At 35.4% G+C, this 72,089-nt stretch overlaps 1 protein-coding gene and 3 long non-coding RNA genes across 18 annotated transcripts in view; 2 read left to right on the top strand and 2 right to left on the bottom strand.

The window, feature by feature from the left end:
• Positions 1 to 23,905: 23,905 nt before the first annotated feature.
• Positions 23,906 to 26,542, bottom strand: LOC140021015 (uncharacterized). Its single transcript, XR_011824985.1, has 3 exons — positions 26,288 to 26,542; positions 24,727 to 24,789; positions 23,906 to 24,098 (listed from the first exon to the last, which is right to left on the bottom strand). It is a non-coding gene; the product is annotated as an uncharacterized lncRNA (long non-coding RNA).
• Positions 26,543 to 28,017: 1,475 nt separating this feature from the next.
• On the top strand, positions 28,018 to 31,398 carry LOC113688727 (uncharacterized). Its single transcript, XR_003448093.2, has 3 exons — positions 28,018 to 28,320; positions 30,275 to 30,333; positions 30,954 to 31,398. It is a non-coding gene; the product is annotated as an uncharacterized lncRNA (long non-coding RNA).
• Positions 31,399 to 48,173: 16,775 nt separating this feature from the next.
• On the top strand, positions 48,174 to 52,309 carry LOC140007723 (uncharacterized). Its single transcript, XR_011815094.1, has 2 exons — positions 48,174 to 48,906; positions 51,888 to 52,309. It is a non-coding gene; the product is annotated as an uncharacterized lncRNA (long non-coding RNA).
• Positions 52,310 to 65,555: 13,246 nt separating this feature from the next.
• The window catches only part of LOC113700121 (putative disease resistance protein RGA3), an 11,515-nt gene continuing 4,981 nt past the window's right edge, over positions 65,556 to 72,089 (bottom strand). For 4 of the 15 annotated variants that reach the window (XR_003450562.2, XR_003450534.2, XR_003450532.2 and 1 more), the window contains one exon: positions 71,628 to 71,906. The gene's annotated coding sequence lies outside the window, so the exon portion shown is untranslated. Of the gene's footprint in view, positions 65,986 to 66,155; positions 69,431 to 69,687; positions 69,737 to 69,901; positions 70,141 to 70,227; positions 70,454 to 71,627; positions 71,907 to 72,089 lie in introns of those variants that run through there. The other 11 variants (XR_003450558.2, XR_003450544.2, XR_003450548.2 and 8 more) reach the window with 11 other exon arrangements.

A 72,089-nucleotide genomic window follows, 5' to 3' on the forward strand; every position in this document is an offset into this window, starting at 1 on the left:
ACCCAATAGATTTGCCAAACCAAGAGTCTGTTGGAACCTCAAAACTTTTGATATCCGGTCAACCAATAGATAATTCTGATAATACCACTAGTTTTGGTATTAGAAAAGACATAGGAAATTCCTTAGACATAGGATATTCTTCAATAAATGTCTTGACTAAAGACCAACCTAGTGTTAAACCTATCACTGTTAAGGACCTTCAAACAGAAATTGCTTCTCTCAAAAAAGAAGTTAAAACAATTGAAAAAACAGCCACTGAAGAAGAAAATATTAATCCGCCTCAGTCAAACATAATAACTTACAAAAAACATTTTGTTTTTATAAGATTAGTTATTGATAACAATTATGCTGCAGAAATAGAAGCTTTATTTGACACATGGGTTGATCTTAGCTGTATTCAAGAAGGTCTCATCCTAACAAAATTCTTTGAAAAAACAAAAGGAAGCCTTAGAGGAGCCAATGGTTCCCAATTAAACATTCAGTTCAAACTTTCAAACATCCAAGTCCAATTTTCTTCTGTATCCATTAAAGAAACATTCCTCTTGACAAAAGACCTAACCAACAATGTTATTCTTGGAACAACCTTTGTCACCAAACTTATCCCTTATTTGACTACTAATGAGGGAATCATACCCCAGAATTATGGGCCAAATGCTCTTTTACCTTTCTCTAGAAAACCAATTCAAAAAACATTAAACTATCTATCCATCAAACATGGCCAAATTAATTTCCTAAAAGAGGAAATTATTTACAAAAGGATAGATGAGCAGCTCAAAAGACCAGAAATTCAACAAAAAATCTAGAATCTGCAAACAAAAATTCAAGGGAAATTATGTGCAGATATTCCAACTGCATTTTGGACAAGAAAACAACATACTGTCCACCTTCCTTATGAACCTGACTTTGAAGAAAAAGATATTCCAACAAAAGCCAGACCTGTACAGATGAATCAAGAACTGCTCCAACACTGTCAAAAGGAAATTAATGACCTTCTTTCAAAAGGCATTATTAGTCCAACTCAATCTCCATGGAGCTGTCCAGCATCCTATGTCAACAAACAATCAAAAATTGAAAGAGGAGTTCCCAGGCTTGTAATCAATTACAAAGCCTTGAATAAAGCCCTTTGATGGATCAGATATCCTATACCAAACAAGAAGGACCTACTTCAAAGACTTTATTCTGCCAAAATATTCTCAAAGTTTGATATGAAGTCAGGATTTTGGCAAATTCAGATTTACATTTCAAACAGATACAAAACAGCATTCACAGTACCATTTGGACATTACGAATGGAATGTAATGCCATTTGGACTTAAAAATGCTCCCTCTGAATTCCAAAGGATTATGAATGATATATTCAGTCCTTATTCCTCTTTCATCATCGTCTATATTGATGATGTTCTGGTACTCTCAGAAAATATTGAACAACATTTTAAACATCTAAATACCTTCCTACATATTACCCAGAAAAATGGTCTGGTTGTCTCTCAAAAGAAAATCAGCCTTTTCCAAACCAAAATTAGGTTTCTTGGACATCATATTCACCAAGGAACCATCACTCCTATAAATAGGTCAATCCAGTTTGCTGATAAATTTCCTGATCAAATTCTTGACAAATAACAACTTCAGAGATTTTTAGGATGTTTAAACTATGTCTCAGACTTCATTCCAAACCTCAGTAATCTGGCCAAACCATTATATGACAGACTAACAACCACTCCGCCCGTATGGACAGATATTCATACAGAGACAGTCAGAAAAATCAAACTTGAGGGCAAAGCCATTCCTTGTCTTGGTGGTATTCTTAAACAAACAAAAGATAATAAAGAGCAGATTATTGCCTTTGCTTCTAAACACTGGAATAATTCTCAACAAAATTATTCTACTATCAAGAAAGAGATTTTAGCAATAGTTTTATGCATTACAAAATTTCAAGCTGAATTACTAAACCAGAAGTTTTTACTTCGGGTTGATTGTAAATCAGCTAAAGACGTTTTACAAAAAAATGTTTAAAATCTTGCCTCTAAACAAATATTTGCAAGATGGCTAGCAATTTTATCAATCTTTGACTTTGACATTGAATACATTAAAGGGTCTTCAAATTCTATTCCTGATTATCTAACTCGTGAATTCTTGCAGGGAAGATAAGATGCCCAAGAAAAAGAAACAACAGGAGAAATCCTCTAACAAACCAAATCCTTCTTCTCAAACAACTAAACAGGACTCTTCAAGTTTTCTGGCTCATCCCAAACAGAAAGAGGTTGTCTTCCTCTTTAACACCAAACAGATTTCAAACTCTTTCTTCACCCAAACCAATATCCATAGCCACTCCAAAAACATGGGCAGATATTGCCGAAGAAGAAGAACAAAAACCCTTTGATCTTCTAGAAGAAGAAAACCAAAAATATTTTGACCATCTCAAACAATGGGTTGAAACTCATGGTTATCAACCCACTTCTTCAGGGTATCCAATTTGTGATACACCTAGCCAACTCAAAATGGTTTTGGACTAGAAACCTAGGCCCAAACTCCTAGAACAAAATACCCAACCAATTGTTATCCAAGCATCCAAAACCTTGGCTAACTATGAACCAAAATCAAACAAAATTTCATGCCCATATGTCAAAAATGGTACTCATATTTCTATGGTTCAAACAGAACCAAATTATTGGCATGAAAATCTGATCTACAAAACAGGAACATGCTCCCGGATACAATGTTATTCAATATCATATCTATTGGTTATATCCTAGATATATTCACATTTGATGATAATGATGGAATAACCCAAGAGGATTCATTTGAACTATTCCCAAGCTCCAGAAGATATCAACATATATTCCTGACAGGATCAGATAAAGAGAAAGTTCACAAAAAAGATTCCTCAAAGGCTTTATTGGATCCCAATACAAGAAGATCAAGCCTTGGGAAGAAATAACTTGTGAACAGAACCAACAAGCAGGCTGGTTGCCCAGACAACCTGTAGAAGAACATTCCCAAGAGAGAAATCTTGGACCCTTTTACAAACAGATTGGGCTATCTAGCTACCATACAAGGCCCAACAAACAAGTCAAACCTATAAGTCTTAGAACCCTTGCTTCTTTCACAAAACAGCTAGCCTCATCCATTTCCAAAACCCATCCACCTAGATACACAACCCAACATTTCCAGAGCAACCAAAAAATCAAAATTTTAAGATTGTCAAATCCTCTAATCGATTCAGATATTGACAAATCTGGACGAAAAGAAGATTATGACAATTATATTTCAACATCTTCTTCTTCATTTACCAGTGATGAAGATAAAAAAGAAGAAGGTTCTATAGTCAATCCATTGACTAATGACCAACATCTTCTTCTTAACATCATTGGAAATATTTTTGAAACAAGGCAACCTTATAAGTTCAAAGAATTCTTGAACTTAACCTATTCTTTAAACAAAAGCCTTCTCTTTGATATTCTAGAAATCCTTGATAAATCACCTATTCAAAATCCTCAAACCAATCTTGAAAGCCTGAATAACAATCCTCAGCTATTTCAGGAATATTCAATCCAAATACGATTGCTAATTGTTGGCAATTATGTAATCAAAGCCTTAGTCAATACAGGATTAGACCAAAACTACATTATCCGGCTCTTAGGATTCCTTAGAGTAACCAATAATGCCAAAATCAAACTTTTGAATATCCTAAACGAATTCTCAGATACCTTCTTTTTTAAGTATATGACTAATCATATTATTTTGGGAGCATCATTTCTCAATCATTTGGCTCATCTTCAAATTATCTATAAAGGGACAATATCCCAACTTTTTGAACTAACTATTTCTTTTTACAAAAACATGGCAGGTGAAGGGAGTTCATCATCATACAATTCAGAAGAGAAAAACTATCTCTTCAATGGGTACTCTACTTGGGAACAAACTTCCCATGAAGAAATATCCAGTAATCAAACTAATCAGACATCATCAAATGGGGATTGGAAATGGATCCCTAAACAATCATCAAATCAGAATTGGGAATGGATCCCTGAACAATCATCCTCAAACTAGATACCCCTACTTCAGATTGGGTACCCAATGAAATAATCTCAAATCAATTCCAAGCAATTGATGAGACTTCAGCAATAGACTGGATCCAGGGAACTGAAGAAGATGAAAATCCATTTCTAATTCCTGAAGACCCTACTACTTAATCCTTCCAGCTCAAACTCAGAGATAATAGATTCTCACAACTCTGGACAGAATATCACTACCTCGAAAACGAGCACAAAGAGTCCAAAATCAGAAACATTGATAGTATATTCTTTGACCAAGACACCGGTGAAAGGATTCCTATCTATCATATACACAAATACAATCACGTTGGAGTAAGAGAATCAAATTGCTCCATACAAACTCTAAAGGAGCAATGCTTCATGCAAAGAAGATACATACAAAGAATGGTTCTCAACAAGTATTTACTTGAGAAAAGAGGAGTAAATACACGACATTACAAACAATGGATCAAAGAAGCATCAGAAGAATTATCAGCAATGATTTGCTGAACAAATGCTTCTAGAAACATTCAAGCTGGCTCAATCGGAACAAAATTCAGAAAAAATCATTTTTACTGTAGCACGGGAAGCATTGTAGCAGTCCGGCAAGTTACTGAGCAAACACGGCAACAAAAGACAAACGTTGCACTGTAGCGGTACTGTAGCAGTACTGTAGCGGGTACTGTAGCACTACAGAAATTTTGCTATAAATACCCCTCAAACCCAACACATTCCACACATCATTCTTACACCATTTCTTCAAGACTACTTCTCTCTCTAGTTTGAAGAAACTCTCCTCCCTCTCTCTACAAACAAGTTCTTAGTTTTTAATTTTTAGTTTTTAAGATCAAACAAAGGAGCCTGCGAGCTTTATATCTGTAAGTTCTTCCTTATTCCCATATTCAATATCATTCAATCAAATGGTCGGCTGAGCTGCCTCATATCCATTTAGTTTCTTGTTTTTAATTTCTGTCTTTACATTCTGTTATACATGGCTGGTTTAAAAGCCTATACCAACTAAGTGGCAGACCGGCTCTGACCCACTTCCTAATTCTCTATGCTTTCCTCCTCTTAATTCTTTACTTGTTCCTGGTTTAAGGGGCTAACCCCTCGTCCCGTCTAGTAACCCCTTTAAGTGAGAGAGGCGGAAAGCTTATATCCGTGGATGACATGAAAGTTCAATGGAATTTCTAGTGAAGCTTTGCTGAGGCCTACACCGATTGAGACCTACACTGATTGAGAGACGTTAATTGCTGGGGCCTTCTGTTGTGGGAAAAGAAATCTCAAAAGGGTTGTTGGAATAGTGGTCTGACCCAAGAAGCACAACAAATTACTGTCCCTAACAATTAAAATGTACTCAAAAAAAAGGAAAATGACAGTGATATGTCACTTCAGCTACATTGCTCGTCCCATTTTCTAGTTCTTGAGAAATACAACAAAATCAATTGACTACGTCTGTCTTTTGCAATGGATTGGGCTGAGCTTGCTAAAATCTGGAGACCTTTAAGGTGTTCATTTCCCTAGTATTATTTATTTTGCTTCTCGTTTGGTTCTGTCATTCTATAGAGAAATATATATTGTGGATTGTCATCTCAAATATCAGGCTTGCCCATCTAATCACGTAATCGGCTAGAGACTGGTTGCTAGTGTTTGCATCTTCCACTCGTGGAAATAGTTCTAATCGAGTCAAATATATTAGGAAGTTTTCTTAGCACTTCAAACTTAATAGAATTTAACAACTCATATGTCACACCGTTTTTGTTGGAGAGCATTGGTCTCTAGAGATCTTCAAAATTCTGAGAATTAGTTTTTTGCTCTCTCATTAACAGATACATTGCCAATAACATAGGCATTTTGAAGTGGTTGATTTCTTAGCATCCAATTGTTTTGACTGATTTATATGTAGTTGCTGTATCGAATACCCATTAGTTTCATCAACCTTGGGATCAGAAATAGTCATTACATTCATCAACCTTCTGATTAAAAGTTCTCATTACATGATTTTGATTTTTTTTTCAAGAAGATTAGTCATTATGTGACGCCCCCACTTCTCCCTAAGGCGAACCAAAGGGTATCCGCGGGATGCCTGCCCAACTCCCGGCAGGACTCACTACAATCCATCATTCAAAAGCTCGAAATACTTTAAGTAACTTCAATACATAATTAAAGTATTTCAAATATTTCACACGTACAATTATGTAACTTTCAATCTTAAATACAACCCAACGGAAAAGGGTACAATAGCCATCCGTTATAATATAACTTGAAATCTTCAAAAGAAAACAATCTAGTACTACTCACGAGCACCCTTGGTCTCGAACCCTGTAAAAGAAAATCACAATGTGGGATGAGCTACACAGCCCAGTGAGGTTCTAAGACACTCTAACAGTTCAAATAAATCAAGTAGGTTGGGCATATCATATGCATGGTTCAAGGTTACACAATGACATATTATCATGAGGTGATAATCATTGTACGGGTAATTTGAGACAAGTATGAGACATTTATCATGAGACAGTTATCATGGTTCAAGACATTGGCATGTATAGTTCATGAATGATTGGAACTTATTACAGGTGCGAGTAATTAAGCATGTTACAGGTATGGAGCATTAACATGAAACAGGTATCATGATATGAGTACATTGGACAGGTAATAGGTAGGGAGCATATCACAGGCATGGCTCAAGATTTCATGTTGACATTTTAGCATGAAACAATTATCATGATACAAGTTAAATATATACGGTAGGATACGGTGTTCCAGTAGAACTCTGTCGGTCATCTGCACCTTATGACTTCCGGATCCCCTCGGTTTGACTGACTATCACCTTATCCCTTCAGTGGTAATACTCGAGTATACCGAAACGGTGGTCCAGGATTCCAACCTACCCGACCGAACCCAGTCCTGGCTCGAGTAGGTCAGTAACCAAGGGCAGGACCAAAGTTCAGCTTAGAGCTTACAACATGCACAGGTAACCAAGTAATTCAATAAAAGGTAAAATTCATCATTTGAGTAGGTCGAGTGAGGTAAAGTACACACTCACCAAACAATGATGGACAGCTTCATATAACATGTGATTCATGATAATCAAGTAATCAAGTGGATACTTAGCACGTAAGCACGTAAGCAATACAAGTTGATTTCATGGGAGCATGTAATTCACGGATATCGAATAGTCATATAGATTGAAAATCATGTGAGCAAATAGTCAAGTAATCAGGTAGTCACGTGGGTTGGTAAACGGTTCACGGTTAACGGTTAACGGTTGAGTAGTGACGGTTATTTGACAGACATTTGCCATATTAATAGGCCATCATTGGCCGTTATCCCATTTTTACCATGTGAGAGTCGAGGAGATTCAATCGAACGACGTATGCAACCATAGCATACCAAGTCATATTATTCGAGCATTTCCAAGCATGAGTTATTCATCTCAAAAAAGAATGGGTGCGATAAAGTACACACTCGACCTCATTTTTTCAAAACCAAGTAGGCTAAGCAAGCAATCTAGCAAGTTAAGCATGTATCGAGTTCATATGGTCATTTGATATGGTTAATCATTTAACCAATTCATACCGATATGCAACGCAAGTATACATTACTTAAATAGGCATGAGTATGGTAAATACTTAACACATAGTACTTAACACTTAATAATCATGAAATGAGCATGTCCTAGACTTATTCAATTACGTATTCCTATATGGAACACTCACCTAGTCAAAACAAGCGAGTAGTTCTCAAACAACCGTTTTAGGTGTCCGCTCCGAAATCCTCTTGAAGGTCCCCTTGAGTGCCTGAGCAAACAATAATCAACTACCACTCAATATTTCTACAAATCTCTAATTATCGAGAAAGATTGTACACTAGAGCAATCTAAGAAAATCTTATGAAAATGAACCTCAATTACTCGTAAATCAAGGTTCAAGAGGAGTTTCTTAAAGTAAATGAGCAATCAAGTTTTCATTTTGGAAATCAAGTATAAAATGTTCGAGTAACATCGAAGGAATAAGGAGTATTTGAAAACTCCCTTCCCTTGGAATTCAGAAAATTTTCAGGTTTGATATGATAATTTGAAAAATCGTATCTCACATTTTACATGTCAAAAATTGGAAAACTTGGTACCATTGGAAACCTCTTTGAAAGTACTAAAAGTTCTTAGAATACACTTTTCCACGAATGTAAGTGAAAGGCACTCAAATTTTGGCTCAAAATTGGTAACTTGAATTACCAAGACAGATTTAAGTTGGTTTTTGGCCAACTTTGGAAATTTGGCAAAATTCACTTGTTTTGAACTAACCTTTGAAATTAGGAAATCAATTAGTGTTGCAATCCAAGAGTATAACAAAACAAGTGGAACGAGAAACGGAGTTTCGAGCACCAAGAAATGGTGACTCAAAGTTACCAAAATTTCCTTGTTAAACAAGGGTTTTCAAACTTAAATCATGAACTTTGGAAGTTTGATTGAACATCAAAACGACCTCGGAATAGCACCAAATTTGGTATGTACATATGACCATATAAGGGTTATTCCTCTACTAAATTTCATAGAAAAATATGCACGGGAATTCGGTTAATGAAACCACAAGAAATTCTAAGGTTATGTTGTCTTTGAACTTCCGTTTTGCCGTTTTTCAAACGTTTGGCCAGGCACATTTCAAACATGGTCCATTCCAGTAAGAAATGTATAAAATATGTCCAAGGTGCATTTGATAGGTGATTTATACCAAGAATCTTCGGAAAACAAGTCCCAAATCATTGTTAGTTACAAATCTGTCCAAGTGGAAAATTCTATCACTGTAGCAGTTTCAAATTTTGGCCACAACTCACTCAATTCAACTTGAAATTGGGTGTGGTTGATGGAGTTGGAAATCCCTCTCATAAAGCTGAATTTTATCAGAAGAGACCATTTTCAAATTCTATCCACAAGCAGCTCGTTTTTGAGCATCAAGAAGTAATTTCTGTCCTGTCTCCTGGAGAGCAACGAAACAGGGCAGTGATTTTCAAACGAATGGTGTGGCTCACTCAAGTAGAACCTGAATGTACATTTGATACCAATGGAAAGCTGGGAATGTCTAGTTTCAAATGCCACTGACGGCACTCAATTTCGACATCGGAGTACAGAGTTATGAACGAAACAATCAAGCTGTCTGAGCATTATGGGAACAGTTCCCAGGTTCACTAGCTTCATGAAAATAATTCATTTGACCAACCAAACCTCAATATTTTTCAGTGAAATTTTATACACCATCTATACAACATATAAACATCATATACAAGCCATTAAACCCTCAAAATTCTGCAGAAAAGGGTACGATCAAAGCAGGGGCAAAATCGGAACTTTTTACTCCATGCACTCCTTGAAATTTCTACTAGTTATACACCATTAATCTACCATTTTGAACACTAAACAAACATTGAATCCATCATCAAGCATGAGATCAGTCACCAAGACAAAGGTGGGAGTTCATAGAGCCTACCCATTTCATTTTACACCATCAACAAATTAACCAATGGCATAAATGAACTTAACTAGGTAAGATAACCTCCAAATGACAAGTTTCTAAGGTTGGATCATCACTCACTTGGTTGGAGGTTCAAGAGCAGAATTTCGGTCACTCTTTGCTCTAGAAAACCGTGGCTTTTCAGCTCCCTTTTGCAGCTCAAAATACTCCTCAAATGTTAAGCTAAGTGTGGTGAAATTTTGGTAGGATTTGAGTGAAGATTTGGTGAGGTTTTGTGAAGTAAAAATTGAAAGAGCAATGGTGGTTTGAGAGAGAGGGATGGCCGGCTGAAATGGTGAGTGGAGGGAGAAGAGAGTGATCAGATTTTAGCTTCCAAGAGAAGCTTCAAGTGTGTGGCCCATTTGTGCAAAAGTCAACTCTACTACCGCGCGCACTCGCGCGCGTTTCGTGCTCGATTCCTCTCGCATTTGTTTCACTAGTGTACTAAACCACTAATGCGCTTATATTTATATAAATATTATTCACTCTTAATTGTCCCAAAATAAGGGTCTAAAGTTCCTAAATTTAAATCGCGCGTGTGAAAACGCGTATCTCCAATTTAAGCGTGATAACGCGAAACTTCCAAGAAATTCTTATAACGATAGTACTAATAACTATCACTTGAGTATTGAAACATTAATATACCTAATTTAGGTCCATTACACAAATCTCCAATATTCCAAACTCATTGTACTCTCAATCGGTCAAGATTTCCAAAGACGTGTTCACTATTTTCACTAAACGAGCTCCCGAAAATTAATTTTTGAAACAAGTCACTTTAAAAATATAATGAAACTATATTTCCATGTAATTAGGTCTCAAGAGCTTAGAAAATAATATTCTGAGTAAAAGGCCAAATAAATAATTAAATAAGCTAGAAATAGGAGATTAAATAAGTAAATTTTGCGAGTCCTCACACATTAGTCCTAAACTTTATATACTTATGAGGTCATACTCAGATTACTATTGAAGTTTGGAGAGGAAATTATCATCTGCAACTGCTAGGAAGTATTATCTAAATTGAAGCCTTAAATGAACAAAAAAAAAGATAGAGAAAAGAACCAATAAGTGATGATAAACAATTCATCAACTTCTGTTTGAAATTTGTCATTAATTATAGTGTTTACAAACTTATGCACTCATGTTCAGATTGTCATTGAAGTTGGGAAGGAGTCATCGACAACGGCTAGAAAATCTATTTTCTAGATTGAGGCACTAGTGACAAAAGAAACAGAATCCATAAGGATTATAACCTAAACTTAACATGCTATACTATGGACCACATCACTTTATCTGCATATTTTCTAAAGGGAAAAAGTTACCGAGGGACAAGAATTGTAAGTCTTTTAATATTGCAATACTAGGAATAGGGCTGCTGTCGAGTCGAGTCGAGCTAGAGTCGAGGCAAATATAACTAAGTTCGAGCCCGAGCTAGCTTTTAAAATTGGAATTCGAGCTCGAGTTCGACATCAATTTATGGAACTCGAGCTCGAGTTTAATTAAATGTAATCAATTCAAATCAAGTTCAGTCAAGCTTATTCGAGCTCAATCAAGCCATATCAAGCTCAAGTATTAAAAATTAATATTTTATATATAATTTTAAATAAAGGATATTATTGACATTTCACAATAATAAAAATTAAAATATATATTATAAAAAGCTCGATAGAGCTCGTCGAGCTCTCGAATATCATATTTCCAAAATCGAGCTGTACTCGATAGCTCTAATGAGCAGTTCGAACTCGAGATCGAACTTAGTCAACTGAGTTCGAGCTCGAGCTGCTGACCAAGTAACTCGCGAGCTCGAGCCGAGCTACTTGGTTCAGCTCCATCCCTAACTAGGAACATTCTTTATAGTATATTAACTGTTGTCATACCGTCAATTAGAACAATAACAATCTTATATATTTTCTATTACTAGATATGTCTAAACTTTAAATTTTACCGACATTTAAAGTGCATAAATTTTCCATCGTTGAGTTTGAATTGGATATGTCAGGATATGATGGGTGTCAAATCACCAAAAATAAAATTACTACTTAAAAACTTAAATTCGAATATAGTTGTGTGTATAGTCGTCTCCTCAGAGACTGGATGATTTATTTTCTTCCAAATAAGAATTAAGTAGGGGTTTGAGAAATTGAAATTAAAATAATTAAACTGAAAGAAATTAAATTTAAACCAATAATAAACAAGCTCTAGCCAAGGATATAACTTTAGAAATGGTTCATACAACTGCTCATCGATGCAATAATTATTTCAACTATTCGTTAATAAATAAGTTATAGTTACCAAATACATGATGATAACCAACTTTTCCTTACTGTTTTGATAGTTAAGGTACGCCTGTTAATTACTTCTCTAACTAAGAAGCAATCCTAAGTACGTTCATAGAATTTAATTTCTTGATTGCATTAAAAACTAGAAAAGTCTAATTCTAATCAATGAACACACTATCGGGGTTTATTTAAATTAGATTATATATTTTTCTAACATGAAACCAATCACAATAATTATCACTAATTTAAGACAATTAAATAATTACTGATTTAACTGTTCTAACTGGCATTAGTTTCTCAAGTTGGTTTAATTATTAGGGCCCCTTGATATTCAAACAATAAAACAACCATGAGAAATTAAATCAAAAAATATACGAATACTAACAAATAAAAGAAATAAATAAAAATAATTAGATCTCACATATGTAATAAATAAATAAATCTTTCGCTGTTCGTTGACTAGAAAAGGAAATTAATTGTTCATCGCATGGAAAATCTCCACTATAAAGGGAGGGAAAAGAGCAAAAGACATGCGGTTAAGAGAGAAAAACCACTAACAAAGTTTGTCGTGTTGTGAAACTAATAAAATAAACTCCCAAAAGTAGGGATTGAAATAGTAGAGTGAGAAGAAGAGATTATTATATTTACTGATCAAAGTACTTCTAGGTTTCAAGGTTACAAATGAAGTAGAATTCACCCCTATAAATAGGTGATCCAAGATAAAAGGTACATGAACCCTATTAAGTACTAATACATGAATTTAGTACTTCAAGTACATCCATAAAAGGTTTCATCCAATATACCAATGAATCTAGGGAGAATACATGTGTCTATCATCTAGAGAATACAAACGGACTTCCACATCTTGTAATTCTTCTTGAGAATATCAACGGACATCCACATCTTATCATTATTTCATAACACTCCCCCTTGGACGTCCATTACACAAAGAATATGCCTCGTTAAAACTTTACTAGGAAAAAACCCAATGGGACAAAAACCCTAGTGAAGGAAAAAGAGTACTCTATTATTGTGTAATAAATTCTCCCCCTGATGCAAACATTATATGAGATCTTTTAGCCAACGCATACCAATATTCTCCACCAGTTTCCCAAACGTAGCAGTCTGCAAAGCCTTGGTAAACAAATCTGCCAAATTACTTTGGTAAACAAATCTGCCAAATTATTATCCGATCGGATTTGTAGCACATCAATCTCACCATTCTTCTGCAAATCATGAGTAAAGAAGAATTTCGGTGAAATGTGTTTTGTCCTATCTCCTTTAATATATCCTCCTTTTAATTGAGCTATACAAGCTGCATTATCTTCATATAAAATAGTTAGAGGATTTTTCTTCTCGGAGGATAACCCACAACTCTTCCGGATGTAGTGGGTCATTGATCTTATCCAAATGCATTCTCGACTGGCTTCATGAATTACTATTATTTCAGCATGATTTGATGAAGTGGCAATTAAGGATTGTTTTGTAGAACGCCAAGAAATGGATGTTCCGTCACAAATAAAGAGATAGCCAGTCTGAGATTGTGCTTTATGTGGGTCAGACAAATACTCAGCATCAGCATATCCAAGCAACTCAGGTTTAGATTTATTTGAATAAAACAAACCAAGATCAATTGTTCCTTGGAGATAGCGAAAAATGTGTTTAATACCATTCCAATGTCATTTTGTAGGCGAGGAACTAAATCTTGCTAATAAATTCACAGCAAATGATATATATGGCATTGTACAATTAGCAAGATACATAAGCGCATCAATTGCACTGAGATATGGTACTTCAGGACCAAGTATCTCTTCATGTTCCTCTTGTGACCTAAAGGGATCCTTATAAGGATCTAATGATCTGATGACCATTGGGGTACTTAATGTATGTGTTTTATCCATACGGAACCGCTTTAATACCTTCTGGGTATAAGCAGTTTGGTGAACAAAAATTTCACCTTCTAAATGCTCAATTTGTAAACCAAAACAGAATTTTGTCTTTCCAAAATCTTTGACCACAAATTCTTTCTTCAAATATTCGACAGCCTTTTGGATCTCTTCAAGAGTTCCAATCAAATTGAGATCATCAACATATATAGCAATAATCACAAAATTTGACCCATTTTTCTTAATAAAAACACATGGACATATTGGGTCATTGGTATAACCTTCTTTAGTTAAGCATTCATTGAGGCGATTATACCACATACTTCCAGATTGCTTGAGCTCATACAAAGACTTTTGTATTCTAATAGAATACACATCTCTAGGATTTGGTTTACATGCTTCAGGTATGTTGATTCCTTCAGGGATTCTTATGTAAATATTATTTTCAAGATTCCCATACAAATAAGCAGTGACAACGTCCATCAGACGCATATCAAGTTTTTCATGCACTGCAATACTCACAAGATATCTAAATGTGATCGTATCCACTACAGGTGAATACGTTTCATCATAATCAAATCTAGGCCTTTATGAAAAATCTTGGATTACAAGTCTTATTTTATATCTCACTATTTCATTTTTTTCATTCCTTTTCCTCACAAAAATCCATTTATATCCAACTGACTTTACATCTTCAGGTGTTTGGACTACAGGTCTAGAAACATTCCTTTTAGCCTGTGAATTTAATTCAGATTGTATCGCATCTTTCCATTTTGGCCAATCATTTCTATGCCGACATTTAGCAACCGACCTTGGCTCATGATTCTCGTCATCTATCATAATATCAAGTGCTACATTATATGCAAAAGTACTATCAATAATTATTTCTCTTCGGTTCCAACCTTTTCTTGTAGTGACAAAATTTATCGAATTTTCTATAATTTTATTTTCTTCAGAAGTTGGCTCTTCGAGAGCTGGTTCTTCAAGAGCGACCTCTTCAGAAGGTTGAATTTTGTCACTAATTATTGATTCATTTAATTCTCTTTTCTTTCGAGAATTTTTATCTTTGGAACCAAGAGGTCTTCCACGCTTCAAGCGTGCTTTGGATTCATTAGCACTTGTGATTTGTCCTTCAGGGACATTTATTTTAATCGGAACATTTTCAGCAGGAATATGTGATTTGGTGACTTTTCTGGAGTCACTAAATGCATCCGGCAATTGATTTACAATATTTTACAAATGTATGATCCTTTGAATTTCTAGTTCACATTCTTTTGTACGAGAATCCAAGAAATCTAATGAGATTTTTCAAATGATTTCTTTTTTCGGGATTTCCTTTTTCAGTTGATCTGTTCCTCCCCCTAATGTCGGGAAATGTGATTCATCAAAATAACAATCTGCAAATCTTACAGTAAATAAATCACCTGTTAATGGCTCAATATATGTAACGATAGAAGGTGATTCATACCTGACATATATTCCCAACTGTTTTTGGGGGCCCAATTTACGACGTTGGGACGGTGCAATAGAAACATAAACCACACACCCAAATATTCGTAAATGAGAAATATTGGGTTCAAAACCAAATATTAATTGTATGGGGGAATAATTATGATAACTAGTCGGTCTGATTCTCACAAGTGTTGCTGCATGTAATATAGCATGTCCCCAAGCAAATAAGGGAAGCTTACACCTCATCAACAATAATCTACCAATTAATTGTAACCTTTTAATAAATGATTCAACTAGACCATTTTGTGTGTGAACATAGGCTACAGGATGTTCAACAGATATCCCAATGAACATGCAATACTCGTCAAAAGCATGTGAGAAATATTCATCAGCATTATCTAAATGAATTCTTTTAATAGGATAATCAAGAAACTGTGCTCGTAATTTAATTATCTGAGCAATCAATCTCGCAAATGCTATGTTGCGAGTAGATAACAAACATACATGTGACCATCTAGTTGATGCATCAATTAGCACCATAAAATATCGAAATGGTCCATATGGTGATCTACAGGTTCACATATATCACCATGAATTCGTTCCAAAAATGTTGGAAATTCAGTCCCAACTTTAGCTGGTGATGGTCTAACAATTAATTTTCCTTGAGAACAGGCAACACAGGAGAATTCATTTGATTTCAATACCTTTTGATTTTTCAATGAATGGCCATACGAATTCTCAATTATTCGTCTCATCATAATAGACCCAAAATGTCCGAGACGATCATGCCAAATCATAAAATCATTGGGATGAGCAGACTTCTGGTCTGCTAGGTGATGAATTTCAATAGCACTTATTTGTGCATAATACAAGCCAGAAGAAAGAGAAGGCAATTTTTCTAATACACATTTTCCTCCAAAAATGGTATTTGTAATTAATAAAAAATTCACCATTTGTCTCATTCATTGTCTCGATGTGATATCCATTATCGCGGATATTTTTAAAACTCAATAAGTTTCTCCGAGACTTGGGAGAGAGTAGTGCATTATTTACGACAATTTTAGTTCCTTCAGGGAGAAATAGAGTGGCTCTTCCGGAACCCTCAATTAATTTTACACTACCACTGATGGTATTAATATTTGTCTCTCCCATTGTTAAACAAGAAAAATATTTTTTATTTTTCAATATGGTATGCGTAGAAGCACTATCAACGAGACAAATATTATCATCACCATTATTTGATCCCAAATATTTGGCATTCATTTCTTCCTGAGGAAGAAAAATTCAAACATTAATAAAGATACGAAGATAAATATTAAATGAAAAGAAAATTACATGAAATATATAAAGCATTATAAAAATATCTAAACAATCATGGGATATTTGTTGACATCTTCAGGATGTTCAAAGAAATCAGCTACATCGAGGTGTGTCATATCAACATCATTAGCATCATCATAATCATTCTTTTGATCAATGAAATTTGTCTCAACACCTTTGTCTTTCTTTTTCAATGATGCTTGATAGAAGCCAACAAGATGCTCAGCCGTACGATAGGTACGGGACCAGTGACCTTCCATACCACACCGGTAGCATTTTTCTTCATAAACTTTCTTTTCTCCATTTTTCGGATCATAGTTATTTTCTCTGTTTTGGAAAATATTTTGTTGCTTGCCACGGCTATAATTTTCATGAGGCACAAATCTACTACGATCATGTCCACGGGCACGGGCACGTCCACGGTCTCTTCCACAGCCACCTCTACGGCCACGTCCACGAGCTCGGCCAAAATTTTGAAATTAAGTCCCATTCGCTTCAGGGACTCATGATTTTTCAACAATAATTCATTATTTTGTTCATCCAACAGAAGACATGCAATAAGTTCAGAATACTTTTAAAATCCTTTCTCTCTATATTGCTGCTGCAGGAGCATATTAGAGACATGAAAAATAGAGAATATTTTCTCTAACATTTCTTCATCAGTGATTTTTTCACCACACAATGATAATTGAGAAGTAATTCTGAACATAGCTGAATTATATTCGTTGACAGATTTGAAATCTTGTAGTCGTAAGTGAAGTCAATCATATCGGGCTTTTGGAAGAACGACCAATTTCAGGTGGTCGAATCTTTCTTTCAAATCTTGCCAAAGGACAAGAGGATCTTAGACAATAAGATACTCTACTTTTAACCCTTCATCTAAATGACGACGAAGGAAAATCATGGCCTTAGCACGGTCTTGGTTTGAGGCATCATTCTCATCAACAATAGTATTACCAAGCCCATTGCCTCAAGATGTATTTCAACATCTAAAACCTACGATAAATAATTTTTTCCAGAAATATCAAGAGGTATGAACTCTTGTTTTGTGAGATTAGCCATATGACTATGCAATAGATTCGTAGAAAAGAATTTTACCTTGATAAGTAGTCAAAAGTTGTTCGGGCAGAATCTTGACACGTCTCGTGCTTTACTTTTGCTTCGCGCCTTTCTTTCGTTCAAAGTAGAGACTCATGCTTTTCCTTAGCTCAAGGTAGAAGCTCGTGCTGATAACGTGTTATGAAACTAATAAAACAAACTTCCAAAGTAGGGATGGAAATAGTAGAGTGAGAAGATGATATTATTATATTTACTGATAAAAGTACTTCTAAGTTTTAAGGTTACAAATGAAGTAGACTTCACCCCTATAAATAGGTGATCCAAGATAAAAGGTACATGAACCCTATTAAGTACTAATACATGAATTTAGTACTTCAAGTACATCCATAAAAGGCTTCAACCAATATACTAACGAATTTAGGGAGAATACATGTGTCTATCATCTAGATAATACAAACGGACATCCACATCTTATAATTCTTCTTGAGAATATCAACGGACATCCACATCTTATCATTATTTCATAACATGTCGTTTCTTTCCTCTCTTTTTAGCAAAGAGTCCTGACACCCTTGTTTTCTTGCTTCCGAAGTATTAATCAATCGGGAAGCCAACCGACTCAATTCCAATTTTTTCTCCTACTTTTTAGCTACTACTAATAATAAAGCATATTTTCTAATTAGAATAAAAGAAACTACAAAAGATAATATTCTTTACTTCCTAATCAAATACTACAATTAATAAAGATAATTTCCCAATCTTCAATCAAAGTCTGTCGAGAGTTTCACTCAAACTAGAAAACCTCTATGTGCAAAAATTCCCGAGTGTTCCGGACTTAACAGCAATTCTCAAAAAATCACCTCTTTTATCATTTTTTTGCTCCATCTACTAACAGTCAGCACCAAATACAAATATGAATAGAATCTACCAATTAAAATAATATTTAATAAAAATCAAGGGAAAAATATCCACAAATACACCAACAAAATACACCCTACCAATTTCCCCCACACCTAATCCATGCTTATCCTCAAGTATGATAGCAACAAATCAATAAATTGAATTCAAACAATGGCTATCATTCAATTCATTTATTGTCAGGAAACAAGTAAAACACGTATCAAGCATTAGTGACTATGTTCCAAGAAATATCTCTCCGATTAGTTTTAAAAATCAAGAACTTTTTCAATTCTTGAATAACTAATATAACAATATAAAATATTCAACTAGCATTCATCAGCAAATAGTTGGACTATTAAGTAAAATTTCAACATTAAAACTCATGGATTAGTAGGCTAGCATAATCATTCACATTCTCGTATATTTTTTCACTATTAGTACGACTTTTTTTTCTTTTCAAAGATATTCCCCATACTTTGCTTCTTTGTTTTTCAGGGCAAATGCTTAGTTCTTAGCCATTCAAACCTTTTGACATGAACTCCAATATCTACCTAATGAAGAAGCTCGATTACTCAACTTTCATCACTTAAAAACCACAAATTTACAGTTGTCGCCACTTTTTGATGCAAAATCAACACGTGGTAAAAATCCTCGATTACTGAGCAGTGATAACTAGTAGAGTATAGCCAAATACAATTCACAATTAAGCGCAAAATACAATTAAAGACCACAAGCCTACTTTATTTCTCAAACATGAAGAACTAAAATGAATAGTTGAACCAATTTACACCAAAAATGCTAGTCAAATATTTACAACACTTATAAAAGTTAACAAAGAATTGCAAAAAATACAAAATCTTAACTATTCACCAAAAAGAAGTCCTTAGACCTTATCACATCATACTTGATCCATTAGCGTATAAAACTTTAGCAATAGAAAATTTTGAAATATCTAGCTATTGTTGATTAGGAATAACCACAAAACTATACAAGAGATGACAAAAATTGGATAAAATTTGACAAAGTCGAACATAAAATTTTAATAAAAATGCCTACACTTATACTTTTCTAATATAGTATCCTCATAGCTAAATCTTATATTGTCCCCAATGTAAGTAATAAAAAACAAAAGATGAGAAAAGAGACAACGAAACTTCCCTGATCATCAAGGTGGGCACAAACAGCTACGCATGAGGGGCAAAAGGATGCGTGAAACCAACATGATGGAAATACACCACCAAATTCTACGTCATCTGCGACATGTGGAGCTCAATATTGGCCAACCGACCATTCATGTGAGATGAGTGTAGTGTGAGCACTCTTTGCCATAATGGGTGCCTTTTTCTTAGCCATGTAGTCAAGGAAATCAACAAATATTGTTCAAGTTTCAAGCTTAGTGACTAAACACAAGTTCCAAATTGACTCGAATATGACCAAGGATAATTGAGGAGACTTATAACAAAATCTATCAATAATGAACCAAGAGACCTATCTCGTGGAATGAGTAAAACTACTACCCAATTTTAGCAAAGAGCAAGGGCAAAAGTCACCCTCAAAATTTACAATGCAATTTCCAAGTGATGCGGAAGCCACAGTAGTGGTAGTGACCAATATCTTCTCTAACCATAACCAACAATGAGCAATGCATCCATATTCAACTGGTATGCCAATGTAAATTAGCCATCACCATAAGAAAACAATTTGAATCTCAGGCAGCACCAACCCAACAAGTCATAGAATATCCAATAATCGAACCAAGAACCCAAAATAATTGTTTGATGCCGATTAAGCAGGCAAAATTAAGCACTGGAGGAAAGAATTTTTTTTTTAAGAAGACCAACAAGAACCCAGCGGGACGGTGGACAATAACCGGAAAAGAAATGATTGTAAAACTGGCCAGCAAATTAATGGTGAAATAGATCGACGATGAAGGACAATGGTTGACAGCTAATGGTTGATGGCTAGCATCGACGATAGGAGCAACGAGTGGCAGCAAAGTAAACAAAATTAGAAATCCTAGGGTCTCAGTTATACTGCTGGCGAGAGGAGAAAAAGGAAAGGGAAGAAAGAAAGAAGAAGGAAAGAAGAAAGAAAAAGAAGAAAGGAAAGCGAAATAGAGAAAAAGGAAAAAAAGAAAGGGAAGATAAATAGAGAAGGAAGAAGGAAAGAAAGGGAAGAGAAATAGAGAAGGAAGAAAGAAAGAAAAGAAAGAAAAAGAAACAGAAACAGAAAAGGAAAGGAAAGAACCTTTTTGTCATTTTTTTACTTCCCCTTTGGTGGAACAAGACGTGGGCACGTCTTGTTAGTCCGTAGTTTTCTGATGGTGGAGTTGGGTTATTTGTGAGTTTTAGCACGCCCTCAAGACGTGGGCACATCTTATCACCTAGTCGTCCTCTAGAATTTTTGCAATTGAAATATGAGCTCTCCAGTTAGCTAGGCGTGGGTACGTATTGTCAAGTCAAAGCCTTCTAATCACTAAAACAGCAAAACGAAAAGCAAACACACCAAATACAAATAAACTAAAATAATAATAATAATAATAAAATGTACTAAAATAAATTGGGTTGCTCCCTAATAAGCGTCTTTTTTTTAACGTCTTTGACTAGACATTACCATGTTTGCTTAAGGAGGATAAAATATTGTAACTCGTTTCAATGTTTCATCCTCTATGTAATTCTGTTAACCCTCGTAAATAGATTGATCCTTAAACACATGAGTTACTTTCTTCCAATGACTAGTAGATGGCCTCAATCAAGCAACTAATGACGTTAATTCTTCATTCACTCCTCCATTACGAGCACTTACCGGTTCAAGATATTTGGCCATAACAACTCCTAATTTACTCCTGCCATAAACTCAAAAATTTCTGGTATAACAAAATCAATCTCACTAACAGAAATTACAAAATAAAAATCAGGAGAATGTAGGTTAGGAAATGGAGGAAATGTCACCACATTTGAAACTTGTTCATTGGATTCATTCATTACAACAATTTGAGGTTGGGGTTTCTTTTCTTCATTTTTAGCTTCCTTTTCAACTGCATCTTTAGATCTTTATTCTTGAGACTCTTGCAGTTCTTTGCCACTTGTCAAGGTAATTACACTCTTATCTTCCTCAAGGTTGATAATAGTCTGTGAGGGTAATTTTTCACAAATTGGAGAAACTAATTGCCTCATTGTAGATGCAATAGACACATTTAGAGATGGTAATTCTCAACACGATTCGAATCTAACACGAAATTAGCAGGTATGGGTTACTATTTATGGGTCCGACTCAAATTCAAGTCAGGTTCGAATGACCCATTAAGCAAACAAGTTGAATTCGAGTCAACCCAAAGGTTGACCCAATTGACTCGTCTGACCCGTTTAATATATAATTTTATAATTTAATTAATAAATTAGAGACATAAAGTAAATAAAAAGAAAGCTAACTAAGACTATAAATTAGTAGTACGAGAATGGAATCATGTATATTATGCGAAATAAGGTATTTTTTTTATGAAAGTGTCGTAGTTTAATTTTTGTTCATATTTTTTTGTTCAAAAAGAAAAATCAAAAAATTACTATTAGATTGGGTTGCAATTTTGTATATTCTTATGGAAACTCCATCATAAAAAAAAAATCACCATACTACCAAAGTGAGAAGGTTAAAAAAATAAAAGAAAATTAAGCAAGCAAATTATTCAGGTCGAGTTCAAGTAACCTACGAAATTGATTGGTCAGATTCGGGTCAAGAAAGTTGATCCATTTAAATTTTTGGGTCAGGTTCCAGTTAGCGTGTTGGCCAAGATACCTCAATCTCAACCCGACCCACCAACCCGTCACCCGACCCGACCCGACCCCTAGACACATTCAATTTTCCATTCTTCTAATCCTCGTTTCTATCTCCTATTGAAATTGATATATGTTAATATTTAATGATTTCATCATTTTTTCAACAGACATACCTGACATGGATGATGGTTGTTGCTGTTGATATTGATGTTGAAAACCTGTTGGCCTTACTGCATAATTAAAGTTGAAGTTGTCACACCGTCCTTGATCATACACGTTTGGATAAGAATCATATCATATTTGAGACAGGGTTGGGAAACCTCCAAAAGTATTGAATCGAGCATGCAGCTCATTTTGAAATGCGAGGCACATATCGATTGAATAATTCGAGGCATAACAAATTTCACAACAACAACCATAAAAATTAAATCAGAAAACATACGAATACTAATGAATAAAAGAAATAGGCAAAAATAATTAGATCTCATAAATGTAGATGAATCAAATCTTTCGTTGTTTCTTGATTACAAAAGGAAATTAATTGTTCATCGCGTTGAAAATCTCTAACGCAAAGGTACAGAAATGAGCAAAAGACATACGGCTAAGGGAAAAAAACCATGAACAAAGTCTGCCATTTTTTTCCTCTTGTTTTTAGCAAAGAGTACTAACACCCTTGTTTTCTCACTTTCAAAATATTAATCAATCGCGAAGCCAGCCTACACAATTCCAATCTTTTCTCCTACTTTTTAGCTACTACTAATAATAAAGCATAATTCCCAATTAGAATAAAAGAAACTACAAAAGATAATATTCCCTATTTCCTAATAAAATATTACAACTAATAAAGATAACTTCCCAATCTTCAATCAAAGTCTGTCCAGAGTTAGACTCGAGTTAAGAAACCTCTGTGCGCAGAAAATTTTCAAGTCTTTTGGGTTTGACAGCAATTCTTGAAAAATCACCCATTTTATCACTTTTTTGCTCCATTTCCCTACAATCGGTACCAAATACCAAATATAAATAGAATCTAACAATTACAATAATATTTGGCTAAAATTAATGAAAAACTATCCATAAATACCTCAACAAAATACACCTTATCAATTTCCCCCACACCTAATCCATACTTATCCTCAAGTATGAGAGCAACAAATAAAAAATTCGAGTTCAAACAATGGCTATCACTTAAATCATCTATTGTCAAGGTATACTTAAAACACACATCCAGCATTAGTAATTAGGTTCCAAGAAATATCTCTCCAATTAATTTTTAAAATCAAGGACTTTTCAATTCTTGACTAACTAATCTAAGAGTATAAAATATTCAACCAGCATTCATCAGCAAATAGTTCAACTATTAAGCAAAATTTCAATATTAAAACTCATGGATCAACAGGCTAGCATAATCATTCATATTCTTGTACATTTTTTTCATTTTTTCACTATTGGTACAACTTCCTTTTCAAAGATATTCCCCATACTTTGCTTCTTTTTTTATTTTTTTTCAAGGAAAATGTTTAGTCCTTAATCATTCAAATCTTTTGACGCAGATTCTGATATCTACCAAATGAAGGATGTGACAGCCCCACCTCACCCTAAGGCGAACTAAAGGGTTCGGCGGACCACCTACCCAACTCTCACCGGGACTCACTCATTCACTACAGTTCTCAATTTAATTATGGAATAAAACCACAAGAATAAGTATAACTTCGATTCGAAACTTAAAGCGAAACTTATGTACAATTCTATCTCAAAAGGAGTACAGACTCAAATATACAAAGGTTCTCAATTCTGCATACATCCAGCCCGTGCCAAGCACTACGGCGAGAACCATTACAAAATTTCAAGAAACTAGTCTATACCGAGCTCTCGTCCTGACTCGCCTTCTCCTGTTAAGGAAAACAAAACTAAAGGAATGAGTTAAAAACTCAGTGAGGTTCCGAACACATAATCAAACAATCAATCCAATACATTAAACATAGAGTAACAATAATTCAAGAAACATTTACAATGGAAAGCGATAATAACACATACATTAAAAGGATACGGGCTCACAGGGAGCCATTTATTCGTTCGTTCGTGCGTTTTCCTGTCATTCCCCTTATTCCTCCAATCATTTGAAAATACATTTTTGCAAGTGAAACCCTCGTTCATTAATTCATTTCATTCACCCCCTCCTGGATGTTGGCCAGGCTCCACCCGACAACAAGGTAATACTCGAGTATACCAAACGTTCACCCAAGGTCACCATATCGCCCGACCGAATCCACTTCTGGCTCGAGTCGACAGGTAACAAAGGGCAAGGGCCCAGTTCAGCCAAACGGCTTACATTTATGTGCAACTAGCATTTAATCATTTAATCATTGAAAATTTCACATTTATTTAGGTCGAGTGCGATAAAGTACACACTCGCCTAGAAAACTCGTTTTGGAAATCATTGAAAGCACTTAACACATTATCAAACAGCAACAACAAGCCATGAAATCAAGGAAAATATAACAAACAAGGAACACTCACCTATTTACGCAAAATAATGTCCAAAGTGTTCTTCCGAGTATTACCCCTAATCACCAAGGAACCCTAATAGTAATCAAAAGAACACATTATGTTTCAACCATCAAAACCTAAGAGATTCAAAGAGAATCCGAATACGTACTAGTGCAATACATAAATAAGAGTTTTAAGGTGAAAAGTGTATATTTAGATTAGAGGACATTAGTAACTAAGAGTTTTCCCAAATCAAACACAAAACCATACCAAAAAGGTTTTTAGAAAATTCCATTGAAAATAAATTAATAGTGCCACTTCAAAATACGGCTGGATATGAAAAGACAGTTGTTCCAATTTTCGTAAAGCTCTTCGTTTGGTTCGAAACTAACTCGTATGCAAAGAAATAACGTATAACAAGTGTCTTGGGTAAAATCATATGAAAAGGAAGCTAAACAAACCCTAATAACAACCAAGAGAAAATATTACAGGTAAATCCTCAAAGTTTAGGTGAACCAAAGAAAATCCAAATAATTACTTGTACAAAGTATAAATATAGTTTTGGAAGTGAAAGGAGTACATCTCCCTAGCCCTCTAGTGCAAATTTGGGTAGTACGCCCTTTGTATTTACCTAGTTTTCAGTCATTTATGACTCCATTCTTTTCCTCAATCAATCCCACAGTTACACACAAAATAATTCTCCGTTCAATAGCCATTCAATAGGCTCAAGTCACACAAGTACAAAATCAAGCTAAGGACATGTGCGGAAATGAAAGACAGATTTGATGTTGTTTTACATAACGGACACAACCGAAGCTACGCTTATCGGATTGAGGTACGATTTATACCGTTTTGAAGCTAAGGCAGAGAGCTACAACTTTTATGAAGACCACCTAGTCCAGTTCGTAGTGTACCTAGGTCAAAATTTGAAATTACTGAACCAGAATCGCACAAACAAGTCAGTTAACCGTGCTATGTTGAAACGACAATAACTTAGGCTACCGAAGTCCAATCGAAGTGATTACAGGGGCATTGGAAAGCTAAGCCATAGCACTAAAACTTTCATGTTTTGGTTAAATACTAATTCAGTACTCATCAGGGTGAACAGGCACAGTCAAATTGGTGAAATGTCAAAACTGGCCCTAAAGTTCAACCTAGGGCAGTTTCAGGGGTAATTTTGTCTTTTCACGAGATACAGTACTCCGATTGAGCTAAAATTTTGTAGGAAGCTATAAAACATTATTCCCTACAACTTTTATATTTTGTGCTAAGACTGATTCGGTCTCTAACATACTCAAACAGAAACGGGCAGAACTGAACCATAAGAAATCTCAATTCTGGAATTTCAAGAATTTAATGTGCAACTTCACATTTCTAGCTTAAAACCACTACTACTACCTCCTATACAAGCCTACATACACCATATACCATCCAAACAACCATCATTCCAACAACCAAAGCTGAATTTTTTTACACTATAGAGCTGGAATTTACCAAAACTAATACTAAAACCATGAAAGTTACCTAACAAGCCATAACTTTCACTTGTAAACCAATAAGTAGCACAACCATGAAATAATACCATCCTTACCTAGAATTGGAGAAGCACAACAGCCATAGGAAGCTTGAACCACCAAAACTCTCCACTCCAAGATGATAATCCACCCTTCTAAGCAACTTCTATGGATTATTTGGTGAATCTATCGGTTAGTTTGCAAGATTGAGCAAGAAAGCAAGCTTGAATGAAGTGGTTTCTTTCTCTCTTTTTCCTCTCTAAATTTCGTGCACAATGAAGCTTAGAAGACAGAAATTGAGCTCCAAGAAAAGGATAAGAAGCTTAGACTTGAGTTGGTCAAAAATGGGTGGATGCTTGCCAAGTGTCATCACAAGATTACATCTCACTTTTTTTTCTTTCTTCTTGTTTTCTAGGTCAAATATTGTGGCTGATGTATGAGATATTTTGAGGGTTAATTAGTTGAAATAAAATGAGAAGATTAAGGTAATAAAGTATGGGTCAAGTGGTGTGTTTACCCGGTAACAAACGGTACCCGTCGGTTCTAGCCATTTTCCCTTAAATTGCGTATACTAGGGTTTTAACTTATAATTCACTAACTTATTATTATCACCTCTAATCCCATACTTAATATCATCTAAAACTCACTTTTAATCACCAAATTTGATCCACACTTCGTGTCGGATAGTCACACTACGGATAGACGTAAAAACCCTAATTCGTGCTAACTTGAAATCGAAAAGTGAAACCCTACTTTCTAGGTTCATTTGCACTTATTGTGGGGTGATTGAGTAGTAGGGCTATTATAAAGTAATAATTTCCAAATAAAAGGGATTTTAAGAAAAAATATAAGGAAATTTTTTCAATCGCCACAAAGGAGCTCGATTACTCGCCTCTAATCACTTAAAGACCACAAACTCATAACTATCGTTACTTTTTTATACGAAAATTGATACTTGTGGTGAAAATCTCTGATTACTAGGCAGTGATAATCAATAGAGTGTACGATTCACAATTAAGTGCAAAATACAATTAAAGACCACAATCCCACTTCATTTTTCAAACATGAAGAACTAAAATTAATACCTGAACCAATTTACATGAAAAATGTCAGAAAAATATTTACAACGTCTAGAAAAATTAACTAAAATTTGTAAAAATTACAAAATCTCAACTATTCACCAGAAAGAAGCCCTTAGAGCTGACCACATCATACTTGACCCATTAGCATATAAAAGCTTAACAATAAAGAATTTGAAACATTTGTTAAAGTGGTTTTGTCCTATATCGGCTTTTGTATAAGGGAACCTTTCCCTTAGTTGCTTATAAATATAGTGGCTTGTGATGGATTAAGTGCATCAAATCAAGAAAGTTTTAGTGGGCTATTTGAGTCTTTTGAGTCATTAAGTCTTTTGTTTAGTAAAATATTTTAGTCTCTCTTGTGTTTTAAATATTAGATGTTTTGGGTCTAGAAATACTTTTGTGAGAACTCGAGAAAATCATGTGTGTGCTTTGCATTTATTTTATTTTATTTACCTTGATATTGGAAATATTATATATAACGAATAAATGGTTAAATTAAATGCCTAATTGAATCCCTATAAAATTGAGAATTTAGAAAATATCCTAAGATGGTGTGAGAAAATTCTTATAGTGGTATGCAAATTGGAACAAACTAAAGTTTGAGGCAATATTTGAAGATGATAAAATTTCAACTCCTTAGCAAGTAAATAAAGTAATGTCAAAAGACCATTTTAACCTGCAACTGAATTGATCATTCTCGAATAAGCATAAGACCGAACAGAGGATTAAAATTCGGTGGATTCCAGTTGGTATCAATTTGCTAAGAGCAAAAGAAGAACAACCGAGAGCAAAGTGAGGACTTAGCTCATTTTCTTGCCTGACTTCAAGACCAACCGAGAAAGTGAGAGAGAGAGATTTCTGGTTCCATTCTTTCCTTTCCAGCCACAACTGAGTGAATAAGAGGGCAAGGTAGAAAAAAGAGGGAAGCTTGGGAGCATTTCACCATAAGGAATCGAAGGAGGAGAAGGAGGAAGGGGACTGCTTGCTTTTTTCTTCTTTTCCAGCTTTGATTGTGAGGAAAAAGGGAGGTAAAATCATCATAACCATCTTATTCTTCTAATATCTCTGATTATTCAAGTTGCATGTTAGATTTTAGCTTAGAAAAGTGAGTTTGGTTGAAGAAATCTTAATTAATGATTGACCATTTGCTGGAAAGAAAATTCTGCTATGGCCGAGGAAAAGAGCAGGTTTGCAGCTTAGTATTCGAATTTATGGAGGAAATTTTCTTCTAGGAGTTAAGCTATATGTTTACTCTCTTGTTTTATCTGAGAATCCAGAGCAAAGATGATAGTTGAGTGAGAATTTTTGCAAGAATTAACTGGTGGTTCTGTCTAGCTAGCCGAGAGATGAAGAAAGAAAATTTTCCAGATTTCTTGACAGATTTCTGGGTTCCAATTTCCTTCGTTGAAGCTGAACACCTTGCATAATCTTTTAGTTTTAGCATGCATGTTTTCACTTCAGTGTTTAGGTGATTGCATGTTAGATTGGAGTAGGAAATGAAGTAGTTAATGAGAGAGTTCTTGCTTAAAAGCTGATTGTTATACAAAATATTGTTCCAGCATGACCGAGAGAGAGAAATACACTTTAGATCAGCTTTTTCTTTGAAATTTTGGCTGTAAATTTTTATATTGATGATCAAGATTACTCTGTAGCTGGAGAATCATCTTTAATATGATGAGCTGGAGTTAAAACTGAAGAAGTTATGGTAAATGTTGCATATTAAACTGCTACTCTGCTGGAAACTTTAGTTATACAATGCCATAGCTGATGACAGATTGTTGTGCGTAGCTTTTGGGTTGAATAATTTGTTAAAACTAGATGCTATTTGCCTTGGTATATGCTGGACTGAATGTACTTCAAATATTTAGAGCTTTAAGCAAGTGAAAGAATAGAGTTTTCGTCGAAAGCTTGAAGTGACGTTACTAGTTTTGGTTGCTGTCCGAGAAAATGAAACAGATTGTGCTTCTAACCATCCCCTTTTGGCCTTGAAAACACGATAACTGGATGTCGATGTCTTCAGAAGAAATATAGGTCTATGTCTTAGCTTCGAAACGCTATAAAATTTACCTCAATCCGATAAGTATAGCTCCAGTTATGCTCAGAATACCTGAGGATGGCAAAGCTGCCTTTCTCCTTGCCTTTCCTTTTGTTCCCGAATGCACTTTGCTTTGATAATGGCCGTGAGGAACCAACTTTGAACCAGTATTTCCTCTAATTTCCAACTTCGCAAGCTTTCATAAATGGTAGCTACGGTTACCCTGAGATTTAATGGCTATATACAGCTCCACAAGTAGAGTTAAACTAAAGCAAAAGAGAGGAAAACTCAGGATAATTATGTACCTAAATTGGCTTCTAATTACTTAATATTGTCTTCACAAATATTTTAAAGACTATAAAATTTGAGGGCCTGGTTTAGTAGAATAAAATTCAACTTACAAATAACCTAGAGTTTAATTAATTAAAAAGGGGGACCAATGAAGTACTCCTAAACCATAATTTTAGAATCTTGAATGAACAATGATTTAATTCTAAAATAAATATCTTCTAAATTATTAACTTGGGAAAATAGGTATAATTCTTGATTAAAACAATAAATTCAATAAGTTTCAACATAAAATGATAAATGAATATTGAATATATTATATTTGTACTTGAAAGTCAAACTAGAATCTGTTTTAGCCTAGACGGAAGAAATGAAACGTTTGCTTGTCTTAATCTTTGCACATTAGATTGGAAATGAGTGATTCTTAGCTCAAGTATTTTATATGATATTAAAATTTGGTGTATATATACATTAACCTTGTTTTAAAGCTACCAAACTTAATAATCTTGAAGACAAACGTAAGGAAGGTTTGCGAGATTTTGGTGATTCGTTTTATAAGCTTAGGAACTTGGATTTTAGTTACTTAAACCTTAAAGTATGTAAGATTAGTGGTTGTATATAAAATGAATATTCACTTTAGAATTATTAACTTGTACCAGGAAGTAGCCGTGAACCAGGAAACCAACTCGAGACTCAAGAATAGTCATTTGAACCTTTGGTGAGTGTTTTCCGAATTTATGTGTTAAACTGCTTATGTGTACCTAAGTGCAATTATATGGCAAATGTACTTATTATGAAATATTGCTAAGTAATTCACTGTGAAGTGTTTTCAATTATCCCTCGCCTTCTAAGTCGAGAGTGTACTTTATCATACTCGACTTAGTTGAGCTTGAAGGTTGATAATTGATCAAGTGATATTATAAGTGTGCATGATTGTAAGCCATGTGTGTACTTTATCACACTGGCTGAACTGAGCCCCAAAACCCTCTGTTCAACGGACTATTCGAGCCAGCAAAGGGCTTAGTCGGGTAGGACGGTAGCTTTGGGTAAGTGTTCGGTATACTAGAGTATTACCACGGAGTAGCATATTACTGATATTGGTATGGTCATCCAAGTGAGGGAAGTGTTTATTATTTTGGAGGTTATAAGGAGGAGTTCGGTGGAGTGTGTAGTGCATTGAAATGGATCTAATGCGAGCACCGTACCCTTTTAAAAGTGATTGTACGGTGAAATGTGCACTACTTGCTTAATTGTACTGATTTAAGTGCTTATTGATTGTTGCTTGCATGGAAACCTCACGGGCGTAAGCTCACCCTTTTAGTTTTGTTTTCCTTACAGGAGTTGGAGATTGAAAAGTGATTGGATGAAATTGAAAAGTTGTTTTGGAAAAATCCATCACTATGTGTATATATTGGAGTCACGTTTTCTTTTGTATTTTAAGATGGTTGAATTTTCTGTTTTGAGTTGATGTAATATTAAGAATAGATGTTTAGAACGTGTATTTTGTTTCTTTTAGTGGACAAATCTATGTTTCAAGCTGATTAGAGTGGTACTTAAGAGTGAATGTTCAGTTGTTCAATAATAATGTTATATCTGAAGTTAATATAAGTGAGCGAGTCCTGACGAGAGACAGGCAGGCGATCCGCTAACTTCTAGGGTAGGCCCTAGGAGAAGATGGAGTCGTCACAACTTTCCTATGATATTTTTGTACTCTGTTATTCATAGTAAAATATTGCTCCACCTCTACCCGTAGATGTAGGTCAATTTGACCAAATCACGTAAATTCTTGTGTTCTTGTTTTATTTATTTTTGCTCTTTTATTTGTCTTTTTGGGATTATCAAAAATTCTATTGTCAATTTCTTGGGGCAAGACCTAATAAACTGGTATGAGAGATTCTTTGAAAGTTTTAAATTTTATGGCAATAATGACAATAACAAAAACTATTGTCGAGAAATTTGATAGAAATATCAATTTCGGAATGTGGCAGTTCAAGATGGGGGATATTTTGTTCAAGACGGACTTGATTTAGCAATACAAAAAATTGAAAACAAGCCAGAAAGTTTGACAGATGCAAAATTTACTGAGATGGATAAGAAGGCAAGGTCCAATATTATTTTATATCCACTGAAAATTTGACAAAAGTCATGTGGAATAAGTTTAAGGCCTTGTATATAAAGAAGATAATTGAGAATTGGGTTTATTTAAAACAATGTAGGTATATGCTTCGCATGACTGAAGGTACATCTATACTCTCACATCTTGATAAATTTGATTTCATTATTATGGATTTGGAGAATATAAATTTGAAAGTCAAGCGGAAGGTCTGGTTGTTAGGGACAGAACCGAGAAAAAAAATTTGACAATAATAGATCTAAATCTAGACATAGAAATTTGAAATGTAATTATTGTCATAAAATAGGCCACATTAAGACAAATTGTTTTAAATTAAAAAATAGATTGAAACAAAAGGAAAAACTTGATGAAAAAAATATTGAGACTGCCGAAAATAATATTGCAGCTGATGAGAATAAAGAAAATATTTTCTTTATGACTAATGACAGGACAAGACCTAAAAATAAATATATTTTAGATTCGGAGTGCTCTTATTACATGTGTCCCAATAGATATTTATTTTTCACTTATGAATCTTGTAATGGTGAAATTGTTTTGATGGGTAATAATACTGTTTGTAATATTGTTGGTAAGGATACAATCCAAATTAAAATACATCATGGTATTGTGAGGACGCTTACTAATGTTAGACATATTCTCGATTTGAAAAAGAATCTCATCTCTTTGGGTATCCTGGAGGCTCTTAGGTGCAAATACACGATGAAAATGGCGTTATAAAGGTTTCTAAACGTGCTCTCGTTGTAATGAAAACTTGCGGGGTTAATAGTTTATATAGTTTACAGGGATCTACTGGCACAGACTCGACTGCAATTAAGTCATCATCATCTTTATCTGATTCTGATATTACTAAATTATGGCATATGCATTTGGGATATATGAGCGGGAAAAGTTTGGACATACTAAGTAAGAGGGGACTTCTTTGTGGTTAAAATACTGGATCATTGAAATTCTACGAACACTGTATCTTTGGAAAGCAAAAAAGAGTTAACTTCAATTCTCTAGCAATTTGTCGCGCCCCATTTTTTCGCGATGGAAAAAAATTGTATTTTATAAAAGATGTGATTTTTATAAAAATAAGTGAAAAAGGACCTAAAATGAGACTTTAAAAAATGCGACAATTTGGGTCTAAAATTTAGTCTAAAACAGGTTTTTAAGAAAAATTAGGAGTTGCCACTTGGTATTGAGTTTTGGTGTACCAAATTACCAAAAAATATTTTTTAACAAAAATAAAATAAAATAAAACCCTTTTAGACAATTTCAGATCTTTGAAAACAAGAAAAAATGAATTCGAAAGTCACAGTTGAAGAAAGGGAAGACAAATGTTCAATTTATTCAAACCTAAGGCACCCTTTCAATCTAATCTAAGCTAGTTGCGTTGTTTAGTCAAAATTTTCTTAATCTAACTCTTAAATTTATCACATTTGGATGTTTGCTATATGGATGCAAATAAAAATGTCAAGAGGGGCAAAATGTCCATTCAAGGTTTAATTGATACCAATCGCATTGATTGCGAAAGGCAAAATAATTCCTTGAAGGGGTCACGAGTATGCAAATGATGAAATTAAAAGAGAAGAAAAAGAAAATTAAATTATATATTTAGATATAAATGGTCAAAGAATAGAGATACAGCATAATGGGTACGGGAGGCAAAAACTCGTGACATAATTTTCTTATACAAAGATTAATGGGGTATTTAAACTAAAAAGTTATAATCATCCATTTCCCATGTTTGAAGAATAATTCTCCTAATATAGACAAGCAAATGAACTAATTTAAATGAGATGCAATTCTAAATGATATGATTAACACATATAAAGGATAAGAGATAATATAATAGGCAATATCATGCAAATGAGAAAATATCCTAAAAATAAAAAAAAATATGCATAAAAATGTAACGAATGTCATACAAAGATGAATCTAACATAGGAACGATCTAAGGGTCTAGCGTTGGACTAGCCCATTTCTAAAAATCCTTACTAGCATTGGACTAGCAAGTAAACAGAGGGAGAAACCACAACTAACCTTGGACTAGTGTGGTGACGTCATGTATTAATAATATATAGTAAAACAAATGAAACATAAATTAAAACAAATAAACACAAAAGAGCACGTAGCACATAACACGTAAGCATGATATCTAGATACAAAGATCCTAAGAAGGCGAGTAAACACATAAACACACGGGCATGCAAACACAAACAAATAAAAGCGCATAAAGACCTGACTATTACATTCGGGGCCCTAACTACAATTTAAAGGGGTAAAGAATGAAAAATAATAATCTAACTATTACAATTTGGCATTTGAATGCCTCTCAAATAATCAGAAATTAAATTAAAGTAAATATACAAAATTAAATAAAATAAAATGAATGATTAAATAAAATAAAATAAAAACATTCAGAAACATGCAATTGCACACATAAAATCATATAGGAGCACATAGGAGAATTTAAAATGACACAAGAAGATACCTCCCTTGACGTAGTAGCTAATGGGGAATAGGATTTGCCCTATTTAACTTCAAAATTAACAGAATCATCAAGGCACCAATTTAATTAACAAATAAATCATAAAAAATGAAAATAACATGAAATCTATCAATTGAAGTATTCAAATGAAATATAATTAATAATCTAAGAAGAAAAGTAGCTTCTATTTAAGAAATCAAATCTGTCAGGGATCTAATTATAAATATTAATAAAGTTTTGGGGTCAAATTATAATTACTACAAAATTTTGGGATCCAAATTACAAAAAAATAAAGTCTAGGGACCTATTTTGTAATTAATTAATGACCTAATTGAAAGAAATCTAAGGCATTTAAGGTCACAATATAATAAAGTAAAAGTACAAGGACCAAACAGCAAATTCATTTCTGGTTTTTCCTAACCCAATAGGCCACTTGGGCCATTTTATTTATTTCTTTGGACCGAAGCTCCCTAGCCCAACTGAAACCCAAAGGAGAGGAGCGGGCTACGCCTAGCTCTTTTATCCAACAAACCCAATGAAAAAGAGTGAGCTTCAATTCCCAAACCCATACTAAAATCCATAAAAGTAAGCCAAGACCCACTTCCTAAAACCCAACAAAATGAACCAGATTTTATACCAAAACCCAACCAAACAAACCTCAACCCACAAAACTCTGATTATTTCATTAAAACCCAATAAGACAACAAATTCACTAAAACAAATTAAGGTTTAATTATAGCTCCCAAAAACAACATGCTTAGAAATACACTTAAAATATGAAAAGAAGATGAAAACTCAATAGAGACATGACTGGTTCAATTACAAAAGCTTTGGGGCCATAATGTAATTATTTGAAAGTTAGGGGGCTAAACTGCAAAATTTTCAGATTATCATGCAAAGCTTCCGAAATCATCTTCTGCAACTTTCTCCTACAACATTCTGTCAGCGGTAATGGCTACCGCTGACGGTGCCTCCGGTTACTGATCGCCAACAATTTTTTCGGTTATCAAATTTCACAAAAATAGACACCTCAACTCGATTTTTTGCGTAGATCCCATTTTTTAACTTAGTTTTTACAAAAAATGAATCAAAAGTGGCGAAATTGCCAAAACAGTCTGATTTTTTATTATTTTTTTTAAAACACTATAATCACTACTAAAAATCATAAAAATTATAGTACAACATTCATTACAACTTCATCAATGCAACTATGATTTTAATTTGATAAGAAAACAACATGAAAGGGCTAAAATAAGGCAAAACAGCCCCTAAAATTCTTTTTATCCATTTTGCCATATTTTCTCAAACATTTATTTCCTTTTCCCTTAATCTAGTTTATAACTTATCCCACAAGACAATAATAACAAGACCAGCAAAAGAAAAAACATAAAAACAGCCAAACATGCATTAAATCTAGTTAATTAAGAAAGAAAGAAAGAAAACTAGAAAAATAAAAAGAAAGAAATATCTTCTCTTGGCCGAGGCTTTGATGCAATTTTTAGCTCCAATTGTCCAGTTGTTGCCTTCCTTTTTGTTGTGCAAATGTGTTGTCCAGTTGCCAGCCTTGTTTTTCTTCTCCTGTCTTTTCTTTCTCCTGTCCGATGACGAGAGAAGGAGCCAGTGGAGACCAAGGACTTATGTAGCAAATTTGGAGAACCCCTTTCATTTTGTCTGATGCCTTGGAGAGAGCCGAGAGGGAGAGTTTTTTTTTTCGGTTGAGAGCTCTAACCGAGAGAGAAAGGAGTGGAGGAGTGGAGTCAAAAGAGCGAAGTTGAGAGAGATTTTTTTTCTTCTTTGTGTTTTTATCAATGTTTTAAAACCCGGACCGTCAATTGAACCGGTGAAGTGAAAGGGTTGATGTTCAACCGGTCGGACCGGTCCAACCCCGGTTCAATAAATTTTTAAAAAAATAATTTATATAAATATATATATACACAAAATAAGACATGCAATAGACTAATTTAAAACTTTATATGATGAAAAGTTTACTATTTTTGAATAACTTGGATTTTCAAAAATAATTTTTTTAAATTATAAGTTAAAACAAATAAATTTCATTTCAATTTCAATTATATCTACCAAAATAATCTTAAATCCAACCCAAAAATATCACAATATTGTGAAATTATACAAAATTCAAGTCTATGAGAATTTGACATTGTAAACTTAAATTTTAATTTACGTCTCTGGGATTTAGAGATTAGAATTTAAAAAAGAAAGTTTGGAGTTCGAAGGAAATTAAGAGAATCGAACATAGAAATGCAAACTTGATAAGAAACAAAAAATGAGATAAAAGTGAGTGGTTGTAGCATTAAATAATTTAGGTTAAAGAAAAATAATTCTTTTTTAACTTTTTTCAATTTAATGGACAAAAACAAAATTAAAAAATGGAAGAAAACATCAATAAATTAAAACTAAAGATGTTTGATTAAAAAAGGAGTGACAAAAAAAAGAGGGGGGAGAGAGAGAGAGAGAGAGAGAGTGTGTGTGTGTGTGTGTAGAAGATTAAAAAGAAAGAGTCATGAAAAAATGAGATTTTGTAAGAAAAATGGAAAAAAGAAATATGGATATTTGTTATATATATATATAAGTTATCAAAAAAAACAAATAAGATGTGATAGTGCAATGGTCACTATATTGGTCTTGTATTACAAAGGTCTTGAGTTCGAATCTTGATAGAAACATTTTGCAAAACTTAAAAAAAAAAAAGGGGGGGGGGGGAAACTTGAAAACCGGTTCGATCCGGTTCAGCGATTTTTACGGTTTTGACCGGTTTTCTAACAAAGTCAACACCAACATAGAATCGGACCGGTGCCATGGCCGATTCGCGGTTCAACTGGTCGAACCGGCCGATCCGATCCGATTTTCAAAACACTGGTTTTTATGCCCCTGCCGCCTGGAAGTTGAGAGAGTGAGGGCCTCTCTACAAAAACCAATTCCTTTCTTTCTTTTGTTCCGTTGCTTGGTCAAAAAAACATAGGATCATGATGTCTAGACATCATGATGGCTAGAGACATCATGCTGCCTAGACATCATGATGTCCTACACCTTTTTTTTAATTTAATTTTTTTTACAAAAAATCAATTTTTCTTTTTATTTTGTTTTTTTTTTGCTAAAAGAAACATGCAAATATAAGAAAAAAATACACATTAAAATGCATGAAAATAAATAACTCATTAAATAGAAAATATTTAAAATTTGACAAAAATTTGGTATCTACACAATCCATAAGACGAAAGGTATTCTTGATTATATTCATTCAAATTTATAGGATCCATCTCGTGTTCCATTTAAGGGTGGTATCAGGAATATGTTGACTTTCATTGATGATTATTCAAGAAAAGTTTGGATTTATTTTTTTAAACATAACAATGATGTTTACCTCACTTTCAAACAATAAAAAGTTTTGATTGAGAAATAGATAGATAAACAAATCAAGCGGTTTAGAATAGATAATGAAATTTTGTGAAAGAAAATTTGATAAATTTTGTAAAAATGAAGGAATTATTCGGTATCACACTGTCAGAATGATACCTCAGGAAAATGGTGTAGCCGAACATATGAATAGAACACTTTTGGAGATAGCGAGGTACATGATTTCTAATGCAGGGTTGACAAATCACTTTTGAACAAAGGCGATCTTTATGGCATGTTATATTGTCAACCGTACTCTTTTTACTGCTCTTAATTTCAAAACTCCTAAGGATGTTTGGTTAAGTACTCCTGCTGATTATTTTGGTTAAAATTTTTTTGGATGTCCAGCATATATGCATGTAAATGATGAAAAATTAGAGTCACGAAATAAAAAGTGTATTTTCTTGGATATGCTTTTGGGGTGAAAGGGTAAAAATTATGGTATCCTGATCTCAAATTTCTAAAATTTATAATCAGTAGAGATGTTACTTTTGATAAGTTCTCTATATTATCTTTTAAGAAGGAGTCTTATAGTTCTTGTCAAATAGATGACAGTATGTAAAAGCAGGTGGAGTTTGAGATTTGTAGTTCCGGTCCTTCTATTCAACAAGTGTCAGTAGATACATCTAAATCTACTGATGAAAATAATTTAGAAGAGAAAGAATATTTCATTATCAAAGATAGACCAAAGAGGGATATTCGACCACCACAAAGATATGCAAATTTGATGCATATATTTTGTCTGTTGCAAAAGAAACTGATGTAATTTTTTGTGATGGAATAGTAAAAACTGGTGTTGTAATTTTTTGTAAGCAACTGGTGAGCCTACTACCTATTCATATGTAAATTTTTGTGATGATTATGCTAAGTGGTTGATTGCAATGAATGAAGAAATTGAGTCTCTCCATCGAAATGAAACTTGAATTCTTATGAAGACGTCTCCAAACAAGAAAATTTTTGGATGCAAATGGTTCTTCAAGAAGAAAGAAGATATTCCAGGGGTTGAAGATCTAAGGTATAAAACACGGTTGGTTACAAAGGATTATAGTCAGGTACAAGGTATTGATTTTAATGAAATATTTTTACTTGTTGTTAAGTATAGCTCGATTCGTATTTTACTTGTTTTAGTTGCCATGTATGATTTGAAATTGGAGCAGCTTGATGTTAAAACAACTTTATTGCATGGTGAACTTAAAGAGAAAATTTATATGAAGCAACCTCAAAGATTTGAAGTTAAAGGAAAGGAAGACCATGTTTGCTAAAAAAAAATCCTTATATGAATTAAAACAATATGCAAGACAGTAGTATAAGAGATTTGATATTTTTTTATTGGGTCATGATTATTCAAGGAGCATGTATGATAGTTGTATTTACTTCCGAAAGTTAGATGATAGTTCTTTCATTTATTTGCTATTTTATGTTGATGACATACTCATTGCTGCCAACAATTTATCAGAAATTCATACTTTGAAATTGCAGTTAAGTAGTGAATTTGAAATGAAACATTTGGGTATAACTAAGAAAATTCTTGGCATAGAGATCAAGAAAGACCGAAGAGATGAAAAGTTATCTTTTATCCAAAAAAATTACCTTGAGAAAGTCTTGAAAAAATTTGGCATGAAAAATACTAAACCTGTGACTACTTTTTTTGCTAGTCATTTTCTACTATCTACTACTCAGTCACCACAGTCAGTTGAAGAGAAAGAGTATATGGCATGAGTTTCTTATTCCAATGTAGTCGGCAGTATTATGTATGCAATAGTTTGTACTCAATATTATACAAACAGTCAATATGGTTAGCGGATTTATGTCTTGTCCTGAAAAAATATATTGGCAGGTTGTGAAATGGATTGTCAGACACTTGCGAGGGATTTCAAATTGTTGTTTAGAATTTGGAAGAAATAATAACATTTTGGTTGGTTTTGTAGACTCTGACTATACTGGGGATCTTGATAGAAGAAAATTACTTTTAGATTACGTATTCTACATTGATGGTTGTGCAGTTAGTTGGAAAATTACTTTACAACCTGTTATAACTTTATCTACTATGGAGGCAGAATATATGGCCATGACCGAGGCAATCAAAGAACTCTTGTGGTTAAAGAGTTTGTTTGGTAAACTCAGTCTACATTAAGGTGTTACTACTATTTACTATGACGGTCAAAGTGCCATTTATTTGACTAAAGATTAGATGTATCATGAGAGGACGAAACACATTAATGTGAAATTTCATCTCATTCGAGATACTCTTGCTGATGGAATAATTCTTGTTTAGAAAATTAGTATGAAGAAAAATTCTCCTAACATGTTCACGAAGCCTCTTCCAATTTACAAGTTCAAGCAATGCTTGAATTTGGTTGGTACCATTGGAGCTTATGTGAAAAAGGTGGACCAAATTTGCTATTGTCGATATTGTGGACACGTCAAAGTGGAGATTTGTTAAAGTGATTTTGTCCCACATCGCCTTTTGTATAAGGAAATCTTTCCCAAAATTGCCTATAAAAATAATAGGCGTGTGATGGGATTAAGTGCACCAAATCAAGAGAGATTTAGTAGGTTATTTGGGTCTTTTGGGTAATTAAACCTTTTGTTTAGTAAAATATTTTGGGTTCTCTTGTGTTTTAAATGTAGATGTTTTGGAGTTAGGAACACTTTTCCAAAACATTTTTGTACTCTCTTTTTCATAGTAAAATATTGTTCCTTCTCCGTTCGTAGACATAGGTCAATTTGATCGAACCACGTAAATTTTTGTGTTATTGTTTTATTTATTTTTCCTTTGTTATTTGCCTTTTTAGGATTGTCAAAAAAATTTTCATCAATTTCGCAGGACGAGACCTAACAACATCTAACCATTTTTCATCAAGAATAACCATAAAAATATACAAGAAATGGCAAAAATTGGATTATATTTGATAAAGTCAAACAAAAAATTTCAACAAAAATGCGTACACTTGCATTTTTTTTTAATATACTATCTCCTACACCTAAATCTTACATTATCTCCAATTGATAGGGTACAATTTGTTAGTGATTTTATTATTAATTTCCCCTTTTACCCCTGATAAATATTGTGTTAATTGCTGATATTTACTCATATTTGGTATCTGGACTTAATTTCAGGAATAAAGCAGAAAACTACTAAAAAGGAGGGACTCTATGGAAAATATGGAGACTCCTAAGGGTTTCAATGTTTGGGCCCTTGAATTGGTGGGGACCACAAGCTAGTGGAAAGCATCTAGTCAATTGGGCTCTTAAAAGAAAGTTACGGAAAGAGACTTGGGGCAAGAAGTACTTTGAAGGTTTTGTCCACATGTGTGGGGACCACCTAGATAGACTTTAGTCATCTTTCTTTTGTTGCTTAAATAGGGATAACGTAGAGTAGGAGGGACATCTCTAGTTTTAGTCTTTTAGTGTAGCTTTACTTTTTTCTTCTTTTGACTGGTCTCTGACACACGCCAGGTGTTCGACAAAATTCCCCAACGGGAAAAACATCTTTTATTCCTTGCTTTCTAGTAAAAAAAACGCTATGCCTTTGCAATCCATTAATTTGTGTGGTGAATTAATTATGCGGCGTGGCTAAGTCTCCCATCTAGTCAAGGGTCAACTCGACGGCGCAGTCCCGAAAATCTGTGAGATCTAATTAGTTTTCACGCGTTCCTTTATCTATTAATATTTGCATGCTGCCTGATTTAATTTTCATGGGATTATTTTATTAATTGGATGTCAAGGGCCCGATGTTCAATGTGATTTATTAATCTCGTGCCATTTTAGTCAATTAAATCCGTAATTGTTTGATTGATTAATATTAGTGGCAACTGGTGTGTTTACACATTAGGGGAACGTGCAATCTAATTTAAATAACCCTCGTAGCGCGTTATTGATTAGGGCTAGGTTTTTCTGGTTATTAATGCAATTGAAAAATTAATTCCTACGGTCGTACCTAGGAGTACTTTTCTGGTTAGGGGTGATTAATGGTCGTACCTTGATCACCTATAAATTAAGGAAAAATTGGTCATTAGAGTTCATCAATGGCTATAACTAGCCTATTAATAAATAAAGTAAACCTCTTTTGCATCAATGATCGGATAAATGGACTGTGCCTGAGTAGTTGCATTCTTGGCTAGAATTTATTTATTCTTGATTAAATTCCTGCTATACTTGTGATAGTGACTTAATCATTTTTAATTAAATTGTTTAATTATTTTTGTTTCATTCCGGTGACATCCCCCCTTATCAATTGGACTAAGAAAAGAGACAGATATCTCCAGTCCCTGAGGAGACGACCCTACTTGCCACTGTCTACTATTTAGTAATTTTTGTCAATTAATTAATTCTGGTATATCGGATTAAGCAAACTCTTTGGGAACAGGGTGAATCAAGTAACCCATTGCACACCTAGAGTCCCTGCTCCAGTACTTGGAATTAATTGCTGACTGCTCTTAGTGGTAGCTAAGTTCTATATTTATTATTATTATTGCACAGGCTGACGACCTGTCAATTTTTGGCACCGTTGCCGGGGACTGGCGTTATTATTTGTTTCTTTATTAAGTTCATTTTCGCTCTAATTTTCTGGTATTTTTCTAGTGTATGCCGCGATCTTCTCGTATAGGTAATTTGGTTTTTGACCATGAGGTAGAGAAGACTGCGCGTAGGACAAGAAAAGAGACCAGACAGCTCCGAGAGGAGCACTCCAGTGCTACATCTCAGAGACCTGAGCCAGAAGTTGAACCAACAGATTCATTTGGAGACACTTCGAGTGACTCAGAGCAAGAAGAAATCCCCATGGCTAACACACAGACATTAAGGGAGTTGGCTGCTCCAAACTTGACCCAGCAACCTCTTTGCATAACTTTTCCTCGCCTTAGTGAGAATGCAGCTTTTGAATTAAAACCTGGCTTAATACATTTGTTGCCTATTTTTCATGGTCTGCCAGGAGAGGAACCCCACAAACACATGCAGGAATTTGACGTGGTATGTTCGAGTATGAAGCCTTCGGGAGTAACTGATGAACAAATTAAATTAAGGGCCTTTCCTTTTTCTCTCAAGGATTCGGCAAAGGACTGGTTATACTGTCTACCTGCAGGCATTATCACCACGTGGCCAGAGATGCAGAAAAAAATTTTTGAAAAATATTTCCCTGCATCCAGAGCTGCTAGTTTGCGAAAGGAAATATGTGGCATCAAACAATTTCACGGGGAATTCTTGTATGAATATTGCGAGAGGTTCACCAGGCTGCGTACCCAATGCCCGCATCACCAAATAAGTGATCAACTCCTGATTCAGTACTTCTACGAGGGACTATTGATGAACGATAGAAATATCATTGATGCAGCAAGTGGTGGTGCACTGGTGAATAAGACTACCCAAGAGGCATGGGACTTAATTGAGCGAATGGCAGAGAATTGCCAGCAGTTTGGTACGAGAGCAGATGTTCCTACGAGAAAGGTCAACGAGGTAAGTTCATCTTCCATTGAACAGCAGTTATCTGAATTAACCTCATTTGTTCGACAGATAGCTGTAGGAAATGCACAGCAGGCCAAAGTGTGTGGGATTTGCACGAATATTGGTCATACCATTGACTCGTGCCCACAGTTACATGAAGAGGGAATTGAGCAAGCAAACATGGCTGGTAACATGCCCATGCCACGTAGACAGTATGACCCCTATTCCAACTCATACAATCCGGGTTGGAGGGATCATCCAAATCTAAGCTATGGGGGAAATAAGCAACAAAATTTCATCCCCAATAGACAGCAGGGCTTCCAGCAACAATATAAAACAAGGAATCAACCCGCCTCTGCCTCAGGTATGTCCCTAGAAGACATGGTTAAAACCATAGCCTCTAATACTATGAAATTTCAACAGGACACTGAGGCCAGCAATCAAGAGATGAAAGCACGTATGCAAAACTTGGAAAATCAGATGAGTCAATTAGCCTCAATTGTCAACCGACTAGACTCCCAGGGAAAGGGAAAACTTCCATCCCAACCTGAGGTGAATCCTAAGAATGTAAGTGCAATGACCCTCAGGAGTGGGAAAGAGGTTGAAGGACCAGCGCCAGTGGCTCCAAAGGACAAGAATGAGGACTGCATTGAGAAGGAGCTTGAGGAAGAAGGAACGCCCGGCACAAATAAAGAGGTAATACGGAACCCAATGGTTCCAGTTAAGCCTAACCCACCACCTTTTCCTAGCAGGTTGGAAAGGCCTAAAAAGCAAGACAAGGAAAAGGAAATTTTGGAGATGTTTAGGAAGGTGGAGATAAATATCCCCTTACTTGACGCAATTAAGCAAGTACCCCGGTATGCCAAATTTTTGAAGGACCTATGCATCAATAGGAAGAAATTGAGGGGAGATGAAAGGATAATTGTGGGAGAGAACGTATCTGCAGTGCTTCAAAGAAAACTTCCACCCAAGTGCGGAGACCCAGGTATGTTCACTATTCCTTGTAAAATAGGGAACACTAGCATTAGGAATGCCATGTTAGATTTAGGAGCCTCTATAAATGTGATGCCCAAGGCTATTTATGCTTCTCTGAATTTGGGCCCCTTAAAAGAAACTGGCATTATAATTCAATTGGCTGATAGGACTAATGCTTATCCTGATGGGGTGATAGAAGATGTGTTAGTCCAAGTGAACAATTTAGTGTTCCCTGCTGATTTTTATATTCTTGATATGGGTGATGAACGTTCTCCAAATCCATCACCAATTTTGTTGGGGAGGCCCTTCTTGAGCACGGCTCGTACAAAAATTGATGTTAGTAAGGGCACCCTAACGAGGGAAATTGATGGAGAAATAGTTCATTTCAGTATATTTGAGACCATGAAATATCCGTGTCATTCTAATGCTGTTTTTGCTGTGAGTATAATTGACCCTTTGGTGCAAGAAGTATTTGAGATTGATGGCAGGGATGAATTGGAGGTAGCAATCACCAAACCTTTAGATCTGGAAGCAACCTGCGAAATGGAGTTAGACATCAATTTGCAAAGAATGGTTGGAGCCTTGCATTCACTAGGCCAAAGTCCTCTAAGGTATGATGTTGCTCCCATATTTGTGCCTGAACCACACCTAAAGCTATTACCTTCTATTGTGCAGGCACCTGAAGTGGAGTTGAAACCCCTGCCCGAGCATTTAAAGTATGCCTTTCTAGGTGAAAAAGAGACGTTACCAGTGATAATCTCATCCAAATTATCACCCACAGAGGAGGACAAGCTGCTGCGGGTTTTAAGGGAGCATAAGGAAGTTATAGGGTGGACAATTGCAGACATCAAGGGTATAAGCCCGTCTGTGTGCATGCATCGAATTCGCCTGGAAGAGGATGCTAGGCCGATAAGACAACCACAAAGGAGATTGAACCCCATCATGATGGAAGTGGTCAAGAAAGAGGTAATCAAGCTTCTGGACGTAAGAATTATTTTCTCTATCTCAGACAGTCCATGGGTGAGTCCGGTCCAAGTGGTGCCAAAGAAAGCAGGGGTAACTGCGGAAGAAAATCATGAAGGGGACCTTGTTCCAATTCGAAAGCCTACGGGTTGGCGCCAGTGCATCGATTACCGTAAATTGAACGCAGTGACCAAGAAGGATCATTTTCCCCTTCCATTCATTGATCAAATGGTTGAAAGGTTAGCTTGTCGTGCCTATTATTGTTTTTTAGATGGTTTCTCTGGTTATTTTCAGATAGCAATTGCGCCAGAGAATCAAGAGAAAACAACTTTCACTTGCCCCTTTGGCATTTTTGCCTATCGAAGGATGCCTTTTGGATTGTGTAATGCCCCTGCAACATTCCAGAGGTGTATGATTAGCATTTTTTCTGAGTATGTGGAGAGAATAATTGAGGTATTCATGGATGACTTCAGTGTCTATGGTGATAGTTTTGATGATTGCTTAGATAACCTGACCTTAAAAAGAGATGCATCGAGACTAACCTAGTGCTCAATTGGGAAAAATGTCACTTCATGGTTGAGCACGGGATAGTTCTAGGACATGTAGTGTCACCTAGAGGAATTGAAGTTGATAAAGCTAAAATAGATGTGATATCTGCTTTACCTTACCCCGTAACTGTACGGGAAGTTCGTTCTTTTCTAGGACATGCAGGTTTCTATCGCAGATTTATCAAGGATTTCTCAAAGATCGGGGCACCACTTTTTAGGCTTTTGCAAAAGGATGTCAGTTTTGAATTCAATGAGGAGTGCAAAAAAGCGTTCGAGAAGTTGAAGAAATTACTCACTTCTCCACCTATCATCCAACCTCCTGATTGGAATCGCCCATTCGAAATTATGTGTGATGCCAGCGACTACTCCGTGGGAGCAGTTTTGGGACAAAGCGTGGAGAAAGCGGCGCACGCAATATATTATGCCTCTAGAGCTTTAAATGGCGCCCAACTCAATTACTCTACCACGGAGAAAGAACTCTTAGCTGTTATTTTTGCTTTGGAAAAGTTTAGACCTTATTTGTTAGGTGCTAAAGTAATTGTGTATTCTGACCATGCAGCTTTGAGGTACCTACTGACCAAGAAGGACGCTAAGCCCCGCTTGATAAGATGGATATTGCTCCTGCAGGAATTTGACTTGGAAATCAGAGATAAAAAAGGAGCAGAGAATCTAGTAGCTGACCACCTAAGTCGAATACTGGTAGCAGAGGAGGAATTACCATTAAGGGAGTCTTTTCCTGAAGAGCATTTACTTTCTATTAATTTAACTTTGCCCTGGTATGCAGATATTGTTAATTTTCTAGTTACTGACAAGTTTCCTGCAGGATGGCCTAAGGCAAAAAGGGATAAGTTAAGGAGTGACGCAAAGTCTTACATCTGGGATGACCCTTACCTCTGGAAGCGTGGTGCCAACCAAATCATTCGCAGATGTGTAAGTGAAAATGAATTCCAGTCTATTTTAGCTTATTGTCACTCTTTTGCATGTGGGGGTCACTTTGGACCAAAGAGGACTGCCCGTAAGGTTCTAGAGAGTGGATTCTATTGGTCAATCCTCTTTAAGGATGCCTACTCATTTTGTAAGTCATGTGATAAGTGTCAAAGAGTAGGTAATATTTCTCGTAGGGATCAAATGACCCAAACCCCAATGATTTTTGTTGAGATTTTTGACGTTTGGGGTATTGATTTTATGGGCCCTTTTCCTTCGTCTTATGGTTTTCTATATATATTGCTTGCTGTAGACTATGTTTCGAAATGGGTGGAAGCAAAACCCACTCGTACTAATAATTTCAAAGTGGTTGCAGAATTTGTCAAATCTAACATTTTTGTCCGCTTTGGAATGCCTCGAGCAATTGTAAGTGATCGGGGTACCCATTTCTGCAACAAGACGATTGCTGCGCTTTTCAGGAGGTACGGTGTCTTGCACAAAGTCTCCACTTCTTACCATCCTCAGACAAACGGTCAGGCGAAGGCATCGAACCGGGAGATCAAGTCAATTTTGGAGAAGATGGTTCGACCCGATAGGAAGGATTGGAGTATAAGACTTGAAGATGCCTTGTGGGCATATAAAACGGCATACAAGACACCAATCGGCATGTCCCCTTACCGTTTGGTATTTGGGAAGCCATGCCACCTCCCTGTCGAGTTCGAGCATAGAGCATTTTGGGCGGTCAAGCAATGCAATATGGATATCGAAGAGGGCGGAATTCAAAGGAAGCTATAGTTACAAGAATTGGAGGAGATTCGCAATGAAGCCTACGAGAATGCTGTGATTTATAAGGAGAAAAACAAGATTTTTCATGACCAGCAGGTCTCTAGGAAGACGTTTGAATGTGGGCAAAAAGTTCTACTGTATCACTCCAAATTGAAGCTATTTCCAGGTAAACTACGTTCTCGTTGGATTGGTCCCTTTGTTGTAACTAATGTCTTTGATTATGGTGCAGTGGAGATCCAGAGTCTAAAGACGGAGAAGAAATTTGTGGTGAACGGTCATCGTCTCAAGCCATATTATGATGGGGCTCCAGTTGAACGGATAGAGACAATGCATGTGGAGGACCCAATTTGTTTGGTTTAAGCAAATTATGGGATATGTCTAGCCAAAGACACTAAAGAAAGGCGCTCTTTCGGGAGGCAACCCGAATATTGATTTTATTGTTTTTAGTTGTTCATTTCTTTCATTCTGTCGTTTCCTCGTTGGGTAGTATGAGTATTAATATTTCCTTCACTGCAATCAGGAAATCCAATTTTGGCGTGCCCACGCGGTGTTGGTGTCTCCTGAAACCAGAGGACGAAAACCAATCTTGGCGTGCCCATGCGGTGTTCGGCGACCTAATCCATATAAAAAAAAATCCACTTTTATTATTAGTATTATTAATACTATTTTTATTCTTATTAGTATTATTATTCTTATTCTTATTATTCCTATCTTTAAACGAAGAAGAAGTGATTATTTTTCAAAAAAAATATATATATATATATATACATATATAATACAAAAAAATACAAAAATAAAAAAATAATAATAAAAAAAAAGAAATTTTTCAGCAATTTCCAGCTGAAACGATTACATTAGCGTATTGTTTAAACAAAAAAAAAATCCCCTTTTCTCTTTTCTTTTTCTTCTTTTCTTCTTTCCTTCTTTTCTTTCTTTCTTTCTTTCTCTTCTTTCTGTCTTCTTCCCCGCTGCCCCTATTTCCTTTCTTCTCCTTTTTTCTTCTTTCGGACGCCGCCCTTTTCTCTTGTTTCTTCGACCATTGCGCGCCGCCTCCACCAGACGCCGCCTCCACCAGACGACGCCTCCACCTGCAGCCCACAGTAGCACGGGCCGCCGACACCATCTCCAGCCGCGATCCGCAACCCCCAACCCGCGCGCCGCCGCCACTGCTGTCCAGCACCTCGCGCGGCCAACAACTCCAGCTTCGTCCGCCACTCCCAGCTCGGCCCTGTCCTCCCTCGTTCACCCCACCACAGCCAACACCAGCTTCCTCCACCGCTGTCCGCGTGCGACAGCAGACCAGGACGCCACCTCTTTCCTCCGCACACCTCGTACGGCCCTCTACCTCACTCACTCCCCGTCGCTGGTCGGCACCACTGCCCAGACGCCGCAACTCGCGCCACAGCACTAGGCCTGACCAACCAGCGCGCCGCACGCAGCTCCTCGTGCGCGACAGCCGTGCGACGCCGCGCCTCCCTCAGCAACAGCTCCAAGCTCCAGCAAGCGCCACCACCAGCTCACTGCTGTCCAGCACCTCGCGCGGCAGCAACTCCAGCCGACAGAGCACCGCCTCCTTGATCACCAGTTCCGCGGCCACGCACTTCACCACCTGTCCAATTGAGACAGGTGGAGGTATTATACATTCTTTCCCTAATTAGTTTCAATCTCTGAAATTTGTGGTTGAATTTCTTGTTGGATTTGGGGGAAATTGCTGCTATATGTGGGGTTATTCTCTGATAATTATTGAATTTTTTAACTTGTGGGGTTAATTATGTGGGGTTAATTTTTTTACTTGTGGCCCTTGAATTGACATTGGCTGGGCATTTTTCTGCGTCTGTTTGTTGAATTGGAGGGCTACTGTGTCCCTTCCTTTGCTAATTGCTGATTGATTGTGCCTAATTAACCAACTTGGGTTATTTTGAGTCGTATTGCACGTTTGGGCTGTTTTGTTCTTATATTGGATTCTATTGGGGCTGTTGCTCTTTATTAATTGCATTTGCTGTCTTGTTGGGGATTGTTCTAGCCTAAGGGTGCTTGCATTGCTTTCCTGTCCGTGCACCAGTGGTACTGGTGGCAGTATTGCTTTCCATTTCTTCATTCTCTGTGCTGAACTGTCTCTCAATTCTCACCATTTATTGCTGCAATTGCTGGTTAAAATTGGGGGCACCCGTGACGCTTATATTTGCTACTTGGTTGTTTTGGGTTGCTTGCTGGTCACCATGGTGAAGCCTCGATCTTCTTCTAAGACTAGGACCCCTAGGACTCCTCAGCCCCCTCCACCCCAGCATTCCATTCCCGCCTCTGACCCCTCGCACGACCCTTCCTCCTCTGGGAGGCGGGCTCGTCTTGGGCGACAAAGAGGCGTCCATATCTCTGACCCTGCACATTTTGGGGGTCATTTGGACTTCACCAGGGCCGCCGACAAGGGGCGCTATGAAGCGGTTTCTGAACGACGGATTATTCCTTGTCGTTATCGGGACCCCGCCATCTTGGGCCTTCTAAATATTAGCGTCCCCTTGCACGATTTGATTGAGGCCATCGGGTGGCGCCCCTATTCTCGTATAACTGACCTCCCAGCCTTTGTTGAATTAGTTAGGGAATTCTATGCCACATTTGAATTCAACCTTCCCACTGGTTACACAGTTTCCACCCCTGATGTCATCCGCTTCCGTTTAATGGGTCAGGAATTCCACCATTCCATAACTGACTTCAACCTGGCCTTTGGTTTCATTGATCCTGCCTATGCTGAGTCTAGGGAGTATGCCGAGAGTGCATGTGACTATGTTCAGCCGTTTTTCTCCCTCTATCGCTTTATTTGGGATGAGATGTCTGTCGATAGGGATAACTATGACCCTCGTCTCTCTAAGGGTTCTTATCTTAAGGACCCGGCGTCTCGCTATATCCACCGTTTTTTAGCTTTCAGTTTCTCGGGTAGGCGAGATAGCTCGGGCGTTTTGTCTAAGCCGGAGTTTTTCTTTATATGGTGCATGCATAATAACGTTAAAGTTAACTTGGGGTGCTGGCTCGCTTCTCAGTTCAAGTCCATTTTGCCTAAAAAGAAGCGCCCCTTGATTCTTGGGTCTTACATTACTCACTTGGCTATTAATTTGCATGTCCTTGATATTTCTAACCACAACTTGCATATAGCCTGTCAAATGGAGCCTTTGGATATTCCGAGCTTGGAGAAAATGGGCTTAGTTCGGGAGGGCGACAATGGTTGGGAGGTTGTTCCCCCGGGACCGCTACACCCTCCCCCTCGTTCATCCTTTGCCAGTGCCTCCACGGCAGGCGGTGATCCCGGTCCATCTTCCTCCGTTCCCCCCCATTCCGCCCATACGGATGAGGAATGGAACCAGCTCCGCAACACAGTTGAGCGGCTTGAGATTCGGCAGAAACACATGGACGTTAACATTCACAATATGGCGCAGAATCTAGCGGCTTTTATGCAGCAAGCCGGGTTCCCTCCTCAATTTTCGCCTAACCCACCCTTGTCTTGACGCCTTCAGGGAAGTACCGTTGCCCCTCCCCTTTTTCTGCTATTATCTTTTCACATTGAGGGCAATGCGTCATTTAGGTGTGGGGGCGTCAGTTTGGGTGCTAGTTCTCGTTTCTTTATTATTTTTTATCTTATTTTCTGTTTAGGTGTTGCTCCTCTATCCCTTTTGAGTGTCTTTCCCTTGCTTCTATCTTGGTGAATATTTTTGGCAGCGCACTTTTTCTTGTTAGTTGTGGTTTGTACTATGAGTTGAGTTACAGTGGCAAGTAAAAGCATGCCTTCTTGGTGAATACTTTGAGTTTAACGGCGTGGTGCAATTTCTGGCTAACTCGTTTAGGCAATATAAATATTTTGCTGGCATTGTTGTGTAGTTTGGTCTCCTGTTTACCTTAGTTCTCCATATTTGGGACATGACGCAGGCTATGATATGTAATTATTTGGTATCTTGGTGTTTTATGGTGAATAACGTATGGCTATACTCCGCTAGTGTCGCCACCTAGTAACCGGGAGTTTTCACCACAAGTGTCGGCTCTCGCGTCAAAAAGTGACGATATCTATGAGTAAATAGTCCTGGAGCTATGAAAGGTCGAGTAACTGGGCTCTTTCATCTAAAAATGTCAGAGTTCACGTCAAAAGACTTGAATAGCTCGGGACTAAGCAATCCAAAAAAAAAAAAAAAGACAAAATCAGATGTGGAGAGTATGTGAGTTTATGATCATGTTAGCCTGCCGATCCTTGGTTCGTATTGTTGAGATTTTGGTTGACAGTTGACATAATTATTGACTGTTGCTAGTTAGTATTTGGATTTCCTAAGCGAATTAGCCATGAATTGGACAGGTCTATGAACTTAGGAGCTAACCGGGAGAGACATGTCTTGACACTAAGTCACTAGATCTTGATTTTGGGTATACGCACAGTTGGCTATGATAATGTGGAAGCTAGCCATTGTTGAGCTAAATTTTCCTCATGCTTGAGGGCAAGCATGATTCAGGTGTGGGGGGAATTGATAGGGCACAATTTGTTAGTGATTTTATTATTAATTTCCCCTTTTACCCCTGATAAATATTGTGTTAATTGCTGATATTTACTCATATTTGGTATCTGGACTTAATTTCAGGAATAAAGCAGAAAACTACCAAAAAGGAGGGACTCTATGGAAAATGTGGAGACTCCTAAGAGCTTCAATGCTTGGGCCCTTGAATTGGTGGGGACCACAAGCTAGTGGAAAGCATCTAGTCAATTGGGCTCTTAAAAGAAAGCTACGGAAAGAGATTTGGGGCAAGAAGTACTTTGAAGGCTTTGTCCACATGTGTGGGGACCACCTAGATAGACTTTAGTCATCTTTCTTTTGTTGCTTAAATAGGGATAACGTAGAGTAGGAGGGACATCTCTAGTTTTAGTCTTTTAGTGTAGCTTTACTTTTTCCTTCTTTTGACTGGCCTCTGACACACGCCAGGTGTTCGACAAAATTCCCCAACGGGAAAAACATCTTTTATTCCTTGCTTTCTAGTAAAAAAAACGCTATGCCTTTGCAATCCATTAATTCGTGTGGTGAATTAATTATGCGGCGTGGCTAAGTCTCCCATCTAGTCAAGGGTCAACTCGACGGCGCAGTCCCGAAAATCTGTGAGATCTAATTAGTTTTCACGCGTTCCTTTATCTATTAATATTTGCATGCTGCCTGATTTAATTTTCATGGGATTATTTTATTAATTGGATGTCAAGGGCCCGATGTTCAATGTGATTTATTAATCTCGTGCCATTTTAATCAATTAAATCCGTAATTGTTTGATTGATTAATATTAGTGGCAACTGGTGTGTTTACACATTAGGGGAACGTGCAATCTAATTTAAATAACCCTCGTAGCGCGTTATTGATTAGGGATAGGTTTTTCTGGTTATTAATGCAATTGAAAAATTAATTCCTACGGTCGTACCTAGGAGTACTTTTCTGGTTAGGGGTGATTAATGGTCGTACCTTGATCACCTATAAATTAAGGAAAAATTGGTCATTATAGTTCATCGATGGCTATAACTAGCCTATTAATAAATAAAGTGAACCTCTTTTGCATCAATGATCGGATAAATGGACTGTGTCTGAGTAGTTGCATCCTTGGCTAGAATTTATTTATTCTTGATTAAATTCCTGCTATACTTGTGATAGTGACTTAATCATTTTTAATTAAATTGTTTAATTATTTTTAGTTTCATTCCGGTGACATCCCCCCTTATCAATTGGACTAAGAAAAGAGACAGATATCTCCAGTCCCTGAGGAGACGACCCTACTTGCCACTGTCTACTATTTAGTAATTTTTGTCAATTAATTAATTCTGGTATATCGGATTAAGCAAACTCTTCGGGAACAGGGTAAATCAAGTAACCCATTGCACACCTAGAGTCCCTGCTCCAGTACTTGGAATTAATTGCTGACTGCTCTTAGTGGTAGCTAAGTTCTATATTTATTATTATTATTGCACAGGCTGACGACCTGTCACTCCAATGTAAGAATTAAAGAACAAAAGGTGAGAAAAGGGACAATGAAACTTCCCTGATCATCGAGATGGGCACGAACAACTATGCATAAGGGGCAAAAGGATGAGTGAAACCAACATGATGGAAACACGCCACTAAATTCTACGTCTTCTGAGACATGTGGTGTTCGATATTGGCCAACCGACTATGCATGTGAGATGAGTGTAGTGTGAGCGCTCTTAGCCATAATGGGTGCCTTTTTCTTAGCCATGTGGTCAAGGAAATCATCAACAAATATTGTTCAAGTTTCAAGCTTAGTGACTAAACACAGGTTCCAAATTGACTCGAATATGACCAAGGATAACTGAGAAGCCTCATAACAAAATCTATCAATAATGAACCAAAAGACCTATCTCACGCAATGAGTAAAACTACTATCCAATTTTAGCAAAGAGCAAGGGCAAAAGTCACCCTCAAAATTTACAATGCAATTTCCAAGTGATCGGAAGCCACAGTAGTGGTAGTGACCAATATCTTCTCTAACCATAACCAACAATGAGCAATGCATCCATATTCAACAAGTATGCCAATGTAAATTAGCCATCACCATAAGAAAACAATTTGAATATCAGGTAGCACCAACCCAACAAGTCATAGAATGTCCAATACTCAAACGAAGAACCCTAAATAACTGTTTGATGCCAATTAAGCAGGCAAAATTAAGCACCAAAGGAAAGAATTTTTTTTTTCTTTTTAAGAAAACCAACAAGAACCCAACGGCACGGTGGACAATAACCAGAAAAGAAATGACTGGAGAGCTAGCCTGCAAATTAATGGCAAAACAAAATTGACGATGACGAACAATGGTTGATGGCTAACAGTTGATGACAGATAGCGTAGGCAGGATTAGTGAGCGGCAGCAATATAAACGGAATTAGAAATCCTAGAGTTTTAGTTGTACAGCTGGCGGTGGGAGAAAAAGGACAAAAAAAAAAGAAAGAAAGAAGAAAGAAGGAATAAAGAAAAAGAAGAAAGGAAGAAAGAAAGAGAAAGAAAGAAAGGAAGGAGAAAGAAGAGAAAAAGGAAAGAAAGAAAGTGAAGAGAAATAGAGAAGGAAGAAAGAAAGAAAGAAAAGAGAGACAAAAAGAAAGAAAGAAAGAAAGAGAAACAGAAAAGGAATACAAATAATCTTTTTATCATTTTTTTTACTTGCCCTTTGATGGAAAAATACGTGGGCACATCTTGTTAGTCTGTAGTCTTCTGATGGTGAAGTTGGGTTATTTGTGGGTTTTAGCATGGCCTCAGGATGCGGGCACGTCTTTTCGCCTTATCGTCATCTAGAATTTCTAAAATTGAACATGAACTCTCCAATTAGTTAGGCGTGGGCACGCCTTGTCTAGTTGAAATCTTCTGACCACTAAAATAGCAAAATGAAAATCAAACATACCAAATACAAGTAAACTAAAATAAAAATAATAAAAATGCACTAAAATAAATTGGGTTGTCTTCCAATAAGCGCCTTTTTTAACGCCTTTAACTAAACATTGCCATATTTATTCAAGGAGGATAAAATCATGTAATTCATTTCAGTGGTTTATCCTCTATGTAATCCTAATAACCCTTATAAATAGAGTAATTGTTAAGCACACAAGTTACTTTCTTCTATTGACTAGTAGATGACGCCAATCAAGCAACTAATGACTTTAATTCTTCATTCATTTCTCCATTACAAGCACTTACCGGTTCAAGATATTTGACCATAACAACTTTTAATTTATTCCTGCCATAAAACTCAAAAATTTCTGATATAATAAAATCGATTTCACTTATAGAAATTACAGAGTAAGAGTCAGGAGAATGTAAGTTAGAGAATGGAGGGGGTGTTATCACATTTGAAAATTGTTCATTGGATTCATTCATTAGAGCGATTTGAGATTAGGGTCTCATTTCTTCCTTTTCAGTTTCTTTTTCAACTGCATCTTTAGATCCTTATTTTTGAGACTCTTGCAGTTCCTTGTTACTTGTCAGCATAATTGCGCTTTCATCTTTCTCAAAGTTGATAATGATTTGTGAGGTACAAATTGGAGAAACTAATTGCCTCACTATAAATGCCAATAGACACATTCGATCCTTCGTTCTTCTAATTGTCATTTATGTCTCCTGTTGAAGTTAATATGTGTTAGTAGTTAATGATTCCATTATTTCTTCAAGAGACATACCTGATGTGGATGATGGTTATTGCTATGGATAGTGATGTTAAAAACTTATTGGCCTTGCTGCATAATTAAAATTAGAGTTCTCCCACCATCCTCGATGATATACGTTTGGATAAAGGTCAAACCACGTTTGAGTCAAAGTTGAAAAACATCCAAAAGTATTGAATCAGGCACGCAAGTCATTTTGAAATGCGGGATACATATCGGTTGAATGATCCAAGGTATAATAAATTTTACAAGTTGCAACAATCAAATTTTCTATATGAGAGATTAGTATATCTAAATGTTGATCATTAGAAAAAATACAAACCTCATTACCCCTCCCAGAAATAAAATTCAGTCTATTATCAAAATATTAAATGTTAGCAACCATAAACTAATAAAAAAGTAACAGAAAAATAAAAACAAAAAATTTGAAGAAAATAAATCGAAAAAGCACCAGTCCCAGACAACGGCACCAAAATTTGATGGATGTCAAATCACCAAATTAAAATTTCTATTCTAAAAATTTAAATTCGAGTATAATGATAAGTAGGATCATCTCCTCAAAAACTGGATTATTTATTTTCTTCTAAACAAGAGTTAAATGGGGGGGTCTGAGAAATTGAAATTAAAGTAATTAAACTGAAACAAATTAAATTTAAATCAATAATAAACAAGTTCTAGTCAAGGATATAACTTTAGAAATGGTTCATCTAATTGTTCATCGATGTAATAATTATTTCATCTATTCGTTAATAAATAGGTTATAGTTGCCAAATACACGATGACAACCACCTTTTCATTATCGTATTGATAGTTAAGGTACACCCATTAACTACTTCCTTAACCAAGAACAACCCTAGATACGTCCATATAATTTAATTTCTTGATTGTATTCGAAACTAGAAAAATCATGTTCTAATCAATAAATGCACTACCAGATTTTATTTCAATTAGATCATCTATTTCCCTAACATAAAATCAATCACGTTAATTACCACTAATTTAAGACAATTAAACAATTATCGATTAACTGTTCTAACTGGCATTAGTTTGTCAAGTTGATTTAAATATCGGGGACCCTTGATATTCAAGCGACAAAACAATCATGAGAAATCAAATCAGAAAACATACGAATACTAACGAATAAAAAAATAAATAAAAATAATTAGATCTCACAATTGTAGATGAACCAAATCTTTCGCTGTTTCTTGACTAGAAAAGGAAATTAATTGTTCATTGCGTGGAAAATCTCCAATGCAAAAGTATGAAAAAGAGCAAGAGACATGCGGTTAAGGGAGAAAAACCACTAACAAAGTCTATCGTTTCTTTCCTCTCTTTTTAGCAAAGAGTCCTGAGACCCTTGTTTTCTTGCTTCTGAAGTATTAATCAATTGGGAAGCCAATCGACTCAATTCCAATCTTTCGCACAAAAATAATTCCAAGTTAAGGGAGAAAAACCACTAACAAAGTCTATCGTTTCTTTCCTCTCTTTTTAGCAAAGAGTCTTGAGACCCTTGTTTTCTTGCTTCTGAAGTATTAATCAATTGGGAAGCCAATCGACTCAATTCCAATCTTTTCTCCTACTTTTTAGCTACTGCTAATAATAAAGCATATTTTCTAATTAGAATAAAAGAAACTACAAAAGATGATATTCTCTATTTCCTAATCAAGTACTACAACTAATAAAGATAATTTCCCAATCTTCAATCAAACTCTGTATGGAGTTTGACTCGAACTAAAAAATCTTCGTGCGTAAAAATTCCCGAGTCTTCCGGACTTGACAGCAAATCTTGAAAAATCATCCCTTTTATCACTTTTTTGCTCCATCTCCTTACAATCAACACCAAATACCAAATATAAATGGAATCTATTAATTAAAATAATTTTTGGCTAAAATCAAGGAAAAAAATCCAAAAATACACCAACAAAATACATCCTATTAGGATACATACTATGTTGTAGCCTTAGTCAATGTTTTGATTAAAGGTAAAATACACGGAACCACCCTGTGATTTCGTTAAAAGACACCTTATCCCCTTATTGTTTGGAAATCTCTATATAAACATCATGAACTTCATAACTAAAGTAGAATTGACCTTCTGAACTAGCTGAATTGCAGGCAGCATGTTGAATACCCAAAATACCTTTATTTATAATATCAGAGTAGTAGAGAGAGAGAGAGAGAGAGAGAGAGTCAAGAATTGCTCTCTCATTCATCCTTTGTAGGGAGACAAAAACCCTAGAAAAGTGAAATACAAAATCGCATTCAGAATAATTGCTGAAACATTGTGGATTTGAGTGTGACGACGGCATGGTTGCATCTGATCGTGAAGGAAGAAAGGTCGAATTGGTAGCTGCATCTAATCAAGAAACTTGTTCGGCATTTTGAGGTAAGAATCAGAACCTGATTTTGGATATTCATTCCATATGATGTTTAGGATTTCTATGTTAAATTACCTACTCTTGAATCCACTATATATTAGCATTTAAACATGTGATTTTTGTGAATTTTCTAGTAGGTGGTCTATATGTTGGTAGTTTATCAAGGAAAAATGCAAAAATGTAAACTTCTAAAAAAATTTTACTTTTTTGGAGTATGTGGTTGATGGTAGGAGGAAATAATATGTGTCGATATGGTTGATAATCTAGATTTGACTACTATATTAGATTTTACTATATAATCTGACTAATTATTGTTAAATCCAATGGTGTGATGTAGCTTAATATACTTTATTAATCTATATTTGAATTCTGAAAGTGTTGATTAAATAATTTAGGTTGGGGATCATGTTATCAGCTTTTAGGACAGTGGATATCCACATGCACTATGGTAGGCGGTTTACACACCATCACAAAATTAGGTATACAAGTGATTTAGTGAGAGTGTTTGAAAGATGCTACTCTGATGAATTATCATTGTATTCACTGTTGAACCTGTACTCCAAAATTGAAAAAAACACAACATGTGCAAATTTTTGGTACTCTATTCCAGACCATGATGTGGACGTAGGTGTTATTCCAAAAAATGATGACGTGAACATAGAATTGTTGACTACTTGTTATGAAGAGCTTAGCTATATGCATATTTATGTTGAGGCAAGTCAGACCCCTATCAAAATTGTCTCACTAGATGGCATGCTCTTATTCGAAAAAATGACAAATTATGATCCATTTGCTTTACCGTATAATGAAGGTTCTTCAGAAATCAATTCAGATCTGACTGGAAACCATGTTGCAGCTTCACGTCGTATAGATCTAACTGTAAATAAACCACATGTTGGTGATATAAGAGGGCAAGAAAATAACTTAGATGGCACTGATGAAGAAGCTAATGATGGCATACAAAATCCCTTCGAAGCAACTAAGAAGAACAAAAGAAAGACTGGTAAAATTCCCCTGAGAAAAAGACAAACCGTGATGCAACCTGTGAAGAGGACAACTAGGAAATCTATAAGAAAACTATTCTAGCATAATACTAGAATAGATGTAGTCCACAGCCAACAAAAGGCTTCTTTAGTGAACCAAACTGCAGTAGAAGGTGAAGAGCAAGGTACATTTGACAGAGAAGTAGATGTAGTAAATAGAGAGCAACAGCAAGGTAATTCTAAGAAAGAACCAAAACAGCATCACAGTGATGGGAATAAAGAACCTGATCTACATTGGTTGAAAAAGGGCCTAGAATTTCCATATGATGAGGACATATTTGCAATTGCTGGTTCAACTATGCATCAAACAAATTATCAAACTAATAACTTGAATGAGCTGCAGCAAGAACATCAGGATCCAGAAGTTCAGGACTCCATAGCACATGAAGAAGGAGGAGAGCAACCTATTGGCCCTGACACTAAAGAATGGAATGAACCTATGACTGCAGATGAAGACTTCCTGTATTTTGGTGATGAAAATGAGCATGACTACTCATATTTCAATGCTGTAGTGGAGTTTAACAAGCCAAAGTTTGAATTAAAGATTGAGAAGAAATTCACTCATTTTACAAAGTTTAGAGAAACACTTGTGGAATGGAACATTAGAGAGGGATATGAAGTTTTATATGTCAACAATGACAGCTGGAGGATAACTTGTGCAAAGGGATGTTCTTGGGGGATTCATGCTAGCAAAGTTAATGGGACTGATACTTTTCAAATTAAGACACTAAAAGGAGAGCACTACTACGACAAAAAGTATAGTAACAAGCATGCAACCTCAACTTATCTGAGGAGAAAGTTCCAAGAGAAGGTTTGAGAAAACCATAATTGCAACCTAGATGGCAATATTAACGATGCTAGGCGAATATTCATGGTTAATATAAGTAGCAAAAAAACATATAGAACTAAAAGGAAAGCTAGGGAGGCAATGAAAGGCTGCGATATGGAGCAATATGAACGACTATGGGATCATGCGGCCACAGTTAAAGAGTCAAATCCAGACAGTCATATAGCTAAACAAATAGACAGGAGAACTGTTGAGCAAAGGGCAATATTTCAAAGGCTGTTCTACAGCTTGAGTGCTCTTAAAAAGGGATTTCTTGCAAGTTGTAGACCAATCATTGGTCTAGATGATTGCTTTTTGAAGGTTAACTTTAGAGGTTAGCTATTAGCAGTACTTGGAAGGGATGGGAATGACAATATGTTTCTCATAGCCATTGCCATTATTGAAGCAGAAAACTATGACAGCTGGACTTGATTTTTTAAGGAGTTATTACACATATTGGAAGAGGCAATGTAGTGCCTTATACCTTTGTTTCTGACAAGCAGAAAGGCCTAGTGCATGCTATAGAGGAGCTGTTTCCTGATACAAAACACAGGTTTTGCCTTAAGTATCTCTTTGAAAATTTCAAGGCAAAGTTCAAAGATAGTGAATTAAGAGAATTGTTCTAGACTACTGCATCAACAACTAATGTTGATGACTTCAAAAGAGCATTGAATGCTTTGGAGAGAGCTCGGCCATAGAATCGAGAGAACCTTACTACTGCTGCTTGGTTGAAAAGGCTACCATATCACCTATAGTCTAGAGTACATTAGCTAAACTAATATTTCAGTTAACAACTTGACTGAGAGCTTCAACAACTACATTTTGAAAGTAAGAGATGAGCCAATTGTGACTCTTCTTGAATATTTTAGAAAAAAGTTAATGCAGCGACTAACATTGAAGAGACAAGGCATGGAGAAATATGGAGGCAAGTTTTGTCCAAACATTGTTGAGAAGTTAGCCAAGAGTGTAGAGAGAAGCAAGCATTGTATTGTTGTATTTGATGGTATTGACTCATTTGAGGTTGATGGTTTCAACAAGACCTCTATTGTGAATTTGCAACATAGAACCTATTCATGTGGTGCATTCCGACTAATTGGAATCCCATGTGTGCATGCAATTTTTGCCATTCAAAGCATGCAAATGAAGTTTGACGACTATATTGATAAGTGTTAGAGTAAGTAGGCATACTTGAGGGCATATGCTTATAGAATTGGAGCTGCTCCTCCCAAAGAACACTGGATTCATAGTGGAATGCAGTTGTTGAATCGACCATTTGTGAAGAAGCAACCTAGGAGACCTAAAAAATTTAGGAGAAAAGGTCCTAATGAATTGAGAAATACATAAAAAGCTTCTAGAAAGGGCTTGACAATATACTATAAGAGTTACTTAAAAGCTGGTCATCATAGGAGAACTTGTAAGAAACCTCCCCACCCTAAGTCCAAGTTGTACAAGGTACATTTAAGTACATAAATTTTCAGCACTATGTACTACTGATTGTAAAAGTAAATCTTGTATATTTACTCCAGTAGTAAATTTTCTATTTTGTTATAGGCTCAAGCAAGCAATAACCAACTAGGGGCAACAACAACATCCACTTCAACCCCAACCACAATAGCACCGGTCCATCAAGTATCTTAGCAAAGCAGCACTATTGCAGTTAGTGATAACAACCCCAATCCTAGGTCCAAAAGATCTAATTAGCATTGGGAATTTATGGATGTTTTTAGGATTTGTGTCGATGTAAACAGGTTGTAATGGCATATATGCTATTTTTTGGTCATGCCATATATCTTGGATTAACATGTTTTGTAAGTAATGTTATTTTCTTGCTTTAATATTAGTGGGATTGTTGCTAGTTATGGCAAGCTATTTCTAGTGACATTATTGGCATTGTTGCTCTTTTTCATGATGCCATATATCGGATTGTGGCTATCATATTATGACTATGAAATTTACTAATCATGAGTAAACAAGTTGTATACCTATTATCTTTCTTTCATTAAGGAATACAAATCTTGACAAAAATTGAATTTTTTTTCATAAACCAAAACCATTACATTATATGGTACATCATTTGTTGCCACTAACCAAATTACTATCTTCTATAAGCAGTAATAACTAGAAATAAACAACAATCAAAAAAGGACAAAATCATTATCACTTTCAACATCCCCATCGTCCCTTCAACCATACTCAACTTTGCGTGCAGCCCTAACAAAACCTCACCATTGTTCACAGCCAGTATACCTTCATTACTCTTCACTCTCGAAGGGGACCCACAACTTTCTTCTACTTGTTTCTGGACTTTGATTAGTAGATTCATTGCAAATTTCTTCCTTTCTTATAGGATTCATTGCAAATTTCTTCCTTTCTTATAGGATTGCACCATGCTCAAAAGAAGCAAGATTCATTTTCACACACGTAGTACAGCCTACATTGTGTGGGTTTGTTCGATTCCACTATCTTGATTTTTGCTCTTTTCTTACAGAAACGCCAACACCATTCGTACCTCAGATCTGTCAAACCTCCTCCAAAAGTTGTAGAAGTGGATATGGCGACTTTTGATTCTCCCTAAGATCCGTCAATCCTCCTCCATTTTTTGCTCTTAATTTTTCTTCCTTTTTCCTTTCACTCCTGGATGGCTTCAAATGTCTTCTGTCCTAAAGTCACTTCTATGTGGCAACTCAAGGGTAGTTTGAGAATGAAACTCAAGGTTTTTCCAAATGAAACTTACGTACCCATCACCACTAGGTTTCACTCCTGGTTCAAGTCAATTTCTACTTTAGTTATGAAGTTCAGGGTGTTTATGTGGAGATATCTAAACGATAGGGAGGTAAGGTGTCTTTTAGTGAAATCACAAGGGGGTTTCGTGTATTTTACCCTTTGATTAATAATTTGTCCCTTCATAAGCTTGATTTCTTTCTAAATTCGTTATCTATTATGGAAATATTTGAGCTATTATTTTAAGTACCAAGGATCCAATGTACTATCCTGTCCAAGTTATAATCCCAAACTAGATTTCTAAATGGTTTTTTTTAGTAATTTTGCATATTAACATTTTCTATCTACTTTGCAACTTATAACATTTATTTCATTGATTTTTCAACTAATCAAGAAGTGGTAATCATGAGTAAAAGATTTTGATGGTTTTGGACTAAACAAAAAGTAGTATGGAGGCCACTTATATTTCTCTCTACGGTGGAAACAATCTACAATCCATTACTATTGAAAGCCGACAAAGTGAGAAAATTATAAGACAAAATATCATCTAACCAAATATCACTAATCTGAATAATAATAATATTTATTATTATTATTATTATTATTGTATCACTACTTTTAGATGAAAAGGTGCATTAAGATATACATGGTCAACAGTAGAATTGGTAACTGATAATAGCACATAGAACAATAAGAATAAAGAATGGAATCAAAATAATTCTAAAACAATTAGGAAATAAGCCTAAACTAATTAATAATTCAAGAATATACTAAAAATGTACTATCATGCACTTTTATTTGGTTCTTACATGTTCATATCCTTTCTAAATTTAATCATGTAATTGGATATTCTATACTTGTAAAGAAAGAAAATACATGAAGGTACCAATTTGAAACTAATATGTACTATTAATAGCTCCTGAGCGTGAAAATAGAATTTAGCAAAACCTATGATATGTAGACTTTCTTCATTAATTTTGTGGCAAAAATTTTAATCCATAGATCGTATTTATGTGCTTTTTAATGGTAATAATTAAGATTAACTACTCAATTGGTAATGGTAGGAAAAATAATGATATCATGATATTGAATTGTTACCAAAACAAAAAAAGTGATATTGGGCTGTTAACTTAAATATCATAGCCCAGCCTGCAATATAGTCAAAGCTTTGAACAGAGTAGTGTTAATAGAATTAACTAAGTAATATTTGTTTGCACCTTTTCTTTATCATACATAAGCTTATTACTGATCATCAATGTAGATGTCGTGCAATCTCTTGATTTTAGTCCGCCGCCCACTGAGTACTTCAATTGTCTAAAGTTTCAAAACATTATTCGAATTTCTGCCCTAACGTCTCTTGTGGGGTGTTTCAATGTTTTTTGCCTTTTATCTACATAAAGTAGGCAGCCATTCTCTTACTATTTATTTAGTGACAATATGCTCTTATGTGAGAGTTATTTGTTGTGTAATGTATACAATAAGAATAGATAGGTACAGTGGAATACCCATTGGATACAAAATTTTAGTGAACCTTTATTCTTGAGAAGAACATAGTGTGCCGATCCCTGAATCTTCATAAAGTATTTATGAATAACAGACATATTCTATAATTTAAAAAATGAAAGTGCATTATATATTAAAAGAATAGACTATTTTGTCAAATGTGGTCCAACGTAATTGGCCTAAATCATTACTTGCAAAGAATTGTTTCAACGTCATTTCTATTTTAGATTGAAAATGTACCTTTTATTAGGTTATTTTCTTGATTGCAAGAATAACTTTCTCCTTCTTTTAGTTTTACATTTTTTCCATGGAAAAAAAAGTCAAGAATTATCTTGATAAAAAACCAAAAGAGTACAAGTAATTAGCAAAGCACAATTTGGCCCAAAGACACGGAAGGTTGGAACCATTAAGGTAATTTTGATTAAGATTAGCTTTATTTGGAAGTTTAGAGTTTTGGTGTAGTGATGCAAATATAATACTATCTGCATTTACATACTCCTATTTGAAAATTTTTTACTTTCTTTATTTCAAGAAGTTAATAGTTATCCATGAATCATAACTTAAAAACTTTAGTAGGGAAAAAATTTTAATCCAGTAAGGTTTTCAAATAGTTTGTAAAACATATCATATATACTGAATGAAAAGGTCAAAAACATGATAATTTAAATCTAACTTTAAGGATACATGTTAAAAAAAAAAGATGAAGAGATGCAAAGTTTTCTAATAAAAAGCTATGAGTGGTGTTTAATGGATTTTAATTTCTATTGAATATAAACAAAAAAACGCATCATAAATGTAATTGCGTATATATTTGCAAGTATGGTACAATTTCATGCAGTAGGTTTATGAAAGCAAAGAAACATAATTTCATTTTAGATGACACTTAAAAATTAACATGTAGAACAGAAATAGTAAAGAAAAGTAATATAAACAAGAATTTAATAGTTAGAAAGATAAAGTAAATAGAACTAGTATTAGATCATAAGAGAATTCATTAGGTTGTAAAGTTTCTATTGTATATCTAGGTGTTATGATCATCCCATTTATCCATTAAAATTCAAAACTATATTTTTTTTTTAAGTTTCTTTTGAGGAAGAGTATTAGGGAAGTGATCTTAAAAACATACCTTTTCTTTCACATATTTTGGTTGTAAGTTGATAATAAAGATAGAAATCATAATATCAAAACTTGACTTAGTGGAATGAATACTTCTTTGCATATCCATTTTTGGACAATAATTGCCTTTCACAACATATTAATTTTTTTCACGTTAGAAAAAAATCTTATGTTCCTCCATTTCTATTTGTTCTCAAGCGATCACGTATTGAATAAGTTTTGAAACTATATAACTTAATCAGGATACATATGTGATTATATACTAACTACTATAAGCTTTTGGTCAAAGTACAAAGCCAAAACAACAAACAAAAATCACATATATTTATGTATATGCTTTTGTTCTGGAACGCTCGGATATGATTATATAATTTCTTACCAATGAATTTTCTATTGATTAACCTTTTTGTTATATCGAAAATGCACGTAAGGTAAATAGGTTTATGCATTTTTATATAAAATTACAAAAAAAAAAATCTCAACTGGCAAGCCTAATCTATCTTTTTTCCTTTAAACCTATATGTCCAAACAAAAATTGTGATTTACAAGATACAAGCAATCAGGCTTTATACATTTCCCAACCCACCTTTTTGGATAGTGAAATTATCCCAAATAATATTTCGTTTTGTATCATAAACACATTTCCCAACCCACCTTTTTATATTCCCAACTACCTTTTTATCTCACATACATCACATCATAAAAAAAAATTACAGTAATTATTTTAAATAATATTTCAAATAATATTCTATCCAAACAAACCCCCAAAGGACAGTTTGGACAGTTTGAAAGCCACCATACCCCCAATGGAAATCTCAGGCTTTGGTCATCTCAGGCACGGAGCTGAACCAGGATCTTGTTCAGCAAAGGAATCATAGGACTTTCGAAAAGTAAAGGCAGTGAGTAAGAGCCATCGACGAGGTTCCCCACTGAGATTTGGACCTAATATCACTGCAAAGCACAAAAAGTCAAACTCAAAACAGCATGTAGCGTAGAATAAAGCTAATAGAAATGTTCAGATAATTGCAGGTCTTTCGTCATTTTAACCAAAGTGCCGAAAGAAGAACCTTAGCATTAACAAAACAATGATAAAAGCAGAGAGAACTTAAGTAGCCACTAACTACTGCAATGCTTCCAAATATCCTGCTTAGACTTGACTGTGTTGGAAGATACCCTACCAAGTGCCAAGCGTTATGCAACATCACTCTATGAACAGTACATCTTCCTTGGCTGCCTCAAACATATCTTCATGATGACAGAACATCTTTTGTTTTACATGTGGTATGTAGTAAAATAGAAATCAAAGTGGTTAAAAGTCAAAATTGAGTAGTGAAAGAAGACAAGTGCATCTAAAATTACTGGAAATTTTGAACCAAAACACAAAAGTGATGACCAACAGATGCCAAAACTCCTCAATGGACCATTGTCTTCATGGCTAGAAAAACTACCCGAGGAACAGTGAGTCAGAATACCATCATTTATCAGATTCATAGAGCAATTACTAATCAAAGGTTTCAGAGATGTAAATGCATTTTCAAGAGGCAAAAGTTCAGAGAAACTATTTCCTTCCCTTATAATCACACAATTAAAAAGAGTGAGCCAACTTTAGCAGTTCACAGAAGCAGATATGTAAAATCAACAAAAACTGGACAGCTAGTTGTTATTAAAAGTTGATGGGCTATTTGTAGGAAATGCAGGGCAAAAATTATTGAGCCATATATACAGCGAAGCTTCAAAATTCTAACCCATGTTCAGCTTGGAAAGTATTGAAGAAAGGAATGTGTCAGAATTGCTGATCTAAAGATATGTAGAAAAGGCTTCACGAATTTGCGGCATGTGATATGGAAAGTAAAATGCAAAATGCATTTTCAATAGATGAAAGGTCAGAGAAATCATTTCAACCTGATGCAATTCGTGAGTTTAAAGGGAGTGAGCTAATATTACCAATCATAACGTACAACAGATTAGCTGGTATACATGATAAACAAAGTCAAATCTTAACTTCTTCCACATTGTGACTTGACTAGTTGATTTGCTTCACTTCTGTTTTATGCCAAATTTGCTTTGGAAACCCAAAAGAACTTTGTGCATTTGGTTATCAACTACTGAAACACGATATTACCTCAAGCTTCTAATGAAGACATGTAACCGTTGCCTATTGATGGTAATGTTTATGAAGTACATTAAACTTTCAATCATGATACAGAATACCTACGAAAGACACCAAACAAAAATGAAAAGAACAACTTCATGCAATTTTTGGTTAGAAGACTACAAAGATAAGTAAAGATTTACTCAACATCATATGGACCAAGTAATTTAGAAAAACAATGAATCTTAAAGTATCAGCATCATTCTAGGCATACTACTTTAACTGCAAAAAGAGAACATGCAAACTCAGAAAATCATATTGCATGTAATGGCGCAAAGATGCAAAATTAAGAAGGGTGGTGAGCAGCTTGCAGTGGCTAACAGATATTAAGTGGTCACAAGACAGACCGACATTTTTCTGCAACTAAATTGCAGCAAACATGGGAGACAAGCAGTCTGAGACAGAAAAGCATATTGAGGTCCATAACCAGCGAATTACCACCTCATGTCATGACCCCAAAAGCTACAGCTAATTGATGGTTTGAAGGGACCACTTTCACAATGTGGATCTCAGGCTTTGGCCATCTGTGTCACTTAAAAGCATAAGAGAGTGCCATTCTAAAAGTTTGTCTCAAGTTTAAAAATGATGTGGTCCAAGAAGGAAGCAGAGGATATTCAAGGGTTGCGGCAGTAATTAAGAGGTATTGAGGTCCCCGGAGAGCTTTGAGACTAATGCTACTGCAAAACGGAGAAGTCAAACTCAGGACAGTGTATAGAAGATCATAAACCTAAAAGAAAAAATTTCAGATAACTGCATGGCATCTCTGTTCAATTAATCTGACGGAAAGCTAAAGACATGTTCTTGTCATTCTTTTCCAACCTATATCAGAGAGAAGATTTGAAATCTTTCTGCTGAGTCTACAGGTACAAGTAGTGTCATTAATGCTTTTCTAGTTTGTGTCCAGAACATTGAAAGAAAATCAGTTGAGTAATCTAAAAAGTAAAACATATAGCAGCTAACAAGCATGACTGGCATAGACAGATCAAAAATCTTCATGAAGGCGAATTCCTGGAGAGCAGCAACCCTTACGATTTGATGCTTAAAAGTTCAAATCATCACAGTTAGATTTAAATTTTAGTAAAAAAAATAATCTACGAAGTTTGTGCAGCTTCATTGCAAGAACAGCATTATTTTCCTTGGCAAACTCAAAAATGACTTGAATATTCCTTTTATTTTTCCAAATTGAGAATCAAACTGCTTAAATCTCAATATTACATAGTTGAACAAGAAAAATTGTATCATAGATAAGCACATTTCTTATAAAAAAAAATTGGTATTTTAGATTAACAGTCCCTTTACCAACACAAATTTGACAACCGAGCAGGCAGTGAGAATTTTCGATTGACCATTGTCCTCATGTGGAGACATCATAACCAGGGAAAGTTAAGTCGAACCCCGTCTCTAAGAGACATCAGAGTCAGATAGTTCAGAGCAAGATGATAAGATGTTGAGTACATTTACTAGAGGTGAAAAATAAGAGCTAGTATTTCGTCCTCACAGAATCTCACGTTTAGGAATCAATGTACAAATCACAGTAGCAGACATATGCCATGAACAAATATAAACTTCTACTCTATATTAAAAGATAGCAAAGATATCAAACTAACTACTAATAGTCTTTAGCCACCATATTGTGCTTGACTTTCCAAACCAAATAATCTGTTAAATATCTGCATTTTGTAACTGAGGAGCCAAAGGTTAAAAGTGAAGTGGAACTATATGCCAGAACCAAAATACCAAAATGCTCATCAGATGGATCCTTTACATCGGGAAGAGACCCCTGAAAAAGCCAAAATTATACCCAAAAAATTTTTTTTTATTGATGATGAATTCGGTCTCTTGAGGAGGAGCTAGTAGTATTAAATGAGAGCCATGATGTGTATTTTATGCGCTATGAGTGTGTCTTGACATTATGGTATGTGCTAGTGATTTCTTTGCTGACAGCAGTTAGAAAATTTTAAGACTGCCTAAGACGAGGAAAGTTCAGCAAAGCAGACTTCAGCCTTGAACAAACTAAAATTCAGTAGTTGCGTCATTCCTCCAGCTGCCAATTTATCTCCATGGTTAAATCAGCTTACAAGAGAATACAGTCAACAATTGAGATCTCTGAATGCAACCTACAATCAGTTTGAAGAAGCACACTGAAATCCTTTCAAATCCTTGCTATTAGGTTGGTAGACAACATCCTCGGAAGCAAACCCTTCAAACTTCCAATTTTTGTAGCTTGATCATTTTAGTTTCCATCTATATCACCTCGCATAAGGTAATAATTAGAAATCTTCATGAGGGTTTCCTTGGAGTATGTCCTCCAACAGGAAAAAAAGAAGCTACAAACTAAAAAGTCTAAATCTTTTGTCTGTGTTTGTTAATCCACAATTTTTTGTGATTGGACATGCTTTCATTTGAGGTTTTATTCCATGAATATAACACACTGTCCTGTCTTATATTCAAGCAAATCAATAAGTAAATAAATTTTCCACAGTAAATGTTGTTGTGTATACCTTAGTTTGATGAAAGCCCTCAGATTTAAAATCTCATTTAAGCTTGTTCCTGCATTAAAATTAAGACAGAACCGTAAGTTCTATTACATGTATTTGAGCTGGGAATCTTACAAAAGTGAGCATTTCTTTCTGTTACTTTTACCCTAGAGATAATGAGCAGGTAATTAAGACTTGATACAATGTAGATAAATTTATCCAGCTGTGACATGCTAACCTGGGGGTAATTCTTGAAAGTTAGCAAAACCTGCAATGGTCAATCTGCTTCTCTAGTAATGGTCATCAAACTGCTTCTCTAGTAATGGTCATCAAACTGCCAATAACGGTCATTACAAAGTCACGGTAACGATGGTTCTTTAAAAACATCAGATGAGTTGGGGCAAGAAATTTTTTCTGAGCAGCTCGTATGGCCTAGCTGACAGTCATTAAGCAATCAAAATACAGACAGAAAACTTTCTGCAATTAATTAACAGCTAGTTTCAAAGACAAGAAGCTAGGAAAAAAATAAGCAAATTCATAGTAATGTAGTAGGTAAATTCTTACTGCCGGACATCATGACTAAAAAGGCAAATTGACAGAGTGCAAGGTCTGACAATAAAGATATCAGGTGTTTGCTATATGGGGCACCAAGACAAAGGAAAAGAGTGCCGTCATAAACATTGCTGTCCAACAGAAATAGGATCCGATTCAACATGATTCTCCAAGATACTGGCTATGAAATTCAATGAGTAATTAAGAGCTAATGGAGCTTTCCCGTCAAACTTTGGGCCTAAGATCAGTGCAAAACAGAAAATTCAAACTCAGACATTATGTAGTGAACAAGAAATATAACATGACAATTCAGATAATTTTGCAAACCAATTGTTCTGTTAATCCTACGAAAACAAAGCATGGAACAGAATATGAGAAGAGTTATACTATTACACAATGCATGGAACTAAATGGTTGCTTGTTTTCATGCTAATTGATGGTTACAGAATATTACTTAGTTGTTAAAGGGTGGAAACGAAAGCACCAAAGTTTTTGACCTCTGATAAGACATGCTAATATGTGGCTTTGCAAGACGATAAATAGGACAAGAAAAAGGAAGAAAAGAAAATTATGAATAATAACCACAGGGAATTGTTTCATTTTTTTTTTTAAAGGAGAAGTGGTAGACAGAAGGCGTAGCTTGAACTGACAAAGAGATTGATTATAAGGTGAATTAGAAAGTAGGAGGTAATCCTACATGATTGAGGAGAAGAAGCACTTGAGATTGAGATATGATGTGATGATGAACTATTAACCAGTTTTAGTTAGCCATTGAATATGAGAAACTTTGGACCACTGGGAGTCAAGGCCGCTGCTCTGAGGAGTGCACCTTTCTTTAATAGTGGAGAACCACAAACAAGCAAAGATGTTAATTCTCCACAAACAAGCAGAGATGTTAATTTGGTCAGGCATCTCATGGCATCCATGGAGGGTAAACGTCGAAGCTTTTCAAAATAAAATAAACATTTTCAGAGCAAGATAATAAGATAATAACATTTTCACGAGGTGAAAGTTCAGAGCAACCATCTTGCCCTCATAGAATCTCAGGTTTAGGAATCAATGTACAACTTGCAGTAGCGACACATATGATGAGCAAATGTCAACTGCTATTCTTTATTGAAAGCTAGTGAAGGCATAAATCTGAGTGCAAATGGTCTTTAAATATACCAAAAAGGATTGATTGGATGATGAAGTCAGTCTCTCAAGGAGGAATGAATAGTGCTAAGTGTGAGCCATGATGGTGTTCTGTGTGTGACTGTGCACTGAGTGTGAGTGTGTGTGTTGTGACGTTATAGTAAGTGATAGCGTTTACTTTGCTCACTTGCAGGTTAAACGTTGTTAGACTGCCTGAGACAAGAAAAGTTCAGGAGAACAGACTTCAGCCTTCAAGAAACTAAAGTTGAACAGTTGCATCCTTTCCAAGACTACCAATTTACTTCCATGTTAAAATAGCTTACAAGATTGTACAATCAACAATTGAGATCTCTAATTGCAATCTATGACCAATCTGAAGGTGCACAACAGAATCCTCTCAAATTCTTGCCATTACATGGCTAAACAACATCCTCGGAAGCAGACCCTCTAAAACTTTCAACATTTGCTACTCAATCATTTTAGTCACAATATCTATATCACCTCATCAAAGGCAATAAATAAAAATCTTCATAAGAGTTCCGCTGGAGTATGTTCACCTACAGAAAAAAAAAGGAGAAAAAAATATATAAATTAAATAGTCTGAAATCTTTCTGTGTTAGCAAATCCACAAATTTCTGTGCTAGGACATACTTTCATTTGATGCTTTGCTTTATTCCATGAATATAACACATTATTTTTTCCTAGAAAATCAATAAGTAAAACTTTTGACGGTAAATGGT

This window comes from Coffea arabica, chromosome 1e (genome assembly GCF_036785885.1).
Source record: "Coffea arabica cultivar ET-39 chromosome 1e, Coffea Arabica ET-39 HiFi, whole genome shotgun sequence".
Classification (NCBI taxonomy): domain Eukaryota; kingdom Viridiplantae; phylum Streptophyta; class Magnoliopsida; order Gentianales; family Rubiaceae; genus Coffea; species Coffea arabica.